The sequence below is a fragment of the Telopea speciosissima genome, chromosome 9, assembly GCF_018873765.1.
Source record: "Telopea speciosissima isolate NSW1024214 ecotype Mountain lineage chromosome 9, Tspe_v1, whole genome shotgun sequence".
In the NCBI taxonomy this organism is placed as follows: domain Eukaryota; kingdom Viridiplantae; phylum Streptophyta; class Magnoliopsida; order Proteales; family Proteaceae; genus Telopea; species Telopea speciosissima.
Window position 1 is genome coordinate 53,684,503 of NC_057924.1, and position 72,089 is coordinate 53,756,591.

General features: G+C 36.6%; 6 protein-coding genes across 7 annotated transcripts in view; 2 read left to right on the forward strand and 4 right to left on the reverse strand.

Annotated features, from left to right (window-relative positions):
- Nucleotides 1–567, reverse strand: part of LOC122641072 (pentatricopeptide repeat-containing protein At4g02750-like) — a 2,420-nt gene extending 1,853 nt beyond the window's left edge. Inside the window, exon 1 of the mRNA XM_043834391.1 lies at nt 1–567. This exon is cut by the window's left edge and continues 1,853 nt beyond it. Within this exon, the coding sequence (XP_043690326.1) occupies nt 1–533 (533 nt within the window). The 5' untranslated portion in view covers nt 534–567.
- Nucleotides 568–2,529: 1,962 nt separating this feature from the next.
- On the reverse strand, nt 2,530–9,548 carry LOC122640591 (probable UDP-arabinose 4-epimerase 2). 2 transcript variants are annotated; one of them, XM_043833810.1, is made up of 11 exons: nt 9,419–9,548; nt 8,409–8,552; nt 7,791–7,915; nt 6,709–6,822; nt 6,489–6,596; nt 6,263–6,354; nt 4,308–4,449; nt 4,046–4,140; nt 3,384–3,513; nt 3,151–3,295; nt 2,530–3,048 (listed from the first exon to the last, which is right to left on the reverse strand). In XM_043833810.1, the coding sequence occupies exons 2-11, from the start codon at nt 8,467–8,469 to the stop codon at nt 2,804–2,806; spliced, it is 1,257 nt and encodes a 418-aa protein (XP_043689745.1). In that variant the 5' UTR covers nt 8,470–8,552; nt 9,419–9,548; the 3' UTR covers nt 2,530–2,803. The 2 variants fall into 2 exon arrangements, with proteins under 2 accessions (XP_043689745.1, XP_043689746.1); XM_043833811.1 differs by lacking the exon at nt 9,419–9,548 and having other exon boundaries at nt 8,409–8,566.
- Nucleotides 9,549–24,165: 14,617 nt separating this feature from the next.
- LOC122639498 (L-type lectin-domain containing receptor kinase IX.1-like) lies at nt 24,166–26,200 on the reverse strand. Its single transcript, XM_043832363.1, has one exon. The coding sequence runs from the start codon at nt 26,152–26,154 to the stop codon at nt 24,166–24,168; it is 1,989 nt and encodes a 662-aa protein (XP_043688298.1). The 5' UTR covers nt 26,155–26,200.
- Nucleotides 26,201–37,557: 11,357 nt separating this feature from the next.
- On the reverse strand, nt 37,558–58,275 carry LOC122639414 (protein PAT1 homolog 2-like). Its single transcript, XM_043832269.1, has 5 exons — nt 57,779–58,275; nt 56,651–56,796; nt 54,267–54,323; nt 50,744–50,813; nt 37,558–40,216 (listed from the first exon to the last, which is right to left on the reverse strand). Exons 1-5 carry the CDS (start codon nt 57,858–57,860, stop codon nt 38,085–38,087), a joined length of 2,487 nt encoding a protein of 828 aa, XP_043688204.1. The 5' UTR covers nt 57,861–58,275; the 3' UTR covers nt 37,558–38,084.
- Nucleotides 58,276–62,694: 4,419 nt separating this feature from the next.
- Nucleotides 62,695–66,067, forward strand: LOC122640637 (protein CHUP1, chloroplastic-like). The gene is made up of 3 exons (XM_043833850.1): nt 62,695–62,864; nt 62,906–63,056; nt 65,853–66,067. The coding sequence occupies exons 1-3, from the start codon at nt 62,758–62,760 to the stop codon at nt 65,922–65,924; spliced, it is 330 nt and encodes a 109-aa protein (XP_043689785.1). The 5' UTR covers nt 62,695–62,757; the 3' UTR covers nt 65,925–66,067.
- Nucleotides 66,068–69,980: 3,913 nt separating this feature from the next.
- Nucleotides 69,981–72,089, forward strand: part of LOC122639727 (disease resistance protein RPV1-like) — a 118,452-nt gene continuing 116,343 nt past the window's right edge. The window contains exons 1-2 of the mRNA XM_043832659.1: nt 69,981–70,579; nt 71,471–72,089. The exon at nt 71,471–72,089 is cut by the window's right edge and continues 326 nt beyond it. Coding sequence (XP_043688594.1) covers nt 70,038–70,579; nt 71,471–72,089 — 1,161 coding nt within the window. The 5' untranslated portion in view covers nt 69,981–70,037. The remainder of the gene's footprint in view (nt 70,580–71,470) is intronic.

Genomic DNA, 72,089 nt, shown 5'->3' on the forward strand with positions numbered 1-72,089 from the left:
AGCATTGAATTCCATGAGACCATATCCCTCACTGGCATCTGATCAAATAATTTCCGAGCCTCTTCAAGCCGTTGGTTCTTCACATAACCCGTGATCATTGCATTCCAACAAACCCGGTTTCCCTTATCTGGAAGCCGATCAAAGAAATACCTTGCTTTCTCAAGTTCCCCGCTTCGGGTATAGCAAGTAATCATCAGTGTCCACGAAAATATGTCCCTTTTGGGCATTTTGCCAAACAACTCAGAAGCTTCGTGGATTTGATCGTTATGTAAGTACCCTGCTATCATAGTGTTCCAAGAGACTAGGTTCTTCAAACGCATTTGATCAAAAAGGCGCCTTGCATCATTGATTCTGCCGTTCTTGGCATAGGCCGAGATCATTGAATTCCATGTTACAGTATTTCGATTTGCCATTTTCTCGAAGATTTTGATGGCTTCTTCGATTCGACCACATTTTCCCAACTGGGCTATTTTCAGATTTTGATTAAACACAAGGCTTCCACTCTCGCCAATTGATTTCACTGCCGATCTCATAGCGGTGCAGATAAGAGGACAAAGCAATTACCTCCAATTTATAGAAATGTAAACGGATCGAATACACCACTATTTGCATTCCAATTTGATTCTACTAACTGGTATCCGACTTAAAATCCGCCGAATATGTAAAAACACTTTTCAAATTCGAATTGGTTTACTTAATCGAGTATTCGCATATTATGCCATTCGAATTTCGAAACATTCTGTTTATCTGATATCCAATTGATATACGTTGCCAGCCCTAATCTCGAACAGAGTTGCAGAGAAATAGCTTAAGAGAAAGGGGATATACAATCATGCAACCGCCGACTGTCGCTGACCGTCTCTGAGAGAGAGAGAGACCCAACTGTTATCATGCGACACCAGTGAAATCTCGGGGATCCCCTTTTTCCAGTTTGATCCTCTTTTCCCTCTCTATTTTCTTATTTCTTTTTTGTTGCAGATACCAGTGAAATCTATCCCTAAGACCAAAAACGGAGACTTTAATCTCCATGCATGGGAGGCTTCGGTTACTGAGAAGACAAACATGAAAAAAGTGAAGAAACAAGCGACGGCCAGACGGGGAGGGGGTGACAAATCTGAAAGGGCGTGTGTAAGGAACCAGAGAGAGAATTCACCTATGCTCCGCCATATCTCAGTTGCAGTGGCAGGTTGGTAAAGAAATGATTTTGAAGTCGAAAATCATGAAAGAAGTACCAAATCAAAGAATCCCAAACAAGACGGCCTTCACCTCTTTCCGTCTCACCTCTGTTGTGGGTGAAACCTGTTCTCGTCGAGATCTTATATTTGATATATTATTCGACCTATATTGTTTTGTTCGTTGAACTAGATCGTGTGTTCTGGGAGCAGTTTCGTATTTTCATGGGCTAAGGTTTTCTCTATGTATTATAACGCTTGAATTTCTATATATGATGGTTATCTCTTTGAGAGATGTATACGGGTTTATAATTTCTTCATCGAAATAGTAGACCCGTGGATGTAGTCTACCTCCCCACCTTCTTAGAGGTGAACCACATAAATCTTTGTCTTGTGTGTGTGTCTTTTCTTTTTCTTTTGCAAATCGTCATGCTATTGCACGGTGGATGGCAGACGGCACACGGCAGCTTTGAGCTCCCCTCTTCGTCTCACGCTCTCAATCCCCTCCTTTCTCTCTCCCTCCCTCTTAATCCTCGAGAACCCTCTTAAAAACTCACTTCCCTTCCCTCTACTTTCCCTTGTAACCAAACGGAGCCTTAAGTAAAGCACCAAATTAAAACAGAAAATTTGATAATTGATACTACCTTTAAGCTAAAACCAACTACCACTGGTCCGTTTCTGATCAAACTCAGGTTCGACTTTACACTCCAGATCATGGTTTGTAATCTCTGTATCAAATCGGTGGATTCGTCCGGATCAGATTGGTGTCGGCCAAGACTGAATGATCCTGGGGATACATACGCTTATGACAGCCAATTCATTGCAATCCAGATTGGTATTGGATCAATATCGGCCGGGATTGATCATAATCCGAGATTACTTACTATGCTCCAGATCAATTCCTAAAATTAGGCTTTTGAGTTAATCAGGATGGATTGGAACTGGGCGGAATCTTAGGAAATGTTAATTAGCCAATGTTTAGGCTAACAAAATAAGTCTTTTTATGGAGAGGAAGCCTTGATGGACACCGATGATCCAAGTGGAACCCACTAGACCTGTGGATCATTTTTCATACAATATGAGTGTCAAAGTCCAAGTGAGTCTCAACTGGAATGCCAAATCTGATAGGGTCCAAAGCTCGTGGACATTAGAGAGGGTCTATGGAAGGGTGACCAGGAAAGGAACCATTCTGTCGTAAACAGAGTAAGCCCATCAGGCATAGAACTCTCAAGTCTCAACCACACACACCTAAGGATGGATGCAAAGGATACAATCAATAATGAAGGTTACTTTCCATAATTTTAAGAACAAATGTCTGTATTTTAGAAAATGGAACTGCTGCTGTGACAATGATGGGTTAGTAAGAAGCTATACCTCCAGGATGTATTATTATTGAGCTTTTCTATGTTCATATAAAAATAACAAATGGGCTGCTGCTGCTATACCATCTCTCCCCTCAAAATAAATACCAATAACCCATCACCCTTCCCCTGAATTGCTAACCTTAAGCTGCATCAAAATCAAACTACTCTTTTTCAGGTAAAAAACATAGATGTCGGCACTCGGTCTGAACTCCACTCCATGACAGCCACATCTATTCTACTCCAGTGATACAACGAGCTGTGATGTATCTAAGAATCCATAGCCAAGGGCGGTCCATAGCCATTTCGGTGTTTCTGTTGCCATCTCCACGCAATCTGCAAACTCTCTTGAAGATCCGTGTATTGGGCAGTCCAGTTTAGCTCAAGATTGATCTTTGATGGATTGCTATACACTTCAGCATAATCACCAGGTCGACGATCGGTAAGATAATCGACTTTGATGTCCACCCCTGTGGCCTTCTTACATGCATCCACAAATTCCTTAACCGATCTACCTGCTCACAGGAATTGGAACAACAATTCAGTACCAATATAACTCACAAAAGTTTAGCTTTCTCAAATCAGATGGGCTTATAACATGAAGTTGTTTTGAAGACCTTTTCCTGTGCCAACATTATAGATGCCAACTATCCCAGGTGTGGCTTTGGCAAGAGCTTTGACATGAGCATCAACCAGATCTGTCACATCAATGTAGTCTCTAATGCATGTCCCATCAGGTGTTTTATAGTCTGTTCCTTTAACCTATAATAGGAAACCAACATCATCTCATCAGTTCAATACAACTGGAACTTTGGGAGCAAAATTAAGAATGAATTGGTCATCAATCTACCTTTAGCCCAGGAATGATTCCCAATGCAGCATCAAAACAAGCCGCTGATATCCGGCCATGCTCACGCAATTCGGGTCTGGGAGCTTCTCCTAACCTTCCTTCTGGGTCTGAACCAATGACATTGAAATATCTGAAATTTTTGCATTAAGAGAACCAAGTCAGTCCAAGTATCTGGCTAAACTAATTCTACTCATCCAGAAATTCAGAAATAAAACTAACAGCAATTTGTAGGTTCATAAAATCTAAATATATAGAAACTGTATTTTAAAATGAGGACAATCAACCATCTTTAAGTCATGTCAACTGACAAAGAAGAGATCCAGAAAGCTGCAAGTAGCCATCCAGACAAAACCAAAGCTTGAAGACTTGACACAGTTTGACAGAATTACTGTTATTTACACTACCACAACATGGTCATGCTTTTCATCTTGGGCCAGTACCTTCTTTAGTATGTCAATAAAACCCAAAAAATACTATGAAGTTTTGGTAAGTTGACTCCAGGAGCATGAAAAATCCAGTTACATATAAATCATCAATGAAAAGCACTGTTCATTCAGAAACCAGATATTGGCATGTGCTTTGACAGAAAAGTACATCACCCTTATTCTGGACAAAGAAGACCCTACTGACAAAAATACACATGCAGATACAGAGACACCAACCTCAATATCATGACTGCCATGTCTGAATTCTTCGAGAAGTCAAGGATAATATCCTCAGCCATCTTCTTGGCTTTTCCATATGGGTTAATGGGGACCTGCAATTATGCATTGGTGCAAATTAGTGCTAGAATGCAACTTCAAAGAGCTCAAAAATCCAGTAGCAAAACGGTTCCCACTTTTCTTGGCTTGGCATATTAATTAATAGAAGCTCAGACACTTCAATATCAGAATGAACAAAAAGCACAAGTGAACAAGCTCTAACCTGAGGTGTTGCCTCAGTAATGGGCATCTTATCAGGCTCTCCATATGTTGCACACGTACTAGAATAGATTAATGTCTTAACACCATGAGCAGCCATTGCCTCTAATACTCCCAAGGTATTTGATGTGATATTATGATAATATCTGCAGCACAATCAAATATGTCATTTGTTAGGTGGCGGGATTTGTACTTCCTCACAAATGATTCAAATTTTGTTAGTTTTCAAGTGAAATATATTAGAATTGATTTTTATTTTTTTTTAATATACAGTGATCTCCCAAGCAAAGATGCAGTTAAAAAAAAAAAACCTTCCATGGCGTGAACAGGGAATTAATGATTAGTATACCCAAAGGTTTAAAAAGTAAAAAAAGGAAAGATCATCAAAAGCCTGTGTTTATACGTATAACTATTCTCTACACACATGCTGAGAACATATACAATGTAATAGAAAGAAATTGTAGCATCAAACTTTCTAAAGGCACATGGATTAGCATGCTGAAGAACCATTTCTGTCAATGGAAAGACCCACATAGCCCAAGCCCCAATATTAAGACATTTTCAAGAATTAAGAGCATATAAACATGAAAATCTAGGACCTGCAACAGAATTGACCACTTTTTTTTTTGCTAACGATGGAATTCAGGCCTTCGGCCTGACTATTCCCCCGGGTCCATGCAAGCCCCACAGTCACAGGACCGGGTCATTCAAGGATTTAAGTGGAAAGCCAATTAAATCCAAAGTGAATGGCCCCAAGCAGGTAAGAGGAGTTGAACACAGGTCGCTTGTCAATTTAGACCAGCGCCCATGCCAACTCCGCTACCCCCTTGCGGTTCAGAATTGACCGCTTAGTTGACCCACCTGATCACAGAAAATTCAGTGAACAAAGAGAGAGAATTTAACATAGTATCAAAACTTTCTGCAAACTATATAGCAGTAATGTTATCAGGAAAACCCATGGGGCATGAGGATGGGTATTAGAAAATTTCAGGAATAGAGTGGATATAAACTAAAGATTCAAGATCCCAGGTGAAGCCACATACTTTTGGCCTAAATAATCAAATCAAATAAATTACTCAGGATACAATTAACACTGAAAAGCTAAGTTGTAACTGTGAATGCAATTTTCCCCTAAATAGAATCAGTTAATGCAAAAGCCCTAAAACATAGACTTGCCTCACCATTTCATTACGTTTATTGACATAAAGCTTCCTATAGTGAGAATTTCAATAATGAGATTTTAACTTTCCGAAACTTGATCGACAACCACAGAAATGAGGGTGAAAAACAGCCAATATACACCCAAGCAGAACTTCGTTGTCCATATGTGATATCAATTTAAACTTTAAAATGCCCAATTTCCCAAGATGTATATAGAACCATTAGTGATTCTTCTTCTTTGAAAACAAATCAGTTAAAAAAACCAATTGCCTCATCATAGAGTTAGAAACAACTTCCTTCTTTATCCAACTCTTCCCACCTTTTCCTTCTGTTCTTTAATATAGCCATCACTGATCGAGATTCCAAGACCAAGCCAGCTAGGCCAGGCACAGGGAGTAATACTTTCAAGGTTTAGAACACTGTGCCAAGAAAAGGCGCATATAAAAGAGAACAAGACAAACTAGAGCCCAAGAATATGGGGTCACATAAAGCAACCGATCAACAAAATAAAGATTATAAAATGGGCTCAACTCTCACCAGCCCAAAATTTGAGATTCTCAAAGTAGACCTTCAGTTGATTCAATGAGTTTATTACCATGACTAATTCATAGAACAACTACTACATATAATCTCTTATTGACATTCACAGACTTTCTGGTAGTTAACCTACCCAAGCCATTGTACGGTGGCATGCTTACTACCCCTAAAGCAGAAATTGTTTAAAACGGCAGATTCTTTTATTTGAAAGATTCAACGTTTGGTAGAAGGGATCTAACATATAATATTAGTAAATCATACCTGAGAGGCTCAAGTGTGCTTTCCCCAACATAAGCAACGGCTGCAAAATGCATCACAGCATCAAATGCATTTTCTGCAAATATTTTGTTCACCTGTAATATTAATTAAGGAAAGATGTTCGAATACCCTCATTTAAATGTAAAAGTAGCATGCAACATTTCTTTCTTCTTTTCTTGGGTAAAAGGTGTGAGTGTATAGCATATAACAATTCATGTGTTTAGGATACAGCTTTTGCATCCCCCAAATCAGCATATATGAACTGAAGTCGCCCTGGTTCTGGAAATTGCTCCTGAAGAACCTTAATAGCCCCAAGATTTCCCCGGGAGAGATTGTCCTGTCAAAATGACATTGAAAGGATAAATATTGCTACATGGCATTTTAGATATTTAGCATCTCTTTCTTTAAATGATAACCAAGAAATTCTCTTTATTCTGAATGACAGGTACCACTATCGTTACACGGTATGAATCCTTCAAAAGTCGAAATGCAGCATGTGAACCTATATAGCCAGCTCCTCCAGTTAATAGAACATGTGTTACACCTGCTTCATGGCGGGAAAACTGGGGACAGAAAACAGATCAAGAAAACAATAAAATATTAGACATGTAGAGGAAAAGTGGAAAGAATGAAAAAGAAACCATTATGCACATCCTTAAGTTAGTGCACTGCATAAGTATGTGCATATAAAGATAGACATGGTAATGTTGTAGACATCATTCCACAACCTCCAAAAAGAAGAATTCAGATGGGCAATTTTCAGAAGATTATTCTGTCAAAATCAAATAAAGAGAGAAAAAAGAAAAGAAGGAAAATCTAACAAAACTCCTTCCAGATTTGGTATAATCTAAGATCAGTACATTTTCCAGACTGCTATAAAATAATAGGATCCTTCCAGCTGAAAGGCCTAGAATCTTGTGCATTAAAGATCAGCACCGTTTACCTATGCTTTACTATCCCAAACAATGCTAAGAAAAATTAACCACCTGCTGAAGATCTCAAGTTGAATAGAAACTAGTTGAGGAGATATAGGTTCCTAGTTGGCACAGAAATTCCTAGCATTAGAGGGGGTGGTTATTATGCATAGCATGGGGAACTATGTAAGAGATATGGACTAAAATTGACCAGGTCAAATGATCCGAACCAGAAGCATGGTAACAATCACCTCCAATATGTGAAGCTTTAATAAGGAAATAAAATGGTTGGTTACAAGGATATCAGTGTGGGTCCCACTATTTATTATGTGAGAAGGGTATAAAGGAATACAGGGCAGTGTAGTAATCTTTTTCCCAAAACTTAATTCTAGTCCATTCTTTTTTTTTTTTTTTTTTCTCTTTAAGCAATCCAAGTCAAAAAACCTGCACTTAATATCTCAGTCCAGTTCTAATCTCTAGACTTGAAAAGATATAGAAATGAAAACACAATTTCATGAGCTTGGTTTAGGAGATGAAACTGTCAAATTGGATCATAAGAATTAAAACATTAAGCATAATTGCGAGTTTATATTTTATACATAGAACCATGAACTTACTGCGCTTGGGCTATTAAAACCAGGTGAATGCTTGAGCATAATAATGCACATAGCTGTCAGACTAGCAGCTAAAAGAATTTTTCCAACAAAATTGCTCTTCCGTTTTGAGTCGGCATAATCCATTCCTGCATGCATAGAAAAGTGGAAAACTTTTAATCACTCTATAAGGCAAGTGTCACAACCTAAAGTTTTTATTTAGAAAAATATATATATTAGAAAAGTTTCCCCAAGCATATGCAGTCCAATTTTAAGTCAGCTCTCACTAACATTTACTAGCCAATAGACCTGAGTCCATAAACTCTAATTCTCAATAAAGGACAATTATTTTCCCTATTGATTTTGAAATAATTAAAGTCAATATGCCTCTCATCTATAGCTTCTACATTTTTTTCTTCATCACAAATACTTCTTGGATGACAGGATGATACCACTTTCCTGCTCATGCTCCATTAAAAATCCAAGTATAGTAATTATTTACAGCAAAAAAGAAAAACAAAATTATCACCCCCAGATGAAGCAAGCATACACATAGAGACACCAACATCAGAGGGAGAGAGAGAGAGAGAGAGAGGGAACAGGTCCAAAGCATCAACGACCTTGAATGACAAGAAAACCCACCTGAAAATGACCAAGATCTACTGGTCCGTGGCTGGGTTCTGTTTCTGCTGAGACCTAGCATGTGCGAAGCCTCTTGAAACACAATATAGGTAGAAATTAAATCCTACTCAAACCCGATTATCTCTAATGTGTTCTTTCCGTAACCTGCACCAGGTAAATCCAACCAAGGATAAGAGATATCTCCAAAAATGAACAATAGAAGTTAAAAAAGAAGAAAAAAAACAGTTCCAGATGTTCTTTGCTAATGGTAACAAAGACAAGGAGGGGGGAGGAAAAAGAAAGAGAAAGTAAAAACAAAGGCGACAGAGATGTAAACTGCAGGAAATATCAAGAGCATATATGTCCAAAATAATTTTAAGCCCAAAAGAAAGCAAAAAAATGTGATAATCCACCAAAGATCACCGGCCGAAAATAAAAATTTAATAATAATTGACACAAAACAAGGAAAAACTGCAACGAAGAAAAAGGCCTTAATGAGGGAGAGAGAGCGAGAGAACCAGAAAATTCCTAAAAATTCAAATTTTGAGGATAAAAAAAACCAAATCCACCTACGATTATCGACAAGATTCAATATCGAAGATCAAGAAACAAAACCAAATCGACCCATATAACAAAATTCTGAACATACACGCAAAAAATAAAAGAAAACAGGAATCACCACCGGAAACAAACAAACCCTATGTCAGTGATGGAAAGAAAAAAGGCGATAACACAGAAACACAACCATGACTCATCAAGAAATTCTCAATATCAAAAAAACCCAGGAACCCAACTCAATTTAAAGTCAAAGGTACCTGATAAAGAGCAACAAATTCCTCAGAAAAAAATAAAAACACCTCCAGAAAGCTAATCTTCAAGATCAGAAGAGCGCAATCAAAAGATAACTTCAAGTTGGGTGGAGAAGGGGGAATTTAAAAAATTTCTGCACTACATTCAAAAAGAAAAGTAAACCAGATTGAGTAGAAACAACGAAGACGAGTACCCGAGAAAGAGAAGGAATTAGAAGCTACCTGGAAATAGATATAAGAGAGAAGAAGCGAGAGGAATACGGGCCAAGTCCTGGTCTTTGGGGCAACGAGGTGAGAGTTTGAATTGAGACTTGTGAGAGAGAGAGAGAGAAAGAAAGAGATCTTCTCATATTTGAGAGCCACTAGTCAGTGATGACTTTGCTTCCCATGTTGACAGCGTAGAAATGGTAAGCAGCGAATCAAAGACTTTTCCTTTTTTTCTTTTATTGTCTATTTTTTTTTATCTGAACTTTCAGTTAGACACTCATATTCCTATTTTTAAATACCATTGATATTTTTTCCCCTGAAGTAATGATATTCTATTGTTTTTTTAAGGGAAAAAGAACGACACCCGGTCACCCAGCCCTTAACACAGAGGCGCTTAAAATGACCGTTATACTGGTACGTTGGTCATTTCATGTAGTTACGTAGTGCATGTCACTCGTGTGCCCTAACATAAGGGTGGGTGAAATGACCGCCACATCGGTGCGGTGGTTATTTTGCGCACCCCTATGTAAGGGTGTCAAAATCAAATCAAAATTGTTTACCGAAACTGAATCAACTCATTTACATCGAAATCATGAAGCCATTTATTAAATGGTTCGATTTTGGTTTTGAAAATTGAGACCATTTAGTTAAACGATTTAAATCGAACCGAATCGTTTAAATCAAAACAAATATTAAAAATAGGTTGTTGCTAAATTTGAAAACAATGAGTCAAACATGAATTGGTAAAAATATATATGTGAAATATGTAATAAAATAGTTGGGTTTGATTCATTCAAATACATTAGTATAATAATATTCAATATTTCTATGAATATTTTGATTTTTCTATAAATTAGAATCATATCCTTTTCAATATGGCTTATTGAGTACATCCAATAAGCATTGAATTCGGTATAAAACAGCAAACCGTTTAGGAACCAAGTATATAAAATCGTAACCAAATCCATTTAGGGCCGATAAATCGAAACCATTTAAAAACCGAGAAACTAAAATCGTTTAGTAAATAGTTTTGGTTTCAAAAAGTGAAACCGTTTAATAAATGGTTCGATTTTGATTTCACCTAAAAATATTGCATCGAATCAAATCGAACCGATTACACCGAAATATTTAATACCTTTACCCTTGTATCAGGACGTAGGAGTGGCATGTCTGGCGCGATGGAGTGCGTTGTTTCTCCCTTTTAAAAATAATAATATATGTTTTCATACTTATAAGCATTAAACGTATTTAAGTAACTCACAAGGGTTATGTGATATTATTATTTTTTTTTTGGTAAAAAGGGTTATGTGATATTAACGTGTATGTTAACGTGTATTTGCACTGAGTGTATTTTAAATGTGAACCCTATATAGTCTTATGAGGGTCCATGTGGGCCGAACTCTTTTGATGAGTTACCTTCTTTTGGGCTCAACCTACCAAGGACGCCTACCCTTATTTCAAAAAAATAAATAATTATTTTAAGATTGATTGAGCTGGTATGGATCCAAGGTGTACATTTACAGCCATTGACTTCATGTAAAATTATATTTGTTACATCATCCCGCCATGTGGCTAAAAATGGTGGGCCACCTTCATAATTTTATTAGTTGGCCATTTGAAATAAGTTCGACCGCTCTCCCTCACTTGGTCAACCTATCATTTTTCATTAAAAAAAAAAAAAAAAAACCAATTATTTTGTATACACATGGTATTTGCCCTCCAGATTTATTGTTCAAATCAAGTTGGGTTAGTGGATCGACTTGATTCAGTGTATTCTCGTTCAAATAGGTAGAGAGAGCATTTTGAAGGTTTTTTAAAAGATGATGATTTAAATTCATCAAGACTTATTAATTTATTTTTATTTATATTTTTTTATAACATGAGTGTAAATGACAATTGTCATATATATAATAACACTATAAAATTTAAAATTTGGACAAAATTATCGAAACAACATCCCTTCACTCTTACAAAAACAGAATGGACAAAAGTGACATAAACATGAGTACTTTTGTTATTGAGGGTTACCACATGTATTTCTATTTATTTTATGATTAGAAAAATTTTTTTCTCAACATTACCAAACACATTTCTTTCCTGTAGAAGTATTCAAGGGTAAAAGAAATAAAAATTATTTTTACCTCAGAAATAATGTTTTAAAATAAAAATATTATCAAATAGACCCTTTTCTACCAAAACAACAACATATTGAGTGATAAAATGATGCAATACTAACTGATAATTTATATCAACTTTCAGTTTGAAGGCTTTTGGCTCCATCCAATCTTGTAAATTCTACACTCTTTTCTACTTTGAGAATTGTTGAACCTTTATTATTTCAAAAGAATCTGATCAATTGTAGATTAAAAAGAAAAAAAATTCTTATCTACATTTAGAGGAGTTGCCTATAAATCCCTTTTTGCTAGTGGAATATTTTTTAAGTCATATAACTTGTTTTTTTGGGATGTTGAAGCCAGAACACTTGGTAACTCATATGCAACCACAAACTTACCTAACGAGAGCAAAATAGATTGAATGGAAGAAAACTTGTGCTGTTTTTCACTCAATTTATAAAATATAGAAAAAAGATCCCTATGATACCAGAGTGGGAATTTCTTCCTATGCCCTCTTAAATAATAAGTTACTCTGTTTCCTCAAACAAACTGGCTAGCTATGAGGCGCCAGCTAAACAAATCTATCTTCGGCCCTCTCATTGGTGTGGTTTCCCACTTATCATCACAGATTCGTAGAAAATCTCTGCCAAGATAGTTACAAAATTGTCCTACTATTTTGGATAATCGAATGAAGAATAAAGGAAAATAGAATAAAGCATGAACATATCACCAATAATATGACTCACCATTTATTCTTTCCTTGTCTTTGTTAGTATTAATGGCTTTATCTGATCTTATCATCTATTCTCACATCCCTCCCTCCTCCCCCTCCCTCCTCCCTCTCCCTTCACCTCTAGAAAAGAGAACATAATGTCTACTAGTACTATTCTTCCTAGCTAAGTACCTTTAAATGTATTGTGTCCTATTTCTTATGTTGTTCCCACTCATGGGTCATTATGTCCTAAATCTATTAGTAACACATTCAAATATGTGTGTGCCTTGGGTAAAAGGGTTTAGTCCGACATTGGGTGTGTGTGTGTGGTGTGTGTTGTGTATATCCATCATTCCACGGTCCTAAAAGTCAGTTAGCGTTTTGGGATTGGTGTGTGATTTGTGTGATTACACTTTCATAAAAAAAAAAAAAGTCGCATTGTGTGCGTTGGGTGCGTGGGTTTAGTCCCACATCGGGTATGTCCGTATGGAGTGTGTTGTGTATATCCGTCATTCCACGATCCTAAAAGTCGGTTAACATTTTGGGATTGGTGTGTGGTTTGTGTGATTACACTTTCATTTAAAAAAAAAAAAACAATATTCAAATATGAGCTTTGGTTTCCAACAAATTAGGTCCTCCTAGGAAGTGTTTGCATTACTAAATATTAAATTTCAGCCTAAATCAAAATTTTCAAGTGGCACAATAGAATTTTTAAAAAATCAAAATTATAAGAGAGTACAAAGTAGATGGTCGAAGCACCAATAAGCATGCACGGAGATACATAAGAATGCATGCATGACAATACATGAGAGGATATTTGATATTGAATTAATCTATAACACATTGATAATATAAGATCTCCTTTCCTAGTATTTAATGCAAAATTTTTTTTTTTTTTTTTTTGTTGGTAAAACATGTATATTTATGTTTGAAACCATAAAAACAAAAACAATGAATATTACATATCTCTTATCATAGTGTATTAATAATACTAAGATGTTTTGATTCTAAAGCATTCATCCATAATTCCAGCTACTCTTACCCAAAAACAAAAAAAAAAAATTCCAGCTAGAGATATTGATTCTTTTGTCTTCATAGCTTCGATAGCCATAATGTCAGGTATGAGAGCACTATCTTAATTCTCATGAAAGCACCGTTGCTTTGAGAGGAGAATCAGATGGTATGATAGGGCATCTGGATTGGAATAAAAAAAATATACTTAAAATATCTAATCAATAAAAGGACATCATGAGAACAACTTCTTATAATAAGGGAATTCATAAAAGATAAAGGTAGCACATATAAGTGTCTGAGTAGTCTCCCTCTACCAGATCTGAATTTCACAATTGTAAGAACTCCCCCAAAATTAATTTTGGCTTAGCTGATCTATTAGATTAGGACATTTGAGAAATTAAATTAAAACAAAATCCAATATAAAGAATCTTTTGGAAAAAAAAAAAAAATCCTTCTAGACATCACTATGCCTAGTGAAGTATAACGCTTCATTATTTGTCACTTTGACAGTATATGGGTTAATCCATGTAATAGAGAACCCCGCATATATCTTCATGATCAAAATTTAGTCTAAAATAAGCAAGGAAAGTTACTCAAACTCTAATTCAGGGTTTTAGTAAAATTATCAAAATGTCATTAAATGGAGATGAAAATATAATACAAAATGGCATCTTTTATAATTTTAGCTATTTCTTTTGCTAATTTTAAGCTAAAAATATACCAATGAGATACGTGATTGGTCCTCTTTCACATGGATTATCCCATGTATTGTCTTGTACCAAATAGTGAAGCGTAGAACTAAACTAGATGGGAAAGAAACCAGTCCCTTCCCCCCCCCCCCCAAAAAAAAAAAAATGAAAACAAAAAATTCAAAGATAAGTATTGATACATAAAAAAGATATCGGTCTAAAATTTTACAGGGCTGATGTTCTCTGTGCCGCAGTGCAGCCTGCGCCTAGACACATGGGCTGAGTAATCCTACCATTTAGGGGGCAGAATGATCATTTCACCCACCCATGTGTGTAGACGCAGGTTGCACCCCGACACAAGGGAACATTTAGGCAATTTTACAAGTAGGCCATCCGGACTGTATCCAATTTACTAAATGGACCCACTTAGAAAAGCCTTGCAAAGGTGGCAATGCTATAAACCTTTTTACCATATTTTTCATTTGAATTACTATATAGAAATGAGGAACATTTTAGAAGTAGTTGAGAGGGCCACAATCTTTCAATCAGGTCAACTTTCTTTCTCATCAAGTGTCAAATATTTTGGCTTAGATGGATCTTAGATTAGTCCTGCTTACGGTACCACTCACCAAATTAAATGCCCATGCATTTTTTTAGAGAACAATAAAATGCCCAAAGACAATGACCTTTAAACACCTTCTTTATTTTCTATTGTAAGTCATATGTCGGTAACCTCCATGGGACCTGAACTACAAACTGCCACACATCAGGACAATTATGACAAGAAGTCAAGAACCCAACCCGAAAGGGGTTTTTTTTAAAGAAAAATAAAATGCCCAAAGACAATGACCTTTATGCATGATCAAGAATATTTTCTAATCAAATTGATCTCTCAAGTTGGGTTCAATGAAATTTCGTATTTCTGAGTTGTGGTAACTTTTAAGGGCAGAGGTTTCTCACAATGTTAGAGTGCCCGGGTCTGAAAGAAGATGTACGGGAAATGAATTCGTTTAGTAAGAAGCCCACATTTTGTCTAAAGAAAGGGATTGAGGATCAATGTAAATCCACGATTCATTATGTGAGAGGACGTGAGAAAAAATCCTCACTCCAATATCGTGAGAATCTTTTTCACATATTATAAGTATTTAAGGAGGAAGTTTTCCTCCACCCATAGAGCATGATTTATTTACCCACCTTGCTAGGGTTCACAAAACCCTATAGGATTTTAGTATGTTTCAAAATACTCTCTTGATTGTGTCATTGGTGCAATGCTTAGGTTGCTCCATTGTGACGAAGTGCATGGTCAGATGTTCAAATATCTAAAAAAAAAGACCTCTTGTGAAGTAGGGAGAAGACTGCGTATGTTATGACCCTCCTCAGACATAGTGGCAGGAGCCTCATGCATTGAGTACGTCTTTTTTTTTTCAAAATATTCTCTCGATTGTGACATTGGTGCAATGATTAGGTTGCTCTATTGTGATCAAGTGATCACGGGTTTGAGTATCTTGAAACAACTTTTCTGTGAAACAGAGGTAAAATTGCGTACATTATGACCCTCCTCAAACCCCACAGTACTAAAAACCTCATGCACTGGACACGCTTGTTTTTTTTTTGCAAAATACTGTCTCGATGCCCTCTCCCTCTCCAATCCCATTAAGCATGGATGGAGTAAAACTTTAGAAAACTAAGTGAAAAAATAATAATACAAAGGGATAGAAGACAAAAGGGTCTAGGGCCACCCAGTACCAAATGAAAGTTGACAGCACAACCAAAGGAAACAAAGTATCACTATCACTGTGCCTCAAGCATTTTCGGTATCTATATAATGTTTCTCATACATTTTCTGGCAAGAATAAATGGACTATTTAAGTCTACCAAACACAAAATAAGAGTAGGGCAGTCTATATGATATTATGAGCACCATCTAGGATTGGCCCCTGCCTCCTCGGGGTGAAATGGGATGATTTTTCTAATAATATTCGGATGATGGGTCCCATTAGAGAGTTTGTTTATATTGAAGAAAAATATCATGTTTGGGTGCCTTGATTGTATAACATTCCATATGTTTGATTTTTAATAAATAAAAACGTTCTTCTAAGTGATTACATTAATTTGAACAAACAAGAAATCAATGTGCATGAATCGAAAACATGCATTATTTTCATTCATTTGAACAAATAAGAAATATTTTAATGTTGTGTTTGGTGTGGATTCTTGGAATATATGTATTTTAAGTAAATAATATATTACAAAAATCATACTAAATACAGCTATGAAAATACGAAATTTCATTGAACAAATATGCGTTAATTAGATAACAGGTTCAGATACATGGGGTGCCTGGGACCCACAAAATGTTGAGATTGAGAAAATGAGATGATAAATGTACGTTAAAAAAATTAGTGGGTCCAGATGTTAAAAGTCATAGGTGGAAATTAAATTAAGATTGTATTTTGTATGATTCATAGAATACATTATAGACATAGAATGCATTCCTAGAATACATACTAAACGCAACCTTACATGTAAGTTAATTTAAACAATTTTCTCAGCTTGAATACTACAATCCTTTAAATTCTATCTATATAAAGGGAGAGGAATAGGCACACCGCGGGAGTGTGAGACGCAGCATTATACAGGAAGGTGAGGGAGCCATTTCAAAAGGGGTAAGAGAGAGATAGCCACAATGGGTGTTAACTTGCAGGATGCGGGTGTTGAGCCCAATATTTTCTCATATATAAATAAAAGAGCTAGAAACCCTATCTTTCCCTAGTGATATTTTTTAAAAAAAAAATTTATGCATTTTATCTGATTTTTCTTTTCTGTGTAGGGAAAAAAAATGCATATGTTGTCGGTGTGTACTTTCCCCTCAATATGTCTCTCGTCTCTATTTCTCTTTCCTCATTAAACATACTGTTTTACAATTTACTATTGCTAGCTTTAATCACCATGTTAAAGAGATTAATGGTTGTGCAGATTTCTTAGCAGGTATTATACACCATGTAGAAGAGGTTGATTTTAGTATTTCTGGTCTTCCTGAAGCACTTTCCACTCATATTAGGAATGATGCTTCGGATATGACTTATTACAGGTTGTAATTTCATTATATATGTACTAATATAAGCTCATTTTAACCAAAATATAAGTAGGCAACATGTAGATCCCTCTCTCTTTAATATATCATACAAGAATGAACTCAAAGATTAGATAGTTAATTAAACCTTAATTAGACCCACCAATTTTTGGCAGCAATGTCTCATTGAGATGCATTAAGTGATCATGTGATCATGTTTCACAAATGCTTTTACATTTCGAGAATATCTCCAAAGAACAACCTTACAATTTAATCCTCAGCCCCATCCTGTGGTGAAAGGAAGGCCAATAAACCTCTAAGGAGAGGGTGGGAACTTATAGCTCAATGAGTTAATGAATCTCCAGAAACGCAATTGGTCCCCCTTCCAATAAATTGGTAATTGATGGGTCGACTAATCCCCTAAAGAAGGTCAGAACTCCAATGACCAAGCAGGGGAAGACTGGAGCCTTGCAGATCCTCTTCTTAGGATCTGCAAGACTTCAGTAAACCCCGATTGAACCGGTGCTTAAAGGAGTGAGTGCGATCGTCAACCTGATAACTCTCCGGTATAGAGGGATCAATTGCCTGAAAATTGGGTTTCTATCACCTCGAAGGGATTGAAAAAATAATAGACCTTTGCGACAATAATGATTCACCTTGAATATTTGATTATAACTATTAATACAATGACTTGAGACTATGACAAGACAATAAATTGAGACTATGACAAGATAATGCATTTAATTTAAGCAAGGTAGAATATACTTAAATCTCCATTTGATTGCAAGGGAAGGAAGAGGAGGTTGTAAAAAATATAAATAAAAAAAAAAAACGAAGAGAAGGGAAGTAAAATTGGTTGTAAAAATAAAAATAAAACAGTTGCAATAATGACCTAATATTATTGTATCATATGTAAATTTCTTATCATATTTAATAATTAGAATTTTCAAATGTATTTTTTATTTTTATTTTCAGAATCCAAGGGTGTGATTTGAAGTTATTAACACATCATGTTAGAAACTGATTACATAAGTTTTTTTTTTTTTTTTTTTTTTGTTATGTTTGAAAATTTTCACTTCTCTTCCGGTATGTCCCTTGCAACTAGTCGGAGCCAAGTTAGAACTTACAATGATAATGTTATCCAAGACAGCTTTCCTAGTAAGTTTTCCCAGATAATCCAAAAACCAATCATGTAACAAATTGGATGGGACCATAATTTTATCGATGGGTAGACCCCAAGGTACCCTGTTGACAAGTCAAGTTTTATTCTAAAAGAGTTTGCCAAGAGTAAATAAGGCTTTAAAGATCTAAGGACTATAAGAAGATGTGTGAAATTACACATATTGATACAAAGATGTTTGTACAAACATCAGAGGTTATTCGATTGAGTTTGACTTTGAATTTTGACATATGACTAATCTATAAAGTCTACAACTAATCCACACAAGCGGTTAATCTAAAACCAACTATCCACATGATTAAAAATTGGTGAAGGCTTATTAGAACCAAATTATGAACAATAAATTTTTCCTACGTATTATTCTAAAAATCAAAGTATAGCACACCCTATCAATTCCCATTTCTATGGATTTCAAGTAGTTATTTTCGAATCTATTTTGCCATGATGTAGAGAAAAATGGTAAGCATTAAAGGTCAATTTTTTTCCTGGGGTAGAAAGATCATCTATTAAACAACATGGTAAAGGTTCCTGTGGTCTGAAACAACATCATCAGCTACACAAGGATCGGAATTGGGCCAAACTGTTCTTCCGCAATGGACAGAGCCCTCCTGGCAAGGGAATCCACTACACCGTTCACGGCCCTTGGAGTATAAAAAAAACTTACATTCATCTAGATAGGAAGATAAAAAACGAATATCCTCCATAATCGGTTGGAGAGATAAAGGAGGAGAATATTGATGAGACTCCAGATACGCTACAACTCCTTGATTATCGTTTTCAACCAGAAGTTCATAGGTTCCTTCTGAGATTGCCTCCAAAAGACCTTACCTGGTCGCTAAAGCTTTTCCTGCCAAGATGTCATTGAATTGCACAGGATTAGAGAGATGACCTCATAGAGTGCATTAAGTGATGTGTGCGATACAAAATTCATGATGCAGAACTCTTTTGGTTCATCTTGTCTTATTAGTTTAGCTCATCCTAAATTAAAATTAAATAAATATCTCAGCATTCTCTAGGCAATACAGAGAACTGAAGAATCCAACTCTATATTTTTTAAAAGGAGAGGAAGTAAAACCAAGTCAAAATGATATGGTTTAACCCTCTTCTAGAGTCACTGAGGATCCAATAAGTCCAGCGATGATTCCCTTTGACGTGTCTAACAAGAAGTAAGGCCAAAACCCTCTTGTTGATATTGCCAATTCTCAATTCTAATTTCTACCCACAGATCAAGTTTGTTGGACACGATAATGACAGCTCATGGTGGGTCAAATTTTTTAATAGAAATGATTTATTATATTTGGTATCAGTATTGGGTACCGTATCAAAAGGGTATCGGGTATCCTTTTAGGTAAGGATTTAAGGATCGGTATCAGGTATCGTATTAGAAGGGTCATATCGTATCAAAGAGACACAAGATACATATGAAAATGTTTAGGATACATGTGAAATACAATGTTGAAGCATAAAACACTATAAATAAGTAATATGTAAATATAGTTTATAAAAGATGTATCAAGTGTATCGATCAATATCAATCATATTGGGTAACGTGTCGATCCTATACAGTTGATATTTTTTTTAGGTAACGTATCATGTCGTCTCGTATCGATACCCTAAAAATAAGATACGTATCAGTTAGTATCAACGGATATGATAAGAGAATTAAAACCATGAGTTTTAGGTGTCACTATGACTAGTGATGTATAACTCTCTTCACTATTTGCCACTTGGTAGTATATGAATTAATTCATGTGATAGAGGACCCCCACATACATCTCAATAACCAAATTTTAGTTCAAAGTAAGTAAGAAAAGTTAATCAAACGCTGATATAAAGTTTTAATAAAATTATCCACATGCCATCAAATGGAGATGAATATAAAAAATATAAAAACTACCATTTTTTTGTAAAATTAGCTACTTCCTCTACTAATTTATGTTGAAATTATACCAATGAGATGCTTGCTTGATCTTCTATCATATGAACTAACCTATATACTATCATGTGACAAATAGTGTAGTGTTAAAATTCATAATGCATAGTGATGGGAAAAAAACCCATTATATTTATTCCACCATCCCTTTAACCCCCAACATTGGTCAAGCAGAAGATTCACATGAGACGAAGAGTAACGAACATATGACTCATCTAGAGTAATCTATGAGATTTATGCATTGTTTAGCTTTTGCACTAGCGGGCTTGCCCATGGAAGAGAGAGAGAGAGAGAACGAACAAGGTCATGGGTCACGGTTTGGAAAATTATCTCCTCAATTTGCTTGTCTGTCAATTTTCTTAATTTCATCTAATAGGGGGAGGTGGTCCTCACCCGAGCAATGTCTACGGGTAAGGGGTAGGATGATCATTTCTACCCCTCATTAAATGGAATTGAGGAAATTGACGGACAGGTAATTTGAGGGAATAAAGATCCGGCATGACCTACGATCGTTAAAATCAACCGACTCATGTACTAAAAAACAAAGTATAGTGCTCTGGTCACCAGCGGGACCTTCCCAAGTCACTTGACCATATCATACAAGGAAAAGTATGCACTCCAAAAATTGATCTTACATATTTTTCCAGTCATGATGATGTTGTGTGTCATCCAGCTATCTACTTAGATCAAATTGTTTTATTTTTGAGAAAATTATTTGGACACCCCTGGACTATGACCTAATTACTTATTCTTCTCAATTTTTCAAACAATCATTTGAATACCTCCTATAGTTTACCATTTCTTTCAAGTAGGTCGTATCTGTTAGTTTAGTGATGATGTCATAGGTTATTTTTTTATAATGCCTAAACTATATTTAAGGTGTAGTGAAGTGACAGATTTATCCCTTTCTTCCCTGCAACAAAAAAAAAACCAGCAACCATGGCTGTTGTTTCAACAACCATTAAGGCATCCTCGAAGATGGACAAGATCGTTGTTGACGGTGAACAGGGCCATGATCGTGATGACATCACAACTTGCAACATATGATCAGGTGAAGGAGATGATACTTGAGTCGTGTTGCAGATGCAATGCAGTAGGGGGTAGGGGCGGTGGGGTTACAAGAGGAAGGAGGAGGAGAAGGGGGATAAATCTGTCAATTTTACTGTTTTCTATTGAATAGGTGATAAGGGTAATATGGATATTTTCAATAAAACACTAACAGTAGACTAACATTGTCAGGTTTTAAGGGGTGTCAAGTAATTGTTTGAAACATTGATGATAGTAAGTAAAATGGTCATAGTCTAGGGGGTGTCCAAATAATTTTTTCTTAATTTTTTTTTGTTGGTATATAATCATAATTGTTTTTTGACTGAATTACTCTAACCTCTCCTGATCTTTCTAATAAATACGCAAACCTTCCTTACGTTTCTAACAATTACTCAAATTTCTCTTAGAGATGAGTTCATTGATGTGAGCTTATCTTAGAGATGAGTTCTAGAACACATTGTGTCGTTTTGTGGTTTCCTTATGTCAGATGAGATACTTTAATTGATATTTTGATTTGTTAAATGATAATCTAATTATGAGATGTAATAGGGGATATTATATTGTGTTTATTTTAGTTGTGAGATTTCTTTTTGATAAAATCATTGTCTATATGTTATTATTTTGTTTATTAGGTGGTGCATGTCTATTATATAGTGAATATATGTCCGTATTTTTGTTTATAGAGAGATCGTATTAAACACGTATCTTATTATTATCGTATACATTTTATTACACCGAATTTTTGAAAAGTATTATTGTTGTCTATTCCGTAATTGTCGAACGTATCCGTTCCCGTTCAATTGCCGTTCACGAATTTACTAACTAAGGTTAGTACCCCTAGATCAGTATTGTATTGATTAGGAATAAGTATTGGTCTCTATTGATACTGATACGAATCAATCAATACAACCGATCCAATACCAATTCCTTGAACCATGCACCAAGGTGGTAAAGTTAGATGGTGTAATCTTTTTTTATTGTCAGTTATCTTATACCCAAAAGTTATTTAAGTCAACAGTAAAAAGGTATTTTCAAAATAAGTTGAAAGTGACTTGTCATTATGTCATTTTCAATAATTATCATTGTCTAATTTTATTTATTTTTGGTAAATGTCATTGTCTATTTGAAATAACATGATTTACCTTCACATGGAAAATTTGTATTTTACTAAAAAGAGAAAAAGTAAGATTACAATCTTATTGTAACCAACTTTGAAAACAACAAGATTTTCACATAAGTAATCTTGAAAGCTTTTGTTTTGTTTTCTCTTATGAAATTACTATGTTAAGCAAACTCAATTTAATTTTTTAATCAATATTATGATTGTTTTCTCTCTGGCTAGGAACGTCATGTCCTATGCAAGTAGGACAGAATGGTCTGAGTACACTTCTTGGTTGTCTGATATTTGTAAGTTAGACACCTTGCACTCATCTCGCGCCAATAAATGAGCTTATTATTATTTTTTTTTCAAATACTATTATCTACTTTTTTCTATTTCATTATCCTTATTGAGAGTTTCTTAATGACACCTCTATAGGTGTATTTAGAACTTGATATCTTTTTTTATTAGTTTTTTGTCTTATTCACAAAAGGTATTTAACATAAGGGTATAAAGAATTTCAAAAATAAGTTGAAAGTGACATATCGTGTCATTATCAAAAGGTGTTATTGTCATGCACATTTTTCAAGTGCGTATGTGATATTACATTATTATCCTCATTGAAAAAAATTGTTATACCAAAAGGGTAAAAAAATAAAATTACCGATATTTGATAGCTTGACGGATGTTAAGTAAAAAGTGAAATGCATTTGGTCATCCTCTATAAATCAACATTTGTATCCCCATTTTATTGTTTATTTAGCAAAAGTTTTGATATTTAGAGAAAAAAAAAATCTTTAACTACGATTTATTCTAACCACCTTATTCATTTTACCTACCTTAGGTAATAATAAAAAGAAAAATTGTAATGAAACCAAATAGAAAGTAAACCAAAATCTATAAAGAGAAGAAAGAGCGAATAATGGGAGAGGATGTGTTGAACCATGATAGATTCAGTCTATAATTATTTATTGTGGGTTGTGCCTTTATTTATAAGCTTGTAAATACATTGTAATATGAATAGGGAACTTACTTAGATTAGGATACTGACAACTTCTCCTATCTCTACTAACACTTGAAGACACAAAGCAATAAGGGAACCCACGATAGGGACACTCTCTTTATCGTGGTACATATCTTAACACAAATAATATATGGGAAAAAAAAAACCTTTGTCTAGAAAGTGGCTCTTGCGCCCAGACACAACATGGAGTGAAATGACCACTCCTCCCCCTAATGGAGGTGGAAATAGAGATTTTTGGTATGCCAACCGGATAACTGACACTGTTATCTTTCTGAATACATACAGTTTAGTGCATTCGTTTATCCGTTCTACCCATTACCCGCATTATCCACTTTCATTCAGAAGATAAAAGTAATGATTTTATTCAAACCATTTTGGCTAGGCAAGTATACTAAAATGCTTTTCACATTCACTCCCAATTGCAAACCCTCCTCTCCCAAGTCCAAGGGGGAAAAAAGAGGGGAAAAAAACAAGCATTGTTTAGATAAACTAATCGTCATAATCTCAAGATGCAAAAATCAAAATTATATTTAAGTCCTTAATCAACATTCCTAGCAGTGACATATAATGTAACGATCATATAGATAGGATGTCTGGTCCGATCCCCAACCGAGAACCGTTTTAGGTGAAAACCTAAGGAACAATCTTATAAACCCATAACAAAACATAATGCATAAGAGAAACACATTTATTTGTTAATCAACTTCGGGTTTGATGGACACACATTTCCAACATCAACATGCAAAAATCAAAACTAGCACGTACACAAGGCAGTATTAGGAAAACTTACAATCTTAGAACAAAAAAATTAAGTTTGCACAAGTGCAAAAGAGATAGAGGTTGACATGAGAGACTTATTACCCCAAACCCTCTAACATTAGGTTCGACCTCTGTCAAAATCTGTAATGTTTAGAGATGGTGCAGTAGATGAAAATGAACCCAAAGCATCAAATGGAGTATCGCAGTAAGTGGTTTCTGGCATCTTAGATGAGAGAATGGGCAATGAAGCTTCGAAATTAAGAACTTGCACCACTTTTCTGATTGTAGGTCGAAGCTTATAATCAGGATGAGCACACCATAACCCAACAACCATCAAACACTCCATTTGTTGCTCATGAAAATCCATATTCAGTCTCTCATCAGCTGCTTCAAGAACCTTTCTTGTTCCATAAAGTCTCCAAACCCACTCCACCAACATTTCACTGTTTTCTTCAGCCTTAGGATCTACAGGTCTTCTTCCACAAGCAATTTCCAATGCAACAACTCCAAAGCTGTAAACATCTGATTCTTTGGTAGCCTTCCAAGTAATAACACATTCAGGTGCCATGTAACCTCTGGTACCAGCCAAAACAGTTGTTTTCCAAGTCTTCTCATGATCAATCAGCCTAGCCAATCCAAAATCCCCAAGTTTAGCATTGAAATTTGAATCCAACATTACATTGCTGGATTTAATATCTCTGTGTATTACACATTGATCTCCCTCTTCATGCAGATAGAGTAGTGCAGAGGCCAAGCCAAGAGCTATCCTGTATCTCACCTCCCATTTTAATGGACTTTCCCCTCTAAATAGATGGAAATCAAGGCTACCCTTTGGCATGAAATCATAAACAATGAGAAGCTCACCTCTCTGGTGGCACCAGCCAACAATTTGAACCAAATTCCTATGTCTCAATCTGTTAATGATCTTCACCTCAGAGACAAATTCCTTAATCCCTTGCTTGGATGTTTTAGAGACTCTCTTAACAGCTACATCCATGTTCACATCACTCAAGAAACCTCTGTAAACACCTCCAAATCCTCCTTCTCCAAGCTTCCTTTCTTCTGCAAAATCATTAGTTGCACGAACCAATTCGCCATAGAAAAACCTTCTAGGTCCTGTTCCCTTGTCAAATTCATCATCGAAGGTTTCATCAAATATCACATCAGGGTCTTGATATGCACTTCTATTGAGCTTCTTCCATAAGAGGAACAAAGCCAAACCAATGAAGACAATCAAGCCACCTCCACCAACACCAACACCAAGACCCACCTTCAATCTTTTGTTGTTTGATTCATGACCCATCTCCAAATTAGAACTAAACTCCCAATTAAGAACACTATATGACTGGGTGATCGACCCTGTTGCAGCTGAAAATCCAAGAATAACCCATTCTGGTAATTTATCTCTCAGATCAACAGTGTAAGACAGGGTAGAGTTCCCCATAAAAACTGGATTCTCAGCATAAGTCAAGAAGATACTCAAATTTTTGGTGCTAGAATTGTAACTTACCCAAGCATTAGCTCTTTTTCCACCCAAAATGCCAAAATCATCCCATGGCATACAAACCTGAGATTTGATAGAGTAGTTATTGATCTCACTAAATTGGGTCCTTGGGCTCCATTCTTGGCTTGCTGTATCCAAGGCCAATGCAAAAATCTGATCTTCTGTGGAGTGAGAATCAACAAGACCAAGGAACCCACCTGTTGAATTCAAGGGAAGGGTGGAATCCTTGGAGGCAATATAAAAACCAAGACCATCACCAAAGATGTACTGATTGGAACTGATGATGAAGGAGAAATGGGTGTTGAAGTCAGTGAAGTTTCCTGTTGATTTGTCCCAAAGGTGGACTAGTTTTCTGTATGAAGCTCGGCCAACTCTGCTTCTGCTAGGTGGGTATCCAGTGACTTGGATGACTTGGTTTGAGATGGAAGCACTTCCCTCCAACCTAATATCTTTTGTGTTTATATCAAAACTGGAAAAATTGAAGAAGATGGAATTTGCAGAAGGAATCAGACTGGGTAAGAGGAGAAAGAAGGAGATCTGAAAGTGAAGGAGAAGAAGGATTCGGGAAAGGAGATTCGGATTTCTAGAGTTGCAGAGAGCCATTGTGGATACCTGAAACTCTTTTTCCTCCTTGAAAATGGGTAGGGCTTACTGTCTTAGGAACTGAACTTGCTCTGGGAATCCTATGTGAGGAGTAGACGACATAGCGAGTCCCACAGCAATAAAGTTGAAGTGATTCATAACCACTGCAAGGACGACAGTTGTTTTCTCGTACGAGAAAAATATCTTTTTCTCCAGTTGGTTACGAAGACTAGCAAAGACTTCTGGTGTCACGAGGCTACTCGAGCTCGCACTGTTGGATGAAGCATCTTTTATTTGTCGTACTCCTAGATCCAAACTACAAAGGCACCACAAGAACATCATAAGATTAAACAAATTCTCTGTTCCTTCTTTCATTTTCTTTTCTATCAAACTTTCCCAAGCTTCAAACAATCCTCCTCCTTCAACAATCCCGAAAGAAAAACGTGTTTTTTTTTCTTCTAGTCTATTTTCTTGGTCGTAAGAACAAAAAAAGAGTTCATAGAGTTTCAATCCTTAAGAAGTGTTGCTTACTCCATCTAGATGGGCAAATTTTGCATAAATAGAGGATTAACTAGTTATAGGGAGAGTTATGACTAATTGTCTTCATATTCAAGAGTTTTTTTTTCAAAGAAATTTGTCAATTTCAAATTGTTGTTTTTGTTGGAATTCTATTCAAAGTGTGGATCATTTATTATTCTTTTATCTTTTTTCCAAATCTATTTGGAACGGCATTCTTAGAAGATTATGGTCTTACCTTAGAGTTATTTTGAACTTTGATAATGAATGGAGGTAGATATCAGATAATTTTAATAGTAAACCTTCCTCTAAGACTCTTGGAAAGTTGGCTTCAGTGCAATGATTTATCATATCTAGTGGGAAAAAACACCAAAAAGATGGACATCCTCCTCTCGTACCATTGAACAGATCTGGAATACAATCTCTTTCGAGATTAGAAACAAAATCTTTAAAATTGTGTTGCTTGACCTAAAACTCAAAGGAAAAGGCATCTTGTAGCTTCGTGGGATTTCCCATTTTTTCTCCCCACCTCTTAGTTTTGTTGTATCATCATCTTTTTATGGTTGTTAATGCTCCTCCCCTATTTTGATATATTCTCATTCTTTTCATATTGTTTTCTTCCCCCCCCCCCCTCCGCCCTTCTTGGGCCCTATTAATTAAGTTGCGGCTTCATTTTGTGTTGATTTGTTAGGATCTTTTAGCTTAAATAGCCTTCTTAGTTCTTGTTCTCTATATTTTTTTTAATATATATTTTTATTCACCAAAAAATAAAGCTATATGAAAAGATCAAAATCTCTTATCAAATTTAAGAGTCACTTGTATTAATTTTGCTTCACAAACTTACTAATTTCAATTTAGAATTATACTAAAAGAAGACTCATAAGTGCACAATTGGTATGTTGAGAGAGAGGAATTTAATGGCAGAATCTTGTAGAGAGAGTAGTTGGAAACCAGGTTTTGTCTGGGGTAAGTCGCCTAAGTCAAGTCAAAATTTTGGAAAACTTAGTCTAGAGTCGCATAGACTAGATCGGGGTAAAAAATGACTAAAGCGGGTCATAAATTGTCCGAATCAAATAAGACTCGGTATTCTCGGTATTGTTATCCAAGTCATGACAAACTCGGCCGAGTTTAGTTGTTTTAAAAACGAAGTTGAGTAAAATAATAAATCTATATTCTAAAGCAGTAAGAAACCCTCAACTCCTCCACTCACTTCTTTTGCTCAATAGTATACACTCAAAATTACATTGATCGTGATTCCCTTTTTCTGATTTTCCTGCATTTATTTTATTTTTTACTAATTTATACATATTTATTGCATTAAAAATTTTAAAAAATATGACTCACATCGATCGAATTTGATAAGACCAAATCACCAAGCTTTTTGAAAGACAAGACGAGTCAGAAAACCTGATTTTCAAACTATGATCGAGGGGGTTGGAGAAAAAAGAAGAAAGAAATGACAAAAAAAAAAAAAAAAAAAGATAACGGAGAGAAATCCTCCATCAGTCGTAGGACACATGGCAACAAAACAACATTACACGTTAAGCAAAGATAAAAGTTTGATGATAAATTAGAATACAAGCCTATCTTGCCTCACCATCACCAGATTCAGCAATGAAACTTCCATCACATAATAAAGATTGGCCTCACTATATGAATAATATATATGTATACATTCACCCAAAAGAGGGTCACATATGTCCTAACTTTTTTCATGTTTTCAGGAATGCAAAAAAGTATGAATGCTTTGCATATTAAGAGAAATATAGAAAAGAGAGGGAAGGCAAAGAGGACTTGTTTTGGGCTAGAGACAAAGTCCTTGTTCTTCTGCAAAATCCATTTTGGTAAATGTTTCTAAATGTCAACTTTCGATTGCTTCTTCATCTACATTCAAATGAGCTGGTCAAGTTGATTAAGCTAGTGTCGTAGTGAGTTGTAACCAATGGTCTTGCCCCATCCTGATTCCTCCTGGCTTGGAATTTTCATCCTCAAGTGCGGTGCACTGCCCAATGCACCACACTTAAGAATCCAACCGTAAAAAGATGGGCAGTGCATCTTTTTATCCTTTCAAGTGTTGGGTGGATGGTTGGATTTTTAAGTGCGGTGCACTACGGTTGGATTCTTAAGTGTGGTGCATCGCACTTGAGAGGATAAATTTTCCCCGACTACTCAATCACAAATTAATCTTCACTAGGCCTACCTTCGTAATTCCACCCAATACAATGTTTATATGTTCTAGGTCCGCAGTGTTTAAACATTGCAACTACCTTAGTCATTTTACCTACCTAAGATAATAATATATAGAAAAATCACATATTATATAATAAAAGTTGGGCATGGTCCATCCATTAAGGGTTTAGGATATATATTATAATGGCGAGGGTTGGGAATGCCACTCACTCTCCATAAGCTAGCAGCATGTATCAATGGGACGCATGGGATGGATTAGACAAAGGCATCATTTCACGGGGGTGGGAAGAGAGACAAATACATGGTTGGGCAGCCCAGCAGTGCCTAGCCTTTTCCCTATTATAATACATACAATTTAGCGCACTCATTTATCCGGCTTACCCATTTATCCACCTTAACCAACCCTCATTCAATGGATAAGCGTAACGATTTTATTGTGTTTGGGCTAGGCTAGTAATCTAAGGTCTGATTTGTTATGATTTCTATTTTGGGGGGTGATTTCTATTTCGGAATTTGTTTGGTTTGATTTTTGTACCTTATTTCAATGAAATAGAAATCAAGTAGAATAGAAATTCTGAAATAGCTGAGGGGCCTCCTTTTTTTTTTATTTATGGAAAAGAGATATATTTTTATTCTACTTTACCCATCAACTTTGTTTCTTAGTTGCTTGAAATAGATGAGGGGCTATTTCAAAAATTTTATTTCATTTAATTTCCCTCTTGTTCTTTAACGAGCACGTGGTTAATTTGATGGGTAAAGCAGTATTTGCATATTAAAAATAAAGCACCACCTTTCTTATTCTTCTCCTAATGGTCTCACCACCACCTCCATTCCCAAAGAAATATAAAAAATCTATTCTTAGAAATTGAACTACCAAACAGATTTTTTTTATTCTTGATATATTTCATATTGGTACAACCAGAACAATTTCAATTTTTTGACCAAAAATCTATTTGTTGAATATTTCATGAAATCAATCTGAAATTGAAATTGAAATAGAAATCATACCAAATCTGACCTAAATTGAGAGATTAAGATTAAGACCATTACCTGACCCTATACTAAATATTGATAGCCCTACCAAATCCCATTATAAGGCAGTGCTTTCTAGATATTTTTGTGATGCTATAATTGATTAAGGGAAATTTTTTTAATCAGAATTGTCTTACAAAGGTGAGGAAATTATATTAATATCGTGATGCTATAATTGATTAAGGGGAATTTTTTAATCAGAATTATCTTAAAAAAGAAGATGAAATTATATTAACCTTACAAATAATAAAAAAAAAAAAAATTATTTTATTTGAAAGAGATCCAACTTTTTGAAGAGTTGTAAAATGCTAAGGAAGAAACTCTTCCCAAATGGATTGGTTATTTGGTTTCATACTTCCATTTGAATGGAGCCTCTTTATCTAAACAACCAACTAACTAAAACTTTATATATCATATATTTGAATCAGTTATCACTTGTGTGATCAAATAATACCTATGTATTGTCTACTATAGTACTATCACTTATTATATTTTCGCACTAAAGAGAATCCTTTCCATTTAGATTGATTGCGGGAAGGCTTTCTCCCACATTATAACTTCAAATCATTTCATATTTGGTTATTAAATTTTAATTTACATCGCATGTAAATCATTTTCCTTGGATTTGAATAGTAAAATTAAATTACATCTAAAAATTTTTATTTTATTTTTATAAAATCTAAAATATTTCATTACTAAATATAATAAAAATTTAAGTAGTTTATACAATCATGTAATGATAACCAAAAAAAGATTTAGGTATAAATTTATTTTTTTTTGGGTACTTTCCTTCCCTTTTATTTTCATTGCAATCAAACGTAGCCCAAATTATTTATAGGTCATCGTTCATTAAAAATAAATATTTCTAGGGCACATCGAACAACAATGTTTTCCATATGTATCTTCATGGTTCAATTCCTTTCTCCCAGGCGGTCAGGTCATTCGACCATTGACTCTCCATCAATAATGTTATTATTTTTCACCAAAGAAATTATGATTTTAAATGAATATGTTCTAACAACTAAGTATCTTACTCTTTCAAAATATCAACTAATTTGGGTATAATTCATTATCTAGTTAGACTAACCTTAATTTTGTTGTATTTATATGAGGATCTAGCTCCTCTCCAATGAGGAACGCACCCAATGAGTGCCCAATGAATATCCAACGGTGGAACTGATTGAAAACATGCCAGAGTGAACCTGCATGTATCTCAATGCATGCACAACCAGCCCAATTGTTAGATGCTCATTGGGCGGTCTACTCAATTAAGGGGAACCCGACGCTTTATATATATGATCCCTACATTGGGATTTCCTTTCTCCCTTCTAAGATATCCTTTTGCTTTACAATAAGATTATGGAGGGAGAGATGCCTTTACGTGAATCAACATGCATGCACGTTTAAATGCTTGAAATAAACAGATATTGATTCACGGACCTTCAGAGGACACCATCCTTAATTTATTCATTGTCCAAATTTTAAGTGACTTTTTAAAGTCATAGTGTCCAAATCAAGCGATCAACAACATGGCTTTCCATTATTTTATTATTATTATTATAATACCTTCTTCTCTTATGCGGATCCGTGCATGAACATTCTAACGAGTTCAGATCACCTGCATGTACGTGCAATGCACGTTACATGTACGATCTGCACGTACAATCAGGTGCCTGACATTTGTTTCATTTGTTGTTATTTAAAATTTTTTTTTTTTTTTGGATAGAAAGATATTTACAGAAGCAAAAAGGACAGGTGTTGATACTTAGACTAAACATTTGAAATAGATTAATTAGAAAAAAAATTTTATTTTTATCCAAAGGTAAGATACACAGGCACATACGCTAGCACCTCTGTGTATATCTCTCTCCTTCTCAATTTATTATTTACTCTTATTTCCTAACTGTATGAGTCTCATGCATTATTTATTTCAAAAATTAGAATCAGATTGGTTTAATCTGTCGTGACCAATCCTGAATCTGTACGTTTTGATTCAGGCGATTCAAGGGTTTTTCTTATCAAATCATTGGGTTTTCAATTTGAGAATCCGATTCTATGGCTTTTGAGATTGATTCCGACTGATTCAGGTAGATTTTGATCCAATTCAATCCGCTGTTCTGATTATTTTCATAATCCTAATCTTATGTGAATGATACTATTCCACATGCACCATCATTGGTGTTGCATGAGAGATTCCTTAATTACAATGGTGGTATGAAGAACTCCGTCTCATTAAGGGTCGTACCCGATGATCAAGGCTCTCGCGTTTCACAGAGTCTAGGAGAGGTTGATAGTCAATAGTCTTACCCACTTTACGGAGAGGCTGATTCCCGAGACTCGAACCCGCACCACTGTGTTGATGGTAACAAGACCTTGCCATCGCACCAAGGGACGACCCTCGGTGGTATGAAAAACTCTGTCGCATAACATAATAATATATTGAAGAAAGAAAGTTTCTTGTGGGAGAGTGTGTGCCTTGCGCCTAGACAGGGGCGAATGACCATCTTGTTGATGCCATCTGCACGCACGGGGATCACCCTCCCCCACATAGAACTCTCCCCCTATATTGAATTACATTATACTCATCCAATAAGGAAACAATAATTCTATTTGGTAAAACTATACAATTAATTTGTCTCTATATTTCTCTATAATTGGTAGTTATGTTAAGAAAGACTTAATTTGTTCTCTTCCTTGGTCATCATAGTGTTGACTTTTCAGAAGCTGGTGGGTTAGGTTTGCTTGGGCAGAATCCATGAATCTCTAGTTAGCCTCCATCTAACTTTGACTTTGACTTGCAAAGCAGCCGGCCACTCTACTCAAACCAATAAGCCAAAATTAAGTTCTTTCTTCTCTTCTTCTATTCAAGGCATGCATGATGCACCTCCCCTAGAAAGCTCACTTTCTCATTTGTTTGTTCTTGGGGCCCCATTGCATCTCTTTGTCTAGTGCGAGAATGGCTATTATTGAAGCTGTAATTGGGTCGGGTAAATCCGATAAATATTTTGGTCCCAATGGAACTTATATAGGACTACAGGTAGGGTAGAGTCCAATAATGGTCTTACCATTATTAGCTGATTTCAATTTGCCAACTATTGCTCTACCCTACCCGTAGTCCTATATATTGACAAGTAACATCAACCTTGTGACCCCAGCCCTGTACGAATAGATCGAGAGACAAATACTCTTAAATGGTAAGGTGGACAATCAATCATTGGTAGAAAAAAATAGAGCATTGGATTGTTTTTGTGTCAAATTTTGTAATTCATCTAAACTCTGTGGCCACCATCTAGTGGGTTTTACAATTCTAAGGGTGTTAATTTAAGATCCGACCCATCTATTAACTTATTGGCCTGGTTCTGTCAATAGTTCAAAAATCGATAGACCAGTTAAGAACCATTGGAACAAGAACCGCTAGACCCAATATATTTTATGTAGAAACTTTGGATTTAAAATCTAGTATTGTTTGAGTTTTAGATAGAATAGTGATAGATACGAACTAGGGGTGTAAATGAATAGCCAAAATCCATTTTTATATCCGTGTTCGTATTCGTTTAGCACTATTCGAATCCGACCGAAAGCTAAACGGATGCGGATGCGAATATGGATAGGCTATAGCTATTCGAAAAGCTATATTTACATGTAAATGGATAAAATATCTTATCCGTATCCGTTTAGCACTATCTGAATCCATCCGAAAGCTAATCGGATGTGGATGTGGATATAACACTATTCGAGCCGAATCCGATCCGTTTACATCCCTAGATACAATTGAGTGCAGGTTTCCAGGATAAATCCAGTAGCTTATGGAGTATTGTTGATATATTGAGTTGATCGACATGTGATAACTAGATGGCTTCCTTAACTAGTCTACATTAGCCTTCATGTCACCCTCTTTCCTCATTTTCCAACAATTGGTTCCATAAATCAAATGGATTTATGTCTCCATCTACCTACCGACCTACAAAGGTATTTGTTGCAAACATATGCTTTAATACCAAAAATTCCAAAAATATCAACACATAGTTCTTTCTTCTCCTATTGAAGTATACATTCCAGTATTACTCTAGATTTTATGCAAACACACTAATTTTGGGCAAAGTGTCCATAACTTAAGTAATATCAACATAAAGCTTCTATGAACCATCTCCATGGTTCAATTGTCACCTTACTTTTTTATCGAACTTCTTCGTTACAATGATTTGGGATACATTATTAACTTTTTGCTTATCAATAAATGTTTAATTATTTGAATCCTAAGGAAAAGATATTCGTTATCTGTAAGCTTAATAATTTTTTGAATTTTCGACACTGTAAATAATGCATGGAACTGATTAGAACCAAAACCAATCCCATCCATTAGTAAATGGTTTCAGGACTCGAATTTGGAACCGATTAGATTATATATGTGGATTGATATCTACTGAATTTAATTCAAAACAAAATACAATCATGTATTGAACCATTTTACAAAATTCAAATTTTACCCAAATTGTGTTGGTCGTATCTGTTATGTATATAATGGGGCGGGCTATTATCGGTTTAGGAGGGAATAGTTAGTTAAGATAAGGTAAGAAGTTATGCATAACTGTTATTGTAATTTGTTTGTATAAATAGTATAGTAACAAGTAAAGAAAAGACCTTTGAATCCTAAAATATCTCTAAAGAGATGAAGTAGGTTTCCTCACCCAAGCCAGACGTCTGGCGGCTTCATCTGTAAAGTCCCAAATTTTTGTTTTATTTCTCTCTAAAGAAAAGACCTTTGAATCCTAAAATATTTCTAAAGAGATGATGTAGGTTTCCTCACCCAAGCTAGACGTCCCAAACCCCCTCTCTCTCTCTCTCTTATTGCTTTCTTTTTCTTATTTTATTTTCAAATTGTCTTTGCACGTAACAGTATCACATGGTGAATTGTCATTACACTAAAACTTATAGAGTAAAGGTGATGCACACAATTCATGCACAAAATTTATGGACAAACAAAGCTACCTCAAACACCCATCAAGAGCTACCGTGACTGCAATCTAAAAGTGACTATGGATTGGATCAAATGCTGGACCTGACCCATCGTACTTCTTTAAAATAAACCGAAAGATTTCCCGAATTTGGTTTCGGGTTTTCTTTTTTTTTTTTTTTTTTTTTTTTTTTTTTTGTAGAAAAATATTTTATTCATAGTCAACATGTAAAACTCATGGAAGGAGAAGAACACATCTTCAGAATCCATGGAATGGAATTGGGCCAAACCGTCGTACATGTCTCCGATAGCCCTCCAAGCCAGGGAGTCAGCCACATTGTTAATCTTCCTTGGAACAAAGTTAAATTACAAGCAACACAGTACGAAGATAACAACTAAATGTCTTCAGTTTGCACTACGGTTGATGCTACCAAATCATCAGTTCGTGGACAAATTTGTGGTTACCAGCATGATAAGGCAGCGGTTGAGAACCCATATGTGGATAGGGATTATGGGAAACACGTGGTGCAGCATTGAGATCATGTTGACAGTTAAAAAAACTGGTATCTTCTTCGTCTCTGACTGTCAGAGTTGAACGTCGGTTACCTGAATGGGTGGAACAAGACCATAACAGTAGTGAATTTTCCAATTGTTTATGCGTTGAATTAAATCCACACGAAGAGGAATTAAATCCAAATTTAGGTCTTGTATAGCACTCTTCCAGATCCGAACAGCCACGATTCGATTGATGAATAGTGTTGGCATCATAAAATTGCACACAATGATGAAGCAAACGGTTGGGGGGGTGGGGGGGGGGGGGAGAACAGTGGATTAGGTTTGAAGTGGCCATGGTTTGGTCGTAAAGATGAAGCCATAATCATGCAATCTTATTCATCCAAACATAATCAATGATTGCAAACGTGGAAGAAAATGATGAATATCAGATCGACTTGCAAAAAACACGTAGCAATGATGGACAAAGAACACGCACAAAAGCGGACAGAAAAATTAAAGTATAGGAAAGGGTCAGATTGTCAGATCGCCAAAGGAAGAAGGGAGAGAGACGTCTCAACTCCCAACCCTGCACTCCGACAGCGCGTTTCAGTCGGGTTTGGCAAGATGGAAAGCGTTTTTCCTTCTGTCTTTACGAAACAGAGAGAGCGGATTTTCCTTTGATTTAATTCTTCTCATGATAGATCTGGGCCTATATAATTGATAAGTTAAATTGAAGCCCGGCCCAACTATGCCCATAATAAAAGGCCCATCAAGCTCATCAGTAGAAATCTGAAAATCTTCTATACCAGAAACCAATCTAATTTGATTGTGCATCTTGCATGCATGAAACTTCCAAACTATCATATTAGAGTGTGAGGAAGGGTACTCTGGTCAGTATAACACAAAAACTAACAGGAAAGGGCAAAGGAGGCCATTTCGGCCACTTTGTCTATGAGGGAGTATTTGGCCATCAAATGCTTTGGTCGATTTGTCGATGGGGCCAAAAAACTTTCCCTTTCTCTCCTTCTCATCCATTTGAAAAGAAAGAAATGACAAATAAGTCCAATGATTAAATAACAAATAAATGGTTAATATTATAGGGAAATTACACATACCTTCCTGAGGTATCAAGTATTTCCAAAAATACCCATGAGTTTTGGATACTTATGCATAGCACCCCTACTTTCCAAATACACGTTGGATCATTGTCAAATTCAAAACCAGTATTAATTAAATGAGCCTACAGCACCAAAGTGAGCCTTTTAGGGTCTTTCACAGTATAAAATGGTGTAGTTGAGATCCCAAAGTGGGTTCCAAGTGAATAATTTATATCAATATATATATATATATACGGGAAAAAGAAAATCCAGACTACAAATAATTGTTTTAATTTTTCTTCTCAGGAAGTAGTATCATTCCCTCCTCAGGAAGAGACCTCATAAAAGCAGCAGCAGAGCTTTTGGCCTTTCCCTCTCATTAACAATGGCAGTGCCATATGCTACACACTATTGAACATCTCTAGGAATTTCTTAATCCACTAGGTGAAGAAAAAAATTTGGTGTGAAAGTTAATTACAACCCTTCCATCCTTTAGGACCAAAACCCATCAACAACAACAACCAAACGCCATCCCCGCTTCACCCCCCCACCCCCCAAAAAAATACAACACCCAACAAAAAAAAAAGGAAAAAAAAAGCCTTTATTTTTTTTGGGTAGAAGATCCTCTAAGTTTGTGTGACACAGATTTTTATAGAAAATTTTGGGTTAAGGGGATCGGTTTAAATTAGCTTATTAAGTTGGTTAATTTTTTGCAATGATTTGTTTTTTTTCAGAAGAAAAAATATATGGGTTTGAAATTAAATGTGTCTACAGCATTTGACATGCATATGACATATAGTAGATGAGATGCTTAATTTCTGTTATACCATAACTCTCTTGCAACATAAAAATCGATGAACAAAGTTACTGTATTATTGATTTCTCACTTAAAACACACCATGCTTTCTTCCCAAACACCTCATCTGCCTAGTATCAAAGCAGTAAGAGAGAGCTTCCAGCAAGTTACATCAAGAAAGATGTGCAATCTTAGATCAACTAAATCAAGGAGAAATGACAATACCTTGGACCAACAGCGAAACAATTGCTTGCATCTTTTTTCAAACAGCAGTATCAATGGTTACAAGCTTCCTTATGATTTATCCAAACAGCAACCTCTGCCCTGCTCCATGCCAAGTAGATAGACATGAAAGAGTTACCAATGTCAATGCACATACAAAGAAAATACAAAGGCCCCAATAAAACCAAATGGATTAACCACAAGATCTTCCCCCAGCTCAATGAAAATAAAAGAAAGAAGACGAAGACCTCCTGTTATGGACCCTGTACATTATATCCCCCAACCCCCTCCTAAAACTTGAATATTTTGTGGAGTTCCAAGTGCCAACACAGAGCACCAAAATTAAGCTCCCCAGAAGAAAAACTTCCAGTCAGACTCCCCAAAAAGAGTTTCAACATAATACACATGAACATAACTACAAGTTCTTATACCAAGGGAAACATGAAAAAGAAAATTATAAAAAAAAAAAGGTAAACAAATAGGTCTTGAGGCAATAAACTAACTCCTAAAGCAGGTATTCTATTCCCCATTCTCTCGGCTCCGTGCATTGCCACATATAGGACATGCCTGTGAGAAAAAGCATTCAAGGGATAGCAGGCAAAGAAGCTATCTACCCAACCATAACACGAATGCTTCCAAAACTTCTTTATTAACCTGGCACCGATTCAGAATTTATGTGACCACCATTGCCACCACCACCATGGACGTTAAATCCAGTGACAGGCATGGAGCGCTGTGCGAAATCCAGTAAAAGCTTTCGCTGGTGCTCATCAGTGTGAGGAAGACTTGCCCGTAGCAGCTCCACTGGCATCTCTTTACTAACAGCTTTTGCTGCCTCTGATCCAATAGCAGCTGTATTTGGTGGTGCTTGCATAAGCAATGATTGCACAATACTGTCATACTTGCTCATACAGTATTTGGTGAGCAGACCAAAGAAAGCATCAAATGATGCCTGCCAAAGAGCCCGGTTGGACATGCTGTAGTTACTGGCCACCTGAGGATCAGTTAGCAGCTCAGTCGCCCTATCAAGAACGGATTTTAAGATAACAGAGGCTCCATCTCCAGCAGTGCTACCAAGTGGGCGGAGAGGAGGCTGCTCAGATGAACAAACCACTGCAGCCAGACAAGCACTTAGTGCACTAAGATCCATGTTACGGACAGATGCAGAAACAGTCCTCGCAAGATTTATTGTCGTCTCAGCAGCTCCTGTATCCGAGGGAAGGCCACCAAACAAGAACCTCAGGTGACGGAAAACTGCCATGCAAACAATCCGGATAAGCTCACTCCCAAGAATGAGGAGCTGAAGGTACCTCGAGAGGAGCTTCCGTCCTTTTGAAAGAGAGACTAATCTTAGGAAAACAAGGTCATCTCTGGGGGCCAGCCCAACTGCATGTCCACCTTTGCCTAGTGGGTCAACCAGTTGGAGAGAGGCTGCAAGCCCTTCTAGCAGTACCTGCCTCCTCCTCCTCAGCTGGACTCCACCATCCTGTGACTGATTGAATTCTAGAAGTCTGTCAATATCATCCACATCAAGGAGGAGACAGAGTCCATCTTCAATCATGATGCGGGCAGCTAGCATGGGTTCTTGTTCCAGAGGCTTCTCAGAGATTTTCTGTTCAACAATGCCTTCCCCAGATGAAGCAGATGGAGGATCAACCTCAAGCAATGGGCGAGGTCGGCGTATAGAAGAGAATGGAACCCTGCCAAGTGCATCAACCTGTAGATAAGCATGCGGCTCAGTATTAGCACGTGCACGAGAAGGCAGATCCCGTAGGTGAGTTGGGCAGAAGTGGTGCTTCAACCTTGAACCAGCAGATTTTTTTGCGAGACGAGCCTGATGATAGTAATCATCTATATATGGGTCATTGCTATGAGTGGCAGCATGCTGCATTCTCAGAATACTCTCTATCTCTTCAGCTGTCATATACTTCGACCTAAACTGTGGCCACCCATTATCGCTTTTCTGGCTACTAGTATCAGAGCCTTGTTGAGAAAACCGCAGGTTCTGTCTTCCTCTCTGTGTAGATCTAATTCTCTGGTCCCTCAGATCAGCTGCTCCATGCATTGCCTCATACTTGTTAATTACATGTGGAGGTGGAGAAGAATGGCTATTAAATAGTTGCGACTGCAAAGATGAAAAATGGGCCAAAGATGGTTGAACTGGGCGATGCAGTCTTTGTTGCTGCTGTTGTGGCAACATTAACTGTTGGTGAATCAACCCATTTGGATGAGGCAATTGTTGTTGCAAAAAGTTGTTCAAAATGTTTGAATTATCTCCAGAAAACATGCTGGCCTGGCTTCCCCAGTGATTCTGTGGCCTGCTATTGATGGGGAGGCCTGAAGGGGTGAACTGTGGCATATTTCCACCATAATGTAGCCCATGAGGCAAGCCAGACAAATGAAGCTGAGGATTAGAGAAAGGAGAGAGATTTGGTGCAGAGAAGGGTATCTGAGATCCTCCAGGAAGGGAAGGAATGTTTAGGTGGCGTGAATGGTGGCTTGGTGAAGCCTGCTGAGATCGGCCACCAGGAGGAGGGTATGAAGTGAAAGATGACTTCGGAATTAAGATTGGTTCACTCGAGCAATGTTGCAGCTGCTGTTGTGGCTGCTGAGGGTACGAAGATGCTCTGTACAAAGGTTTTGATTCAGTGACATGACCAGACGAAGGATGTGGCTGTGATGACCACCTTTTGCCTTCCTGAACACTTTCTCCATCAAAAATATGTGGATTTAACCAGTTGGGAAAATCTGGTTCTTGTGCCCAGTCAGCAGCAGATGAGCCTGAAAAGAGACAATATTGTAGAGTTAAAATTCCATTTAAACCCAAAATGTAGAAAGAATTATACATGAAAACAAGCATTCTAGAATAACAAGTCAAAAACCAATACCACTTTAGATCTGTATAACCAAAGAAATTTACTGCCAACAGTATGCAACATTCAATGACATAACAGTGCACATGGCACCTAAGGGACACTGATGCAATCCCGGGTTGCGAAATCCTGCTTTGGGATCGCTAAGAGCCCACAAGAATACTAACTCAAATTACGAGTTCAGTGGCAAAACTGTAAACAATTGAAGTCCAGAATCCTTTTAAGGAAGAATGAACAAGACCAGGGACAGAATGGATATTCAACTTAGGAGGGGAGGACGTATCTGGGATTTCCAAAAGAATCGGAGTTTAAGCAGAAATAAAAGAAATAGAAGGGCTTAAGGATAGTTCTGAAAGGGGAGCTTTATATGTAAAATATGAGAGAATTCTCCTACCACTCGAAAGGATAGAGGACAGGTGGTAACCAGGATAGGTTTCAGTTGATCAAACTCAACCAAATAGGCTCAGATGGGCTTGACAAATCAAAGCTATGTTGCTAACTCTCTAATCTAGTAAATCCTTCACACCATCAAGTGCTTCAGCTACATGTCGACCCACAGTAATCCAACGAAACCATGGCTGGCAGAAAGTAATGCAAAAGTCAACCTCAAACCAGGGAAACCAGCGGGAGATCGATTGCTACAGGATCGATACAATGAAAAAAACAAATTAAAAACTGCAACTCTTTTTTTTAATTGCTACTTTTTCTGTTACATATGAAGAATATAAAAAGGATAAGAAGAAGAAAGAAGAGGGATAAGGAGATTCGGCTCTCTCAGCCCTAGGATCTTGGCTCTCTCAGCCAGGCCTCCCAGCCCTTCATGTCACACACATGGACGAGAAAACTTGCTCAAAGCAATAATAATCAACTTCATTAAATCGTCCCTTTTAGCTTCTAAAAGTCTTACATATAAAAAGGCAGCAATTACTTGCTCCTCAAGTTACAAAATTAGAAACTTAAATTGATAATGTTCTAAAATTAGAAACTTCTAAATAAAAGCTAAGCCTACTTTCCAAATCTGAAATTAGAAACTACCTAAGACTCTATTGCAATATAATATTCTTTCTAAATATGAAAATAGAAACTAATCAAATTAGAAAGAGTGAAAAGAATCTCAACAATCCTCTAAACCAGCTGTCAAGGTGGGCCCGCAGCACTATTCACGTGAACAGTACCATGTGTACAGTAACTCATGGTACTGTTGGCGTGATAACTTCTCCTGAATTTTATTTTTGCTATTTTCTTCTTTGTTCTTCTCTCTGGGCTGGGGCTGCCTTAGATGGTGCTCTCATCGATCCAACAAAAACTTGCCACATCATCATACCAGGCTGCCTCTCACAGCAGTCGAATCCCACAACCTTGCTGGACTGGTTTTGGGGCTCGTTCCTGCAGGTGCATATGGACTTGTGATCTACATCAGAAAGATTAAATCAGGTCTGAATTTTGGCTTAGATCTCACGATTGGGATAATATTAGGGATTCAAGTTACAGAATTTTGGTCGCCCCTAAGGTGAGTTTCAAACCCCAGAAGTTCAGGTCAAAATAACGCAATTTGAGAGAGATCAAGCTCTCCCTGATGAAACCAGTTCTAACATTAGAGCATGGTAGTGGAAGGATTTCAGACACTTGATGGAAGAAGAGAAATACGAAGATGAAGATTAGGGAACTATAAAAGACACCAGCGAGACATGAAAGGAGAAAATAAAATAAACTAACCTGAGAAGAAGAAGTTGGAGAACAAGAGAGGAATGAGGAACACCCACAATCCACAGGACACACAGGAAACTCAAACGAAACTCAATTTGAATATTGTAGTCTCTTCTGTCCAAATCTTTGGATTACAAGCATTTAAATAAATAGAGAACTCCTAAACTAGAAATAGAAATTAACTAGGCAACTATCTCCCATGTCACTCAACAGAATAAAATAAAATGAATAAAGCCTACAATATTATCTCCTACCAACCCCATTTGGACCAAAAACCTGTTTTAGGACCGGTTCAACTCGGTCTAGGTTTCCAGATCAGATCATGCCAATCCAGCCATGATAACACTGCATCAGACACATTGTTCATCAGACATGTCGCAGATGTTAAATTTCAGAACAAGATCAACCCCGCAGTTAAACAACTTTGATCATCTTAAGCCACCTTTTCAATGAACAGAATATTATCCAGTAAAATAATCTAAGTCTATTACATGGACGGTTACAACTATTAAGATTGCCAATGAACAACCTAGCTTCCAATCACTTGCAAGCCCTCTCCCCATTATCTAGGCCTGAATTCAATTCTGCCATTTGAGAGCTGAAAACAAGAGTTTAGCTAGCTCAATCACCTAGACTGGGCTCAGATCAATGTAGAACATATGGCACAGAATAATATATGTCCACGAACATGTTGTGAAAGCTGAAAACAAGAATTAATACACATTTATGAGTTATTTCTTCTCTCTTCTGAAAGAATACTCCCCTTTCCCTCCCCTCTTTTGGCTGGTAACTTTGGCCATGGGCTTCGTATTAAAGATTTCATAGAAGAATTATTTTTAACAAAATGGTTATATTTCCCTTGTAACCCAATAACTCTATCTCCATTTCAAACATTAGCTAGCCTATCCTACTCACAAGATCTGTTCATGAGCTGAGCCAGGTTAGGATCAGGATTTAGACATCTGAATAATGTTTTCGGAAAGACACACCAATCATACCTGTTGCAATAATTAGGGGTCGTTTAAGAACTCTTTTCTTGTTTCCGTTGCAAAACAAGCAAACTGGTTTTAGTTGATTTAGTTTTTCCGTTTTTGTTGTTATTTAAAAACATTTTCGATAACCATAAATTGATATTAATTCCTTGAAAGCCCAACACAGGGAATTATTCGTCCTCAATTTTAAGCCCCCTCCCCTTAGCAATCCCAAACTTGACCCATCTGGGCTCGGCAGTCAGCACAGGCCCAAACTGGGCCAAAGTTTTTTTTTTTTTTTTTTTTGTTGGGGGGGGGGGGGGTTTGAGAGATATTCAAAGGAAGGTGGAAAGGAAAAATAGAGCTCAGTTATGCAGAGAGAGAGAGAGATGACGAGGAAATGATCAGGAGACAGAAACAGAGAGGGGTCATCGCAAGAGAGAGAGAGAGAGGATGTCGGGAGAAAAAAATCAGAAAGAGTGAGTGAGAAGAGAGGAGAGAAAATAGGAGAGCTATGAGGAGACAAGATCAGGAAGGATGGAGAGATTCGGGGGGGGGGGGGTGGTTGGCCTGAGAGATTCGGGGGAGAGGAAGAAAGATAAATTGTGTTAGTTTTATATTTTGAAGAGAAATGACAACTGACCTAATTCTACATTTGCAAAATTGTGAACTTAAAGCTTTCCTGCAGAAACAAAGAAACTGTTGAAAACCTCTTTTTTCTGTTTTCAAAAACACAAATTGCAAAACAGTTTTTTTCCAAAATAAAGACCTTATCGAACACGTTTTGTGACCAAAAAAAAAAAACATTTCTATTTTTCGAACGTTCTCAAACGGTTCCTAAATATACCACTCAGCTTGTTCTCATTCTCAAAAAGAAAAAAAAAAAACCAACCATTTTCAGCTATCAGTCAGAACAAACCATATGATTCATCATTGTCAATCAATAATGAGGACTACCCCATCAACATCTACTTCCCCTACTGCAGGCGTTGTAACCACTTACCCACCATTGAACAAAAGAACGTTCAGGACTGTTAAAATTGGTGGCTCACAGCCATCATCTCCATGAGTAATCTAGAATGCATCTTCTCACTCCGTTAGACAACAGTAACTCTTCCAGTGATCAAACAAACAACAACCACACCAGATTTGATGCTTCACTTGGCCATTAATGATCTTGAACAAGCAAAATCCCTAAGGGGGAAAGGAATAACAGGCAAGCCTAAATACCAACCCAATTCTATTTCTCTAGGCCACTAAGGAGAAAAAGTCAACCCAAATCTCAGGCCACAAGAAACAGGGGTGAATGTATGAAAAAGAAGCAAAAACTTCTTTCATTGCCACTGTATATAGCACATGGTTGCCGTACTACAGCAATAAATACATATGAATATTCTTGGCACATAAAGATGTCTAGGTTAAGAGTAAAGAGATTTCCTTAAACTGTTATAGCCGTGCCTTGATCCTGTGATATTATGAAGTAAATAGATAAGGTTCTACGATTAAGGCCAAATTAAACAGATAAGAATGGGAGAGAATAGAATAATACCATTAGTGATGCAGCCAGCCAATCCTAATCCCAGATTAGGACCAAGGATTTGATTGGTTGCAACAAGGCCCAGGTACAAGGAGATTTTCCTGACAAACCAGGGGTTAAGAGCTTGCTGGTTTTGATCTTCCAGCGGTCTGCGATGCGGAAAGAGAAAATAAAGAAGAGATAGAAGGGCTGATTTGGGACTGTGAACAGAATCCGTAAACAGTGACACAAAGAAAAGAGGAGAGAGAGGTGAGTGGGGTAGGGGAGAATATCTCAAAGCACACACACTTTCACAAAATTCTATGCAACTGTGTAATGTGATAGGAGGTTACATCCTCATATAAGAAACTCGAAAACATAACTCTATCTAGCTAGTAAGTATCCTAATCTCAAACACTTAACTTGAGACACTAATCTTGTGTACCCCCAACAACAACTCAGCCTTATCCCAACTAAATGGGGTCGGCTACATGGATCCTTGACCGCCAATCAGCTCTATTCGTCATACTTGATATCAGGCCTAAACTATGCATGTCTTTCCTCACTTCTCCTAAGGTCATTTTAGGTCTGTCCCTTGCTCTTTTAGTTCCTTTTTTTTCAGTATAAGAGGAATTTTATTGAAAACCTCTGGGAAAGTTCCTTCTATCTGAATCAAATCACTCATCTGTACTAGAGCATCCAAAGGCCTTCGTTGAACATGGACATGCCACCTCAAACGACTTTCTCATAGCTTATCATGTATCAAAGCTACTCCCAAATCAGATTTAATATGATCGTTCCTTACTTTATCCTTCCTAGTTTTGCCATACATCCATCTCAATATCACCATCTTCACTATAGTGAGTTTATCTATATGATGTTTCTTAACTGCTTACTAAGCAACATTCCGCAGCAAACATCATAGCCAGTTGTATGACTGTCCTATAAAATTTTAGTTTTAGTTTTAAAGGAATACGTCGATCACACAACACTCCGGACACACCTCTCCTTATGCAAACCTGAGTATAAGCAAGCCAAGATCGAATCTGAAAGAGGGTTCTGATCTGAATCTGGTTTGAGTGAGTTATGGGTAGGTATGATGGAGGTTAATGGAGGGTGGGTGCAGGGAATGGATGCTGGAGATGATGGAGATGATGAGGATGCTGACAGTTGAAAATGAAGATATATAGGTGGCAGCCTAGAGTCCCACTAGTTGCCCAACCGTCGGAGTCCCACCGAGGTCACGATCAAAGGAGTCCCACACCTTGATCCCACTTGAGTCTCACAAGCAAAAGTTCTCAAAGAGAGCCATTTGTTTTAAATTCATGGTTGCCAAGAGAGGCTCCTATGGTTTCTCTTTATATAGGGAGAGAAAGGCTAAAAGCCCACCTTAATTACATCAAAGACAATAAATGTAGTTAGGAATTCCAAGAGACAAAGGAATTCCACAACAAAAATATAGCTAGTGACTATTAGACTTCTACCTAGAAACATGAAAGGACTCTTAAATAAGCCTAGCAAATATGAAAAGACTAACTAATAGTCCTAGGAATAAGAAAAGGCTCATTAACATGCCTCGGAATACAAAAAGTCAAGCAGTATAAACTAAGAGAACCAAAGAGATACTTCTAGTGGCTCCCTAGCAAGGCCACTAGATGTACATCAGCAGAACCGCAAGGCTAGAGATGCCCTGGCCAGCCTATCCGCAAGGTCTGGGCTTGGCTTGGTACTGGTCTTGGACCAACATGTGGACTAGGTTCTGGAAAAGAACTTTGTGAGCCAATTTCTCCCTACATCATCTCGACTTCATCCTATTTTAATTCTCTGTGAAACATCATCCTCTATATCACCTTCTTTATTTATGATTGAGCCCATATACCAAAAATAATCTTGCGGAATCTCCCTCTCATCAATTTTCACCACCTCATTATCCGTCCTAGTGTAACTAAAGGTACACACCATATACTCCGTCTCCTTTCAACTTATCTTCAAAATTTTTTATTCCAAAGTTGATCTCCAATTCTCCATAACTCCAACTTGGTGTTAATCCCTGCTTTTGACTCCACCACCAAAACAATATCATCAGCAAAAAGCATACACCAAGGAACCTCATCTTGAATGTCTAGTTAAATCATACATGACAAGTGCAAACAAAAAAGGACTTAAAATTGGTCCTTGATGTAACCCAATTGTAATTGGGAATTCACTACCTTGACCACCCACAATTCTTACACTAGTGGACATATTTACTTGAAACACTTCTTTTCTCTAGTCTTGCCAAAGTAACTCTCTAGGGACTCTATCATAAGTTTTTTCTAGTTCAATAAAGACCATATGGAGATCCTTCTTGCAATCTTTAAATCTTTCCATGAGTCTCCGAAGTAAGTAAATTGCTTTTGTCATGGATCTTATTGGCATAAAACCAAATTGGTTCTCTGTAATAGTAGTTTCTTGTGTCAGGTGGGTTTGAATACCCTCTTCCATAATCTTGCGTACCCCCATGAACCTAAAAACGGGCCTTATAATTGGGCCCCTTACAAGTAAAAACACTTGGGCTCTCTTTGGTATCAAAAAGGGAGAGGGATGGGTATGCTAGTGGTATATCGTATGCTAGCGTCCTATGTGTCTATCTCTCTCTTCCCTCATTTGAAATGACTCCCTTACCCTTCAAAGGGAGAAGAGAGAGATAGACACATAGGGTGCTAGCATACGGTATACCACTAGCATACCCAACCTTTTCCCTTTAAAGAAATACGACAAATGAAAACCGTTTGTGATGCAGGACATTAGGGGCTGCTCCTACTAGCCCTAGCCCAGGCCCAATTGGATACTCCAAGAGATACCATCTCAAGCCCAAGCCCAAGCCCAAGCCCTACCAGCCCTGCATTTAGTTTATTTTTGTTTTATCTTTTATTGTTAGAGTTATTTGGCAGTTATTGCTGTAGAAATAGTTATTAGGGGGCAGTTATTGCTGTAGAAGTAGTTGTTAGGGAGTTATTTTCTTTTTCTTTTTTTGATTTTGAGTTTTAAAAAAAACGTATTTTGAGAGGAATGAGAACATAATTGAATAATGGAAAGAATGAATTGAGTTTCTAGCTGTGTGCATGTGTACCCTCCTTCCCCTTCTTCTCTTTTCTCCCTGCAACTCTGACCCCCCTCTTCTTCTTCTCACGGTTTCTTCTATCTTCCCCCTGCAATTCTGATGTTCTTCCTGGATTCTCTTTCTTCCTTTCCCCTCCCCCATTATCAGGTATCAGAGCCCAAACCTGGGTGAATCTCTCTTTCTTAGATTCTTCTCCCTTTCAATCTCTCTTCCCCTCTTATCTTTCTTCTCCTATCTAAGTTCTCTTATCTTGTTCCCTTCCCTGTTCTGGAAACCCCAAGCCAAAACTCCAAAATACTCATATACACTACCATATCTTCTTTACCATAACATCCATTGACCCCCTTTAACCACACGATTGCAACAACCAATCGTTCCATATTATTCCATCTTATCCCAACTTGGAATGAAGAGCACCACTGGAGATGCTACAACAGTAATGACGTAAGACTTCGACATTCCACTCAACAATATCGAGAGGACGTGCTGTTTCAAGATTTCATCTCCTCTTCTGTGAATTACCGGAGATTTTGAATAGCATGGATGTGCATCACATGGACTGGTTTCTTGGGTTTATCCAAAGAGGTCGAGTTTTTTTAAAGCAAGGGAGAGTTGATGCAGGATATTTGGGGGCTGCTCCTACTAGCCCTAGCCCAAGCCCAATTGGATACTCCAAGAGATACCACCTCAGGCCCAGGCCCAAGCCCAAGCCCTACTAGCCCTGCATTTAGTTTATTTTTGTTTTATCTTTTATTTTTAGAGTTATTTGACAGTTATTGCTGTAGAAATAGTTATTAAGAGGCAGTTATTGCTGTAGATGTAGTTGTTAGGGAGTTATTTTCTTCTTCTTTTATTGATTATGAGTTTTTAAAAGAATGTGTTTTGAGAGGAATGAGAACAGAATTGAATAATGGAAAGAATGAATTGAGTTTCTGACTGTGTGCATGTGCACCCTCCTTTCCCCCCCCCCCTTCTTCTTCTCTTTTCTCCCTGCAACTCCAATCCCCCCCCCCCCCTCTTCTTCTCACGGTTTCTTCTCTTTTTCCTGCAATTCTGATGTCCTTCCAGGATTTTCTTTCTTCCCCTCCCCTCCCCCATTAGTTTGGTAACCATTAGACATAATATAGGATGAGAAACTGTTTGGTAACTACCTATGTGTAAATAATTTTAATTGGTGGGTGAAAGGATTCCCCCTTCAACCATCTTCCTCGCTATAATATAATATTAGATATAACATAATAATTTATTATATAATTCATAATTTATAATATATATAACAAAAGAATTCCTTTTATACCATATAATATAATGTAATATATATTTTATTATACAATATATATTTATATTATATTATATTATATTTTACAATATTATAAAATATTAGATATAATATACTACTATATTATGCATTGTATTATTTATAATTTATTATATTATAATATATAACAATAATAAATTATGTATTATATAATATAATATTCCTTCTTTTATTATATTATTATATAATATAAGAAAGAAGGCTTTTTTTATATGTAATATTTATAAAGGAAGGCTTTTATATATAATATATACTATATATTATATTATAAATAATATAATATATAATATTAAATTATATAATATATAGTACAAAGGAAGACTTTTGATATATATAATATATAATATATGTTAAATAAAACTTCCATACATACCCACCATTAGATAAAGATATTATGGGGGACCCTAATAGGTCCTTGTTCACTGGAAGTAGAAGGTCAGAATTGGGAAATGAGGTATATATATTATATATAATATAGGTAGTCAAGCGTGCATGTGTGTGTGTGTGTGTGTGTGTGTGTGTGAGAGAGAGAGAGAGAGAGTCTTTGTTTCTAATTTTTGTTAATTTTACTATTTTACCCCCACTTAAGTAGCAATGGAGGACATGTTCATTAATGGTACCCGCATAAATGGCCAAACAGGCAAAAACAATTTTTGGCCATAATAGATAAGTGGGTCTTGACCCGATTATGGTTTTTCTATTATTCTGATTTATTTTAAATAAAACTAGGATCCATAAATGATACCAAGCACCAGTAAAAACGTTTTTGGGTGGGAGGGAATTTGAGATAAAACTAGGGCTCCTGTTCACTGATTTTGTCCTTTTGTTCGTGAGAAGCATCGGATCAACAAATCAAGGTGACTAATCGTGGATGCTGATCAAGTCGTGTTGATTTCTTCCTATTACAAAACTCAGGGATGTGTTTTTTCCAACACCAGGGGAATTGATGCAATTAACGGTGTCCAATCGGGCTAATTGTATTTGTGCCTTAGAATCCTTTTAAATTAAGGTTTTAAGTTAGTTTAGGAACGTTAAGAGTCATTAGTGGAGTCAATTATCTCTATTTTTATAAATAGCAATGTAACCAACCACCACCCCCCTCCACGATTTGATAATGGAATGAAATCTAGTTGTATCATAAAGTTGAGTGGAATCTCCCATCCCTCCCTCACGATCTTCCCTCTCTCCTCTATCTTCTCTCCTACGATCTCTCTTTTGTCTATTCTTTTTCTCCCTATTATCCTCCCTCTCTCTCTCTCCTAGCTGATAACCTATTTTACCCTTTCTTTGTTGCTGCCGTAGCTTTCAAATAGTGCTATTATGTTGCTGGTTTTCTCTGTAACAGCAAATATGATCTGCACCAATCACTTGTGCTCACCACCAGCAGAACCTGCCATTCATTCTGCATTTAGTGCTACCCGACACACTAATGACATTGGAAAGAGCACAAAAGAATATGTTATTGTATTTTCAGTGAGACAAACAGCAGCACTTCTTTTTCAATCATTTTTGAGATTGTAGTCATCCCATCAACTATTTTGGAAAACTTCAAACTCATTTCTTATTTGGAGGTAATACCGTTTCCTATACTATTATTAAAAAAGAAACAGATCAAACAAATTATCTATAAGGAATTCACAAAACACAATTAATTTCCAAGTTTCTATGCAAGGCTAGGAAAGACAAAAAAGAAATTTTTTTTAAAAAGGATAAAAAAAAGGAACATTTCAAGATTACTTTTCCAGAGAAATCAAGTTTCATGACAATCTCAGCTTTATAATATAGGCCAATGAAAAAATAGATGGAAGAATTTTACTCACTTTCCCTAGAAAAAGATCCCCTGTCGCCAATAACTCCTGCATTTCTTGGATCACTAACGACCTTGTTCAGCTGAAAACAGACGTAATGACTAACTTAGAAGTTGGAATAAAAAACAACCAAATATGGAAGCTACAGTTCAAATTTAGACAAAACACTGTAAGAAGTTACAGAACATAATGGGGCAAATGGAAATCATATACTAAGTTTCTGAAAGAAAAAAAATTACAAATGTTGCAGAAAGAAAGTTTATTCAATGATTTCAAAATCATTTGACAGATTACTCAGAAGGATCAATTTATAGTTTTTTTAAGGAAGGTGTTCAAGTGAAAACTAACCATTAAAGAATAAAGAGTTGCATTAAGGTGAGTTGAACATTCCATGCTATTATTCAGTAGAGCCTAAAGCTCATATAATTAGGATTAGTTGACCAGGGAAATAAAGTTTTTAACTACTTTAGTTGAACGCAACCTGCTATGAATAAAAACGGTGTATGGATGATGGACATGTGGCATAAGGTCCAGTGACTCCAGTCGAAGTGGAAGAATGAGGTGAATACTGCTGTCATCCATCAAAGCTTGAACTCTCTCATCACATAACCACCGTTTTGACAGGGGACCTTCCACGGGGAAACTTACCTTTCTTCTTCAACAAGCTACCCAATTCTACCGCCATACATCCTATAAATAGGAGGGTACTGTACAAGGTGACGGGATGCCTAATTGCATTTATTACTCTCACCTAACTACTCATTCAGTTCCCAGCTCACACTATTGTTGCTCGGATTTGGATAACTGGGTATTGTTTAGAGAAAATAAAGGATAGAGACAGAAGATAGGAGAGAAAATAGGATAGAATTTTGGGGCTTTACGGACGAAGCCATTGGACGCCTAGCTTGTTAGGAGGTAGCCGATCCTCTTATCTCAATAGAGACTTTTTAGGTAAATATTCTGATCTCGTTTTCATTCATCCATTCGTATTATTTAATATGGCTGCCAAATGCGACCAATTACAACGGTTACAAATCCTTAGGATAACTACTACCACTCCCCACAACTCCTATCTAGGGATGTAAATGGATAACTGAAATCCGAATCCGCATCCATTTAGGGACATCCGTATTTGTTTAGAGATATCCGGGAAAAAAAAATCTGAATACTTAATAATAAAAAATTAAGTAAATAATGATTTTGAGGGTTTTTGAAGATTCAACAGGTTCTAGAATATGATGAAAAGAGAATCACAATCTAAGAGATATGGATTGAGACTGAATTGTATCCGCTACGGGGAGTAAGGTCCGGGATACACAAGGCAGAGATCTAAACGGATGGTTGAAAAGCCGAATCCATTTAGAGGTATCCCGTATTCGGCCAGGGAATATCCGGATCCAATCACATCCGTATCTGATCCGAATCCGATCCTTTTACATCCCTACAGTCCTATCCACGCACAACAAATAAAACACCTACTATAATAACTAAATACTAGGACTAATTATAACTCTTTACCACCTAAAACACTCTACATAATACTAATTGCAGAAAAAATAGGAAATACATGTAACATTCCTTTCCCCTTCAAATAACCTTGTCCTCAAGGATCAATTTGTGAAAGTTGATTGGCGATGGCCAACTCACTTCCCTGTTTTTATAACAGTGGACAAAAGCAACCTCCTCTTAAAAATTCTTTTTCAGGTTTTGAAGTCTTTGATTGTGAATGACTCGTGGCTGACCAAATTGTTTGGGCCCCTTCTCAAGTGGATGGTTCACAACCTTCTGAAATTTTTTTGTTTGGGTTGGTGCAGCAATCACTTTTCGTTCTAACCTTGAAGCCATCTCACACGATAGCTTGCTTTTGTTGTCATCCAATTCATTCAAGTCACTACGGATTTGGTGTTTGGCTTCTTTCTTAAACTTAGTCAAGCCTTCCTGAACACGTTGAAAATCTTCCATCATTTTTTTTGGACATTGCAATGACGTTACGTATGCCTAATCATAAATCTTCATGAATGGCCTCGGTGATCTCTAGTGGAATACCCCTAGTTGTAGGATCTTCGGCTCTGATGCCAAATGATACGTGTGAATATTGTTGAGAGAAAATAAAGGATAGACAGAGAAACTAGGAGAGAAAATAGGATAGAATTTAGGGGCTTTACGGACGAAGTTGCCAGACGTCTAGCTTGTTAGGAGGTAGACGATCCTCTTTTCTCAATAGACTTGTTAGGTAAATATTCTGATCTCCTTTTCATTCATTCATTCGTACTATTTAATATGGCTCACAAGTGCGGCCAATTACGACGGTTACAACACCTTAGGATAACTACTACCACTCCCCACAACTACTATCCTCGCACAAAAACTAAAACACCTCCTATGATAACCAAATACTAGGATTAATTATAACTCCTTAACCACCTAAAACACTCTACATAATACTAATTGGAGAAAAATAGGAAAACCTACACATAACAGAGAATCCACCTCAGAGCCCACTCTGACCCTCTCTTTTACTCAATTCTTAGTTTGTGGTGTGTAGGTCTCCCCCATACGTGGCAGTTCAGATTCTAGTGGCACTTTGACTGAACATTGTGCCACGTGTCAATCATCCATAGGTGGACCCTTTTTATGTATATCATATTCCGTATAATTGAGTCAGTCAATACACTCAATACAGCAGTGCCACAAGCTGGTTCAATCAAAGGTACTTCATGCAGAGATTTAACACATCACCATTATGTCGAATGGCAAAGTTCCCAAGCTTATGAATAGGTAGACAAGAAATTGCCTTTTTTTCCTCCGTTTCTAAACTAACTTTATTGAGACTGGTTGTTCAACAGTAAAGAGATTCACCAGGAAGGGCACTTAATGGGTATAATCTAGTGGCAGGAAGTACAAAGAACTGTATACATCAATTATGTCCAGTACTAACACCAAAAAAACAATATGACAGCTACTTCCAATAAAAAATATCTTGTACTCTTTTGTAGGTCAGAGAAGGAATGAAAATTGGTTGTTCAAGAAAATGCAAATACTCATGAAAAGCATATCAGTCAAATAATCCCTCCATTTAGTCATGGAGGCATTGAATTATAAGAAGAAAGAGAATCCCAATCAAGACGAGGTATCGCAAGGTTCGTCTTTTCAATATCATATCAAGCCTCATATAAACTTTCAAAGTTTCAAGAAACATTTAGGTTCATACACTGACATGGCAACGGCAGTCGGTACACTGCAGACACCGGAATCTCTTCCAAGAAACCATTACAATTTTGAACACAGAAGCAGAATCACATATAATGAAAGAGTGCACTAAGACATGATGAAACAGCAAAAAATTTCCCGTTAAAAGAATTAGGCCTTAGTATTGCTAAAATTAAAAAAAGATAATTTCATGAACAGGAACAATTTAACCTTACATAGTATGGAGATGAACAAAGCGCAAATACTATGCATTTTTTTAAGTAATACAAAAAACATTATATAGTCAGCATTTCATTCTTGACCACATCAGGGTTGAAGAAACAACCTTTGAAAAAGTACTGGCAAGATCATCGATATCAGATAGAGATCCTAAACCTTCAGCCTGCAAATCCAAAACAAACGATAATGTTCAATGATGGTTCATACCTTCAAAAAGAAACATCCAAGTAGAAAAAGAACAGTCTAATAAGTTCAGTGTACCAGAGTGTCCTCTATCTAGTAAGTACTGAAGATTAGAAATCAAATATTATAACTTCAAAAGGAAATTAGAATTCATGCTCAGTATCCATCAACAGAAGAAATCTCACAGGATCAGCTCAGCAGGCATGAGACCACAAAACACTACAATATTGCTCTTGAAAGCACAAAGCTTGAATACACTAAACTTATTCTCAATGAATAAAACACATACTAGTTTTCATACCATGCTTCATTAATCAATCCCAATATCCATTTTTGGCCATTTCAGTCCCCACTCCCCAGCATTGTGAAGCATCCAGGTATCCGCAGAACCCAGAACAATGAAAAATGCCCATGCACTGACCATTTTTCCCCCTTCTAGAAAGTTAGATATTCAGTTAATATATGAAAAGGGCAAAAACTATGAAGGATAAAGTAAGGAATGATCATATTAGAGCGAGTTTGGGAATAGCTCCGATACACGATAAGCTACGAGAAAGTCGTTTGAGGTGGCATGGCCATGTCCAACGGAGGCCTTTGGATGCTCCAATACGAAGGAGTGATTTGATTCAAATTTAAGGAACTAAAAGAGCCAGGGGCAAACCTAAAATGACCTTAGGAGAAGTGCTGAGGAAAGACATGCATAGCTTAGGCCTTGTATCAAGTATGACCTTGAATAGAGCTGATTGTAGGGCAAGGATCCATGTAGCTGACCCCATTAGTTGGGATAAGGCTGAGATGTTGTTGTTGTTGTATGAAAAGAGTAAAACTACAAGGAAAACCTTGTCCAAAGTCCAAATACGAGACGTATAACAAAACAAGAAAGACCGTGTCTGATTCCCAACATCAGTAGATGAGATCTTTCCCAGTTGCAAATAAATTAAAGCTGTTTCATCGAGGTAGAGAAACTTAATCAAACAAGAGACATCCCAATGCCTGTCTACCACTCACTCTCAACATAAGAACAATTTGCATCCCAAGCTAAGCATATACAATCAAATGCTACTATAACTCAGATCTTTCAAGCTCATACCAATAATACCAATACACAAGGTAGAAGCTACAGGAACCCTCATTCGAAATAATTCTCTCTAATGAGAGAATCAAATTGCAGAAGAAAAAACACACCCAGAAGTCAGTACAGATAAAGAGTAGACATCGGAAGACCAAGATAGCATAACCACCATAACCAGCATGGTTAGTTATCAGTTCATCTCAAAGATCTTGATGCAGGTACTCAGACACGAAACAGCACCCGATAAACAATTCACAATTCAGCAGTCAGAAATATAAGCTTGCAGATAGTGATTATCAGAGCTAATTCTGCATGTAATCAGTGAAATAAAGAGCAACAATATGATGGGAAAGTAGCACGGATCAAACCAACCATAAAAGGACTGCCCCAACTATAACCATGAAATTGTAAAAAATCCAATGATTTTAACAGTGGCCCTTCAACAAGGGAAACAGAAATAAGTAGAGTCAAGGTGCTAGTGATACACAAACCAATTCTCACTAACAAAAGCCTAGTTTGGCATGTGGATTTACCGCCTTGACTGCCTAGATAAAATGTCCCAAGCACTATCTCTGTAAAAAATTAGCATACCAACAGAATAAACCAATATGCAAACAAAATATTATTCATTTAATAGGAAAAGAAACGCTAACCAGTCGTGCAGCACGGCGTGTACCTGCACCCAAACACAGCAGTGCGCAAAATGACCAGAGCACCCCTGGTCCTTTCCGCCTTTCCAGGGGGGTGTGCCGGTCATTTTGCAAGCGGCTGTGTCTGGGCGCAGGTACACGCCGTGCTGTGTGACCGGTTGGCATTCCTTATCCCTAATTTAATTCATCAATAACTCAAGAAATCTAATTTGAAAGTTACTAAAAAAACAGTACTGCTAATGTGCAAGAAACCTGAATACTGCCGGCAGTATAAATGAATTAAAATTTCCATATTAATTAAAAAAAAAAAAAAAGGCATATCGTAGTCCAAATAGAACATACAACACAAGAAAACAGAGACCAATTTAATTTGATCTCGTCTACTGTACAAGAATAGCAAGAGCATAATTCCTTTGCATCTCACAAATTTAGAATAATATTTTAAGCCAAAACAGGTTCAAATATCACAAGATAGATAACTTGTATTATGGGAACTAATAATAGAGCTTATCGTATAAACAGTTAGGGATAATTCTAAAGTGGTCCATGCAACAATACAAATGACACCAAAGCAGAAAACGCCACCTCTTCTCTATCTGACAAATGATACTCCTCGTCATCAATCCCACCAAAAGGGACGTTATCTTCATCTTCTAATCCTCCCAGCTCAACTTCCTCCAAAAGATCCTTACCAAAGAATGCATATTGCGATGCATCAAAAAGTGCATTCCCTGCATGACAGTAAAAAATGACATTAACCTGAGATCCACAAAGCTGTATTTATCATGCTTTGTCCTTACATCTTTGCATTGAAAAATAAGCTAGAATGAAGTAAAGTCTTATAGTACACAGAATACGCATAAAACTAACATTATGTGCATGCAAAATGGTAAATACACAACAACTTATCATACTAAAGAAAAATCCTGATTAAACAAAAAAATTATGATAATAAGAACTTAGTCGTTGGATAGGAATCAGTAACAGCACTATAACTCATTGAACTCATGCAGACTCACGATCTACCCCACCCCCCAAAAAAAATAAAAAATAAAAAGAACTCAGTTGTGGGATAGGATATCAGTGACAGCACTAGAACTCATTAAATTCACCAAGCAGACTGTAAGCTTGTTAAATACATTACGCCCACATAAGTAACCACATATATCAGAACCAGGACAGTCAACTGAATAACTTCATTGCATGGCATCAGCAACATGAATGAAATCTCTCGATGAATCAGTTATTGCTTCTGTCAGCTCTACCAAACATGAATGATGCACCAGAATGTAAACCTGAATCAAGAATCTAACTACTACAAGGGGGTGAAAACTCAATCTTCAAACTAGAAACCAAATCGTCCAAAAACACATGCAGCATAAAACCCCAAATCCCAATTATCATACGTAACACTATAAATCACAGAAATAGTCTTCAACCCATTCAAATGTATTAAGACCCACCAAAGTCTACAAGACTACGAGAAACCATAAATTACTCAACAACTCAAGCTCATGCATACACATAGTAAAGAGCAAGAAAATACAAATCGATCAAACAGTAAACTAGAAAAAGAGCAATGGAAAACAATAACTGCCACATGAGCCTTAACTCGGGTCTAAAAGCAAGTAGAACCAAGAAAAGCAAAATAAAATATCAGATTTTCGAGCTGAGAGAAAAGGGCATGGATCGAGATATAAAAAAGGAGCTGACCTGAGGAAGTCTCTGCTAATCCCTTGAAACCCTTGGTTTTAGGGTTGTCTTGAATACCGCCCCCATCGTCAAATCCATCCATCACTATACACTTTGAACTAAAACCCTAAAAAAGAAACAAACGAAACGAAAAAAATCCCTAAAAATGTAAACCCCCAGAAGAAGAAAACATCAAAGAAAAAGGAGAGAAGAACCAAAGAAAGACACAGACGGATAAAACCTTGAAATTGAAATTTTCTAGGGTTATCTCCTAATGAGGAGAAATGGATGCAAAGATCTGTGGAGTAAATGGGGAGGGAAATTCATCAGGAGAGGGTCCCCCTCCACGTTAAACAAAGAGAGCTTGCCCCAAAATTAAAGCAGTGACAAGGAACCGCGGACGAAAGATAACGATTGGCAGATTACACGCTCACGGCACATACATGCAGAGAGAGAGAGAGGACGCTGAAGAGCGAGAGAAACAAACAGAAGAAGAAAGAGAGAGTAGATGTGGTTGAGCTTTTCCTCTAAATTATTTTTCAGAAAAAACGTCTTGAGCTGGCGACATAGGCAACGCAAACACCAAACAGTCCCGCCTCTCTCTCTCTCTCTCTCTCTCTCTCTCTCTCTCTCTCCTCTTGAGCTAATCTTTGAGCTCTTTCTGTAACTGTTTACATCAATTTTAATTCAACCTTCTTTTTTTTTGATGAAATAATTTTAATTTAACTTATTGTCACCATATTGGTGACATTTGATTTTGTTAACCACTCAATTCATCACGTTGCAATTTAATTGAGTTTAAAATTTTGTGGACAGGAAGACTCTATGGTCCCTTGTTCACTAGGTGGCTTGGGACTATCTCTTGTGCATTCATAACCTAACTGCTTCTTTAGCTCTATGATTCATTGTGGGCTCGTCTCCTTTTGCAGCATTTACTTTTTTTATGAAAACTTTCTCTAGGCACATCCTAGAGCCCACCCATCTTAGGGTTGGCAAATCATTTTGAAGGATAGAAAACTCTTGGCTAAAGGGTTGCTTTGGATTGTGGGAAATGGGAGAAGCATTTATACTTAGGGTTCCCTTGGATTCCATCTCTCACCGAGTATAGGATTCAATTCCCCCCTGTTGTCTTGTTATCTAGGTTACTAAGTTGATTACTCCTAATATCTCCTGGGATGTGTCTAAGTAGAGGTCTATGTTATCTTTTCATGAATTGGAAGCGGTGCTAAAGATCCACCTTTAGTTATGAGGATTGTCAAGATAAGCTTTGCTAAGGCCTTCACACAAAGGTTGTGTAGAAAATAGTTTGCACAAAAGCTCTTCGTTGAAATGCAAGTGTCCAAGCAAAATCTATACATCTATTCCATATTGATGAATGGCCTATTCGAAAGAAGCATATCAATGAAGCTCTTCATATCAGGAAATAAGTTAATAACAATTGTTAAATTCCATCTCTACCAAGGTCTGGAGCCTAATGTTAGAACGTATACCATGATGATCAAGGGATTTTGCAACGTAGAATTATTGAGTTAAACTTTGAAGATTTTATTTTCATGAAGATTGAAGAAAAGAGTTGTCCTCCATATGATATCACTCTTAACATCTTGGTTCAAAGATTTCTTCGATAGAATAAGACAGATAAGGTAGTACAGCTTCTTAATGAAATATGTGAGAGAAATTTCTTACGAGATATGGAGGATGCAATCATGATAATGGATTTGCTTGTAAGGTGGCCTGAATGTGAACGCTTTAAAATTCTTTGCAAACTTGTGCAAAATCAAACCTGAGCAAGTCATATCATAAAGTTCTTCTTACAGTTGACATATATATTGCAAAGACCTCAATGAAAGGATTGGAAGATTGTAGAAAATAAGGTTACAATCTTGAAGGCTATGGAAATTGAAACCGCATTCACAATCCAAAAAAATACAATAAACAAAAAGAAGAAGCAATTACAAACAATTGCAACACAAAGATTTATGTGGTTCGGCAAAATGCCTACGTTCTTGGTGCTATAAGAATAGTTTTTCATAAACAATGAAAAAATGATTGAATGCTCTCTTCCTCACGTCTCTCTATTTTTACAAAAAAAATTCTTGCAACCCTAATAACCCCCATCGCAACAATTTATAGGAAAATTAAGAAATAAATTTTATGAATTTACCCCCATGTAAACTTAATCTACAGAATACAAGATAGCAACCCTCAACAAAAAGCATGATGCCTCCATACAAAAAAAAAATGCATGATGTGTCTTGAAAGATGGTTGCCTAGGAAGATAATTGGTTTAGTCATGATGAGATTTCAAAAACTCAAATTTTTCTACAATCTACTACGGAGGCTTGATCGATGAAAGGGACATGATCAGGGGTGAAACCCTTAGCCCACCACATCATAATAATGTTTAAAAATTAAAAAGGAATAGACCAAACAGGTCCATGCAAGTTGGATAAAAATATTTCATCCATCCAATCGCAAAAGGACCAATGGGAACTTTTTATTTCAAATGGTCTTTTGTCCACAACGTGATACGAGATTTCTATATTGAGACATCTTGTTGTCTTGTTTTAATATAGTTTTTAAATAGAAAAATGTAATATTTCAAGAGAATTATAAAGGAGCATTACGGCCTCAAGCATATGAACTTGTTTACAAGTTAAAAAGGTTGATTGAGATTCTTTTTGTGTCCATGTAAAATATTACATGAAAAACTTTCAGTTGAAATTTTTTTCCAATGTTTGTTTGCACGAAGTAAAATAGAATGTAAAATGTTACTGTAAAATTTTTTGATTTTTTTTGCCATTTATTTTACACGGTAAAATTAGTTAAAATGATTACATAAAAATGTCATTATAACGATTTTGAATTATACAACCTCTATCATATTATTGTAAGAACCAATATGGACGAGTATCATAGATACATAGGCCGTATGGATGCATACAAGGCAACAAAGGGGTGCCCACAAGATATTGAAAATTTTTGCAAGGAAAGAATTTATTGTAAAAAATTACGCATAAAATTTGAGAAGGCAAAATTCGGAAAATGAGCCCCCCTCCAATACAATTTTCCTCCATTAACATTTTATTAATTTATAAACACATTGAAAAATAGGATATTAAGGTAAAATTTTATTTTTCAACTATTTTCGCCAAAATAAACAAATACAACAACAACAACAACTTAACATTATCCCAACTAAATGGGGTCGGCTACATGGATCCTTGCCCTCCAATTAGCTCTATTCAAGGTCATAATTGATACAAGGCCTAAGTTATGCATATTTTTCCTCACCACTTCTCCTAGGTCATTTTAAGTCTGCCCCTGGCTCTTTTAGTTCCTTCAATCTAAATCAAATCACTCCTCTGTACTAGAGCATTCAAATGCCTCCATTGAGTATGGTTATGCCACCTCAAAAGACTTCCTCGTATCTTATCATGTATAAGAGCTACTCCCAAACCAACTCTAATATGATCATTCCTTAATTTATTCTTCCCAATTTTGCCACTCATCCATCTCAACATTCTCATCTCTGTTACACTGAGTTTATCTATATGATGCTTCTTAACTGTCCAACATTCAACACTATACATCATAGCCGATTATATAATTGTCCTATAAAATTTCCCTTGAAGTTCTAAAGGAATACGTCGATCACACAACATCTGGATGCAACTCTTTACTTCATCCATCCTATTTTAATTCTCTGTGAAACATCATCATCTATATCACCTTCTTTATTTATGATTGAGCCCAAATACCTAAACTTAACACTTTGTGGAATCTCTTTCTCATCAATTTTCACCACTTTATTGTTAGGCCTAATGTAACCAAAGTTACACACCATATACTCTGTGATGAACTAAATTACTATCAAACAGTGAGAGGATGACATGTGGAAAACATCTGGGATGAGACCGACCCGATTTGACCTGAGCCGACCCTCATTTGATGTACCTAATCTGATACTACCAATCATATTTGGCCACGTGTCACCTTCGAAGGTCTGATAAGGCCGAGCCGAACTAAAGCTGAGCTAAAACAATAAGATGCAGGACTGAATCAAACAACATAAAAAGGAATCTACGAAGGCTTGCTAATCTATGATCAGATCTGTCATGCAGTAGTTGAGCCGATCTCATCATGTCTCCAGATCAGTTAACAGGCTAAGTATAGAATCACTTCACCCATGTCCTGCATCTTGCATGACTAAAGGTCATGCCTTCTGCATGACTCCTTGTGACAGGTGTCCACACCAGGAAAGCTCCACCTATGCAAATTGGAGACCAGAGCCACGGTCTAAATCCGATGAAAAGCCTATGATGATCTATGAACTTAATCCTATAAATAGCCAAGCATTGTACAGGTACAAAGGGGATTTGGACTTCTCATTTTCTCTCCTTTGAGATTTATCTGTTGCAACAGGTCTGACTTAAGCATCGGAGTGATTCTGTCAGCTCAGGCCGGCCCTCCATTTCTTAGCTCTGTTCTTCTGTGCAGGTCTGGTCGCTATAGGAGAGCTCAGATTAGATCTTGCCACAACATTCTGATTTTGTTCTACTTATCTTAAAACCTTTTGATTCCAAGGTTTATCTTCATAATTTCAACTTGGCTTTAATCCTTTCTTTTGTCTCATTCATCAAAATAATATCATCAGCAAAAAGTATACACCAAGGAACCTCATCTTAAATGTCTCTAGATAAGTCATTCATGATAAGCGCAAACAAATAAGGGCTTAAAGCTAATCCTTGATGTAACCCAATTGTAATTGGGAATTCACTATATTGGCTCTCCACAATTCTTACACTTATTAGCCTAGTGTTGTTGAATTAACAATGTTCCAAAGCTTTCAATGAGGGGAAAAAAAAAATCTTATTTAGCTACATAATTTCTGTAGTTGTTAAGTGTCCTTTTCTTGATTTGGGAAGGAGTTGGTGTTAAACAGATCATTCCATTCTTAAAATTTGCACTTCATCTTATACTGTAGAAATGGTTAACCTATGAAACAGTTTGGATCTTCTAATGTGGGGAAAAACCTGAATCATACAACTAAAAGAAATCCTGAGATATCTTTCTGTTCAGTGTATGTTACACATTTGATCAATTTGTTGGTGGCCCAAAATTTCTGCTCATTTTTTGTCATGTATGGTTGCAGATAAAGTTTGGTTCAGTCAAATTAGCAAAGAAATACATGAGAAGGGTAGCAGTGGAACTTCAATCTAAGGGAGCATCAGATAAAGATCCTGCGTTGGACTATATGCTACTTCAAGGAGTGAGATTTGCTTTCAGAATACATCAGGTATTGAAAACATCCAAGAGTAACTCTCATAGTATTAACTAGTACTAGTATGTATTAATGTCATAAGTGATGTCAGAAAGAAAATGAAGCATTGGTATCAGTAATTATCAATATTAACACAAGTTACAAACCTTCAGAACTAATGAAGGTTATCCATGCCAGAAATTACTAATAGCACTGCTTTTAGCAATTGTTGTTTATAATACCACAGTACAACTACAATTGTATTCCAGTAGAAGCAACAGCATTGTGACAGCAAAACAAAATCTAATGTCACTAATAAGGATCACCTGCTGTACTGTCAGTACTGGTGATTAGAAATTGTAATGTGATTTCTGCTGGTTTACAGTAGCTTGAATAATCTGCTTGTAGCAGCTGGTCAGAGACTCATGTTATGTATTATTGTCATAGTTACTAAACAACACCAATTTCAACACATCTAGTTGTACTAGCTGTTTGAGAGGAAACATCAAATATTACATTGGTAATAAGAAAGATCATTTTATGTATTACCAGTACTTTGGGAGATTGCAATTTGTCAAATTACTCAAACTTGGTTTTGGTGATGTCAGATGTCAAACATGGACACCTAAGTGTTAGTCTAACAACTGGACACTATGATAATGACCTGAAAGATGGTTAGGATGGTATGGATATATTTTGTGAGTGTGAAAAGGTTTATACATTCCTAGAAAAGCTTATGGACTTCAATGGAAGATATAAATATATCAAGCTTGTATTGAATCGGATTACCAAGTAAGCCATTTTGAAGAGCAATGGAGAAGTTGGAGGTCACCATAAACAAGCTTTACAAAGCCATGGTTATTCAGGATTTGACGAATGCCAATGACTTGGGAGGACTTCATGCATTGATGGGACTATGTAATCGAGAAAAGCTTTAGATGTTCATAGGATTAGGATCTCTGTTCGTATATCTTTATATAATCCTATGTAACAACTCTTAACAGCCTAGATTCTTTTAAAATGGTTAATATAAGTCACCCACAAAGAATAGGAGTCAACCAATTTCTTCGGAAATATGAGTTTGCAGTATTTTGTGACTTTAACAGGGAGGGCGCTCAATCGGCTATAAGCCACAATTGACCTGCAAAGGTTGGAAGAGTCTTAACCATGCAGTTCTTTGCATCAGATGATCCAATCGGACATCCCTTCTTGTGCTGATGATCAAACTCATGTATGATCGACCAAACATCACTTTGCTTCACCAGGAAATACTTCCTCAGAGCAAAGGTTTTGGACAAGGACTACAGATGATCAACCATAAGGCCAAAAGGTCGATCGTACAAAAATAGCCATTGGAACACAATGGTGATATATTCTATTCCAACGATCGATCGGACCAAACTGACGGTTGATTGTATGAGGTTCAACTGTCAGAAATAGCTATTTTTCAAACCGTTATGGATTTGGCTATATATGTTGGTTTCATTACTCTTCTCATAAGCCTTTTGGTAACATTTATTGCTTGATTTAATCTGAGTATCTAACATGGGCCATAGGTTGAGGGGAGATAATCTGTATCTTTCATATTCACCTTATTGAGAGGTATTTTGTCTGTACGTTTGTTTGGTGTCTCTTCCTCATTGAGAACTCCAGAGATCAGGAACAGTCTGAGCAGTGGATGTAGGCAATTACTGAATCACACTAACTCTGGTGTCTCTTTTTATGAGCTTTATTTATTTTCTGCTATCACTGCATTCTCTGAATTAGTGTACATTATCTAAGGTTTCCAATTCACCCCCTCTTGGGCTACTACGGTCCACAGGTATTGCTACAATTTGTATAAGCTCTGTAGTGGTTAGGAGGCTCTCATTTTAAGTCTCTGGTGATAGTTTGCAACAATATAATAGTTACTCAATAATAATTATTACCACTGTCACTACAAGTACCATTTGTAATAATTATTACTATGATCCAGAGGTTTTTCTTGCTACAACTTGTATAACTACGAGTACCTTGATACTTTGATCCATAACATAGGCATAGGTACAGCTCTAACAGCATCTGGTATTATTGGTATCAGACGTAGTTTTCAGTGTTAGTAGTCTCTTAATAGACAAAATAACAGTACTACTGTCTATGGTGAAAGTTATAACTGCCACTACAAGCTATTTCCAGTAGCAAGAAATGCTTGTTTTAGTGGTGGTGGTTAGAAATTGTACCATTGGTGGTAGTTATTTGCTGTAATAACAATATGATATCCAACATATAGTGAAAGGATGACAATGCTACATAAAAAAATTTCATTTTCCTTCACATTTTTGTTGAGCTACTAAGGATAAAACAGGGGTTAAACTAATCTTTAAACATATGTTCTGATACAGGGGTGGAACTAAAAATCATTCTTGTGAATACAGGCTTTCGACGTATGTTTCTATAGTTTCACTGAATCTTTCGAAAACTTGTAGGATTTCTTTGTAATGGATAAACATGATAGTCTTACAGATGTTGGACAGTATAAAATGAATTTAGACCTTTCTGAGAATGAAACTTATAGGCAGTCTTAATGGAGACATAGTAGTTGTTGGATTTTCATGGCATATATGCAAGCACCTCAGTCTTAGAAGATTCTTGCAACAAAATGTAGTACAACTTTATTGTTTTCTACATCTTAATCTCACTAATCTGGTTAGAGATAATTGAATCTATTTTAATAGTTAATATAAATATCACAGTAATTTGGCTTTAAACTTTGTGATAGCAATTAAATGTTGTTTAAATTCACACAAGGAATATTGAATTGACTAGAGTCTTTTGTGCCATTATTGGATGCAGTTTGCAGGAGGATTTGATGCAGACACAATGCATGCATTCGAGGAGCTTCGCAACCTAGCTTGTCCAAAATAAAAAAGGAAAATGCCTACATAGGAAAAGAACAAAGGAAAAAAAAAAAAAAAAAAAGAATAGAAAACCAGGCTTACCATCCCAGAAAGTATATACTAAATATATTGATAGTTAAAGTGTTGCTTATAGTGAAACAGACTGTATGTTTTTGCAAGGGATCAATTGAAAATAAGGAAGTCATATTAAGCCTTTTGCAGATCTTCTCAAGTTTAGAAGTAGTTTGCGAGTTTCCATGAGGAAAATTATGTCCGACCTGCCCACTTTAGAGAGATTGTGAAGGGAACAAGAAGTCAAGGGTCTCCCTAGCCTTTGATAGTTCCACAGCTAGATTTAGTTGCTCTTTGTCTTATTCTCAAAAAGTTTTAAGATAAAAGTATAAAAGAATTTTAAAAAATAAGTTGAAAGTGGTATGACGTTATGTCACTATCAAATTATATCATTATTATGTGTATTTTTCAAATACGCATGTGAAATGACATTATTGCCCTTATTAAAAAAATTGTATTGTCATGCCAAAAAGACAAAAAAAAATAAATTTAATTTGAACAAGATTTCTACATGGTCGAACTTCCATGTAGTAAAAATTGTAGATTTTACCAACATAAAATCTCATGATTTTTCTTTTTTTGGCTAGAGCAAATATTCCTCATGGCCCATTGACATATATAGGTATTTTTGAGTGGATGCCATACAAATACTACAAAATTTTTTTTTTTTTTTTGGTAAAGATACAAATACTACAAATAACATGCTTTTAAAATTAAAGTTTGGCCTATGGGAGACAAATGTTTCAGTTAAGGTTCAGACTACAACATATACAAACCGAAACTGAATCGAAACAAATAGGTTAAAAACCTCAAACCAAAGCTGAATCGATTCGATCTGATTACATTCAGTTTTAATTCGGTTCAAACCGACAATTCTAACAGTAGAACTAATCTGAATTAAATTTTATTTTCCCAAAAAAAATTGAACCAATTTTCTTTTAGTCCGATTTAAATGGCCGATTTTGGTCTTAGTTCTAAATTGACATGATTAGTTTGGTTGTCGACCTAACCCAACTGTGTTCCACACGACATTCCTTACTATTATATATGGGATAAAGTTCTTTGCACTGGGGGCGCAAGGGGCAACTAGACACATAGGGATGGGTGAAATGACCGGTCCGCCTCCTAAAATACCTCACCTCTGTCTAACTTAAAGTTTTGTATAATTTGAGATAGAAACTATTAACTATATCTATCACTCAGTAGTTTTCTGAAGAACTTGTTTATGTTTTCCCATTTCTCTTTACACCTTTTGGCACTTCCATTGTAACCCAATTCCAGCATTCCTTGTGAGATTCTCTCCCATGGAGGAAATCTTTGAGCCTTTCTTGTCCTCACCATTGTTGTAGAGACTACACCTGAGGTTTATCAAAGAATAAACCTCATTCCTATTGGGATTAATCAAACCCACTTGTCTAGTATGTATTGAAAAATACAATAGTCCAATGTAAAAAATTACCAAACAAATATAGTAGAAATAAAATTGCAAGAAAACAATCACACAACCAACACCAAGAATTTTAGGTGGAAAAATTCTTCAATGTAGAGGGAAAAAACCACAGGACAAATATTGCACCAATCCACTATGAGAAAAATAGAAGTACAATGATTCGCTCAAGTTTTTGCCCAAACTTGAGATGTACAAGTAATTGAAGACAATACAAAAGGGATTACCTCATAAAAAGCCAAACCTAGTTCCACCACAAACACCACCTCTCACAAAGTTTTCTTACTTTGAAGAAGTCTCTAAGTTGTAGTAGAATCACCTAGACCTCAAAGCCAATCCCAAACTCCCTGTTTCTTTCCTTCTCCTTTTTCTTTCTTTTTCTCTTTTTACTTTCTCTGATTTCCGTTTCTATTGTTGTGAGTTCTTCTTTGGAGAACTCACCGCCGCACATAGAGTGCCGAACTTATTAAGCCAGCCATTTTAAAAAACCAAAACATAAACAAAAAGCAAAACAAACAAAACTAAAATTGGCTTTCCCAAGATCCACCGCCTTAACCCCTTTGATGGTTTAAGTGATAGGCACATGGGCCCTTGGGCTGGACATTAGTGGGCATGGGCTCCACCACTAATTCCTTGGCCATCTTTTGCCATGGTCTTCTCTATCAGTACTTAGATGTTTAATATAGAGGGAACAAAATAATAGATGAAGTAGATGGCAGTTGTACCTCCTCCCATTTTCTTCCTTCTTCTTTAATGGCCGAATTGAAGTCCATTTTGGACAGATATGTTAAATTACACTCCCTTACTCTCTTGTCTGTCTTTGACTTATACACAACACTCCACCGACAGGGGTGTCAAACAAGCCCGCTCAGCCCGAACCCGCCCTGAGCCCGGCCCGAACCCGACCCTGATTTTTCAGCCCGAAGGGCGGGTCAGGGTTTAAAAATTGCTTGACCCTGACAGGGTCGGGTCAGGATCGGGTTTAGGCCTTGGATTGAACCCAGCCCGGCCCGGCTCGACCCTATATTGTGTATAAACATATATGTATTTTTTTATATATACAATATATTATACTTATATAGATATTTGTATTATACTTTTTCTTTATCCTAACACTAAAAAAATAAAAAATAATAAAAAAAACACTCAAAACCCTAAAAACGATTCACATTTCATTCACTCCCATCTCTTTTTCTTCACGCTGTTTCTGCAAATCTTCTCCAAACGAAACAGCCTAAAGCCGTTCTCTTTCCGTTCTCTTTCTCTTTTCCTGCGGTCTTCCATCTTCCCTCTTTTCAATGTTTTGCTTTTGATTTGACAATGGCGTAGTGCTCATTGTCTAGGAACACATTTTGGTGGCTTTTGGAGAAGAACATTTTGGTGAAATACGCCATGGCGAGTATGACCAAGGATCTCTCCACCAGTGGAAACCTCATCTCCAACCTAAAGAAATTGTCCTCTGTTCGTACTACTGGGAGAACTATGATTTTCGTGTATGGGTTCATGTTCACCTTCGTTGCTTTCACAGTCTTCATCGCCTTCAACCCTTTTGCAACTTCTTCCCCTTAGCTCACCAACATCTTCGGTAGTTCTGGTTCTGATTCCCCCTATAGATCTCCCTTCTCTTCCCTTTTATCCTACTTCGTCCCTAAGTACTAGATTGATCATCTTCCAGCGACCTGGAAATGATTCAGATTAAAAGATGCAAGGGTTTCAATTAACCTATGAGGTACCAGATTAGGATTATTGAATACTTTTTTGTGTGGCTTTTAGTAACCCGATCTTCGGGTTAGTGTGATGGTTACACAGTCATGAGATTGATGATGCTTCCCCTGTTTTTTTTTCCAGCTTAATGTGACATAAGGTTTCAAGAGAGGTGGATTGGAGTGGGTCTTAACCTTGGGTATCTTCGGCATGAACTACTCAGACTCTATAGTCAGAATTTTGAATTTTTTATATTTGTATAAGATGTTATATTGGTTAAGGCTTTAATGATCTTGAGTATTGTGAGCTTCTTGCCCTGTTTCTTTGTCTTGGCTTTTTGATCGGTCATGGTGTTTGAATGTAACATGATTATAAGCTGTTCTTATTTACTGTTTCAAATTAAGTTAAAATGTTTTATTTGCAATGCTGACAAATCTTAGAAAATTACAATCTGATCAATTTTGACATAATAAAAATTACAGTCATAAGAAAAACCATTTCCAAAATAAATAAAGTCAAGGTCAGGGTCAATCAGGGCCGACCATATCAGGGTCGAGTCGGGTTAAGGAAAACCCTGGCAGGATCGGGTTAGGGTTGAGGGTTTCTTGACCCTGCCAGGGTTGGGTCAGGGTCAGGGTTTAGGCAGGCCCGACCCAACCCAACCCATTGACACCTCTACCACCGTCCAACCCATTTAGTCAAGGGTGGTGGCTGGCCCTCTTCAACGAAGAGGACCCCAACAAAAGTTTCTCTAGGGAAGCAATGCAATTCAAGTCTACAAACCAAAGAGTATAGGAGAGAGGCCCTTCAACATCTTTTTCACAGAACCTGTCTAAAAATTTCACTAGGGGAGCAAATCAAATCTACAAGCCAATTAAGAATAGAGGAGAGAGGCCCTTCAACATCTTCTCTGCCACTATGCGCAACTCTAACTTCAACTTGATGGCAAGACAGTCCGAGGCTTCCTCTTCTTCCTCCTCCTCCTACGCCTCCTCCACTGCTGGATCTTCAACTTACAATGTGTTTCTCAGCTTTAGGGGTGAAGACACTCGCAAGAGCTTCACTGGCCACCTCTACCGTGCTCTGAACAGAGAACAGATCAATGTCTTTATGGACAGCTACAAACTGTGGGAGGGAGAGGAGATTGGGACAACACTTGTCAAGGCAATTCAAGGGTCCAAAGTCTCTATTGTTGTCTTCTCTAAAGGCTATGCCGATAGCAAATGGTGCTTGAAGGAACTCGTCAAGATATTGGAGTGCCATAGATCCAAAGATCAGATTGTTCTCCCAATATTCTTCGATGTTGATCCGTCAGATGTTCGACATCAGACCGGAAGTTTTAAAGAAGCGTTTCTTGAACATGAGATGAATTTCGATCTCCATATCGTAGCGCAATGGAGGGATGCTTTGACAGTGATAGGGAATCTGGAGGGATGGGTTCTCAATGAAATCGAAAATGGGTAAGTCTTTTATCAACAAAAAAAAAAAAAATTGAAAATGGTTAAGTCTTATTTCATATATATTTTTTCGTTTTTCCTTTTCTAGGGATTAAAAAAAAAAATCTCATAAGCAAGGTTCGTAATCATGGTATGGGTTAGATCAGATCGAGATCGTCCAAACTCGGGCGAATATGACATTTTTGCCCCTATTTTTTTTTTTTGTAAAAATCTGAATATATATATATATTATACCATTTAATCTTCGTTCATACAGGTGGATCAGATCTGTATCAAGGTAGTCTCAGCCGATATCAATCCAATCCAACCAAAATTGGCCAATCGATCTGAGATTACGAACCTTGCTCAGAAATCATACCATATAATAATGCATCTCTGTTTTTTTTGGTTGTTAGTTTTATAAACCCAAACTTAAATGGTTAATTTGGTAAAGCCCAAACCCAATAGTGTATGATCTTGTAGTTTTACTTTTACCTAGAAACTTGTTCAATTTTATGTTAATCATATACTAAAAAAGTAATTTTCTTTTCTTTTTTACTTGGGTACCAAACACCAAGAATTTTTGGTTTTTGTGGGGCATATATATGATTTCATTGGATAAATATTATAAAAGACAGCTTTTGATTTCCAACTCAGATTTCTTTTTGCCCCTAGTGTTCTTGTGATCAGGTTTTATGCTACCACATAAGCACACTTCTCACATCATGTCATGAGGTCTAAGAAAAAGATACAAAATTATATTTTTCAAAAAGGAAAATAAAGAAAATCTTATTTCAAATACTTTTACTGAGATAAATGTTTTTGTCACTTTGAGTACTTTTTCTATATGGATGGATATCATAATGTTTCATTTAATTGACAACTCAAATTCTTCATTTCACTCAATAATTCCAGGGATGAATCAAAGCTAGTTGAGCTTGTTGTTGGGAGGGCTTTGAGAGAAACAAGGAACATTCTCTTGAGTGATGTTAAATACCGTATTGGATTAGATTCCCGTGTGAACGATCTACTATCTTTACTAAATATTGGTAGCAAAGATGTTCGTTTTATTGGAATATGTGGCATTGGGAAGACAACCATTGCAAAGTCTCTCTACTATTGCATCAATAACAGCTTTTGTAAGAGTTGCTTTCTTCCAAACATTAGAAAAGAAGTATCAGCACCAAATGGATTAGTTTCTTTGCAAGAGAAACTTATCTATGGTATCTCGAAAAGAAATGTTCACAGTGAAATATTGAGTGTTGATAGCGGAAAACAATTCATAAATAGAAATCTCCAAGGAGAAAATGTTCTTCTTATGCTTGATGATGTGGATCATCGTTCCCAACTCAATGCTTTGGCTATTGATCTGAATTGGCTTGGTCGAGGAAGTAGGGTTATAATAACGACAAGAGATGAGCAGATTCTAAATGTGGCTAACATTGATAAAGATAAAATATATTGGCCTATGCAATTGGATGATGATGAATCTCTTCAACTCTTTAGTTTGCATGCCTTTCAAAAGGACAAACCT

What these genes read in the sequence shown, in the direction of transcription:
- LOC122639414 (XM_043832269.1), bottom strand. Translation starts at nt 57,860, where the DNA reads ATGGATGGATTTGACGATGGGGGCGGTATTCAAGACAACCCTAAAACC. An exon ending in ATTAGCAGAGACTTCCTCAG is followed by an intron (nt 56,797 to 57,778) that starts GTCAGCTCCTTT and finishes ACTGTCATGCAG; the next exon opens with GGAATGCACTTTTTGATGCA. An exon ending in TTGCCAGTACTTTTTCAAAG is followed by an intron (nt 50,814 to 54,266) that starts GTTGTTTCTTCA and finishes GTCTGTTTTCAG; the next exon opens with CTGAACAAGGTCGTTAGTGA.
- LOC122640637 (XM_043833850.1), top strand. Translation starts at nt 62,758, where the DNA reads ATGAAACAGTTTGGATCTTCTAATGTGGGGAAAAACCTGAATCATACA. An exon ending in GTTACACATTTGATCAATTT is followed by an intron (nt 62,865 to 62,905) that starts GTTGGTGGCCCA and finishes TTGTCATGTATG; the next exon opens with GTTGCAGATAAAGTTTGGTT. An exon ending in TTGCTTTCAGAATACATCAG is followed by an intron (nt 63,057 to 65,852) that starts GTATTGAAAACA and finishes TATTGGATGCAG; the next exon opens with TTTGCAGGAGGATTTGATGC.
- LOC122639498 (XM_043832363.1), bottom strand. Translation starts at nt 26,154, where the DNA reads ATGGCTCTCTGCAACTCTAGAAATCCGAATCTCCTTTCCCGAATCCTT.
- LOC122640591 (XM_043833810.1), bottom strand. Translation starts at nt 8,469, where the DNA reads ATGCTAGGTCTCAGCAGAAACAGAACCCAGCCACGGACCAGTAGATCT. An exon ending in TAGATCTTGGTCATTTTCAG is followed by an intron (nt 7,916 to 8,408) that starts GTGGGTTTTCTT and finishes CTATGCATGCAG; the next exon opens with GAATGGATTATGCCGACTCA. An exon ending in CATACCGTGTAACGATAGTG is followed by an intron (nt 6,597 to 6,708) that starts GTACCTGTCATT and finishes TCATTTTGACAG; the next exon opens with GACAATCTCTCCCGGGGAAA.